General features: G+C 45.6%; 1 protein-coding gene across 1 annotated transcript; it reads left to right on the plus strand.

Moving 5' to 3' along the window:
- Positions 1-27,760: 27,760 nt before the first annotated feature.
- On the plus strand, positions 27,761-56,288 carry LOC136657382 (transcription factor E2F7-like). The gene is made up of 12 exons (XM_066634213.1): positions 27,761-27,853; positions 33,393-33,671; positions 36,966-37,134; positions 40,588-40,875; positions 42,066-42,224; positions 42,749-42,886; positions 43,700-43,894; positions 45,352-45,418; positions 49,074-49,560; positions 51,684-51,945; positions 53,816-54,240; positions 56,112-56,288. Exons 1-12 carry the CDS (start codon positions 27,761-27,763, stop codon positions 56,286-56,288), a joined length of 2,739 nt encoding a protein of 912 aa, XP_066490310.1.
- Positions 56,289-72,089: the final 15,801 nt, after the last annotated feature.

Below are 72,089 nucleotides of genomic sequence, written 5' to 3' on the forward strand. Positions count from 1 at the left end.
GCATAGGATTGGGCCACAGATTCATAAAAAGATTAGCAGGGGAAAAAAAAAAAGAATTTAAATAATGTACACATTAACATAATTTTGGTGATTTATTATTGTCTTTTCAACAGCAGATCCTTTCCTACTCTCTGGCTTTTTGCTTCTTACCATCTAGGCACTGTACTATGCAGTTAATTTAATTCTCACCCCCATCACACACGTGCATTCTGTATGCTTCCTCTTCTACATTAATCTTTCTCTTTTGCTAAGCCTAGCAGCACTGTACTGTCTTCTCTATCAGACATTTTTATTAGTCTGCCGTGTATGTAATTTGAAAAGACATCAGAAGAGAATTGATGCAGATTTGGTATACAGGATACATCTACTGAAGGGCATATAGGAACTGGAGCACATTTCAACGTGTACAATTGATAAGTGGCACATATTTTTCCATTTTGCTTGTGAAAGGTTTGTTTTTTTTCACTTCATACTGTGACAACTGTTGTGACTTTTGCCCCTTTACACATGCCTTCCCAACTGAACGGCTAGGGAAGAAGGAGAATTGCACGGCTGTTTCCGGCACCAAACCCCACGCAATCATCAGCTCATAGGCACATCAGTCTTGAGTGCATTCAACTACACCAAAAAAGCAGAGCTTGTGAAGAAAGTCGCCGTGTGTCCTTGTAAGTTCTGTGCACATCATCACTATGAATATAGTGGGTGGTGACCTAAATGGGATCCCACTTACCCTTCATATGTTGAGACTATGTCACTGGCAAAGCATGTGGAAATGGTTTAAGAGATGGACAGCCCAATCCAACTTAATTCTCCATATGGCGATCCAGCAGTGGCAATGTGGCACCTGCCAAATCCTGTGGGGGAGTTTTGGTATCTAGATGTTTCCTAGAGATGAGGGAACCTTTGTTCCCTTGCCCTGGAATAAGCCAGCGCCAGCCCACCAAGTCTACTCGAACCCGTGCTATAGCCGGCAGAAGTCTGGATGGAGCCAGGTCAGAGAATTGAGGCCAGGAACGGGTTGGGACACAGGTGTGGACCACTACCACTCCCTTCTTGGCCCTGCTCCACCCTCCTCCCCACCCCCTTCCTGCTGATCTCCAACCTCCTGTGCCAACTTACCAATAATGGCAAGCTTCCCTGGTCCATTGGCACCTGAACACAGGCCACACTGAATGGCTTTTGTGACAACTGTAAAGGATCTTATGCCACTGGAACAAGAGTTCCAGCAGCACAAGTCCTGATTAGGATTGGAGTGTGAGGCTGCAGTACATGGTGACCTGGAAGTAGCTCCCATTGAACTCAATGATACTTTCTTCTGAGTAGACGTGCAAAATATCAGACAGAGGCCCAAATCCTAACCAACTTTCTAGTGCTAGCATAGCTGTCCCAATGAGCCGTGTGCTACATCCTGCAGTTGGGTGGCACTCACAAAGGCCTCCTCAAAGTAAGGGAATGTTTGGTCCCTTACCTAGGAGCTGCATTGCTCTTAGGTCAGTGCTGAAAAGTGGGTTAGGATTGTGCCCAAAGAGTTACAAATCAGGAAAAGCATCCAGGTTGAATTTTGTCTCTGGTATGAATCGCCATTAGGTAGCTTTAGGCAAGTTACTCCCTCTCAAATCTCCATTTGCAATATAGGAATAATAATACTGACCTACCTTCTAGGGTTGGTGTATGGGGAATTCTTCACATTCAAAAACCAGTTTAGCCACAAGATGGGCAACTTGATGGGCAAAATGATATTCAGCCTCATGGTTCCTGAGTAGAATGGGAAGATGTGATGTATTTCACGTGGTTGTTTTGGAAGCAAATGCAAAATGAATTTGAAAGACTTTGCATTTTAAAAATAATCAACCACAATTATTTCGGCTGAAAATTTCATTCTAAAAACTAGACAACAGGAAAATCAGATTGAAAGACAGAATGAGGCAAATGCTGGTAGTGCGAGTAGTAATTGCTACAGAGCAAATCATCTCTGTAAGTAAGATTGCATCTTGGATTCATTTTGGAGGCACAGCCTCTGAAAATTCACACTCATTTAAATTCTTGAAGCAGCCATCAACCATTCCAATTACACTGACCTCTCATGTTACATTGGTTAAACATCCGTTGGATTTTAATTAGCTTTTGGTAACTACTGAAGTCCAAGGCAGCTTCAGACCAATGACTGGAGGGAAGAGGTTCTCTAGCTTATTCCCAATTCCATGACCTGTTCAGTAAGTCATGAATATATATTTGTGGATGCACAACAAAGCAATGAATGAAATATAACACTCACCAGCTGAGATGACAAGAACGGCCCTCTCCTTTAGTCAAGCAATACGGTTTGGGGTGACATCTGCACTACTGTCAATTTATTACATTTGGTGGTTTTTATAGTTTCATCAAAGCTGTAAGGAGGATGAAAAAGAAAATGTCACATACAAAAGGAAAGGCCAGCCTCTCCCCGCGACCTACCGAAGATAAGATGTTAAATTTAATTGGCTACATCGAACCGTTTCCTTGCTGATTTTACAGCTGCATCTGAAAACAATGAAATGTGCTCCCACTGAATACATTTCATCAGGTCAGAAAGGGGTGCTTAGGAAAAATCTAGCAGGAATCTGTTTCATAGCACAGTTTTGACATCATACCTTAATGAGTGCTTACTGGGACAAGGGGCTTAATGTGCTAAAGAAGAGGTGCCAAGGCTCAAGCTCACCTAAAAGTAATGTCCTTTTGACCTGAAAAGTCTTCTCACTCTTTCAAGATGCACAGGGATCTAGTTGTTGCTCACTAGAAAATGGAGAGTAGCGCTGAACAAGTGTTCAAAGGTGCCATCTTTATTGTTATTTCTTCAAACATATCAGCGCTAATGCTAACCTATGACACTTTACTGCCTGAAGCATCTCACCAAATAGCATCCTCTCCCTACTTTTCTCTTTATCTTTTTTGCCAATAAAATAGCTCATAGAATTCCTTCCTTTTTTTTTCAAAGCATCCCTGTTCCTTATTATCTTACAATGCCATTGTACAAATTGATGGCAAGGCCACCTCTGGAGTACTGAGTATGGTTCTGGTCACCACGTCTCAGAAAGGACATAGTGGAAATGCAAAAGGTGCAGAAGAGAGCAACCAAAATGATTGCTGGGCTGGGGCACCTCCCTTAAGAGGAAAGGCTACAGCGTTTGGGGCTCTTCAGTCTAGAAAAGAGGCGCCTGAGGGGGGACATGATTGAGACATACAAAATTATGCAGGGGATGGATAGAGAGAAGTTATTTTTCCTCTCAAAAAACACTAGAACCAGGGGACATCTACTAAAATTGAGTGTTGGGAGAGTTAGGACGCACAAAAGAAAATATTTCTTTACTCAGCGTGTGGTTTGTCTGTGGAACTCCTTGCCACAGAATATGGTGGTGGCATCTGTCCTAAAGGCTTGATCTTATACACACTTACATGTGAGTAAGGGCGCAATCCAAACCCACTTTCCAGCACTGGCATAGCTGTGCCAGTGGGGCCTGTGCTGCATCCTGGAGGGCAGTCATAGAGGCCTCCTCAAGATATGGCAATGTTTGTGCCCTTATCCATAAGTTGCATTGCCCATATGTTGGTGCTGGAAAGTGGGTTAGGATTGTGCCCTAAGTCCCATAGAAATAAATGGAACTTAGTTCAAATAGACATGCAAAGGATTTTCCCTACTTTTCTCCAACTCCATCCAGATTCCAGTGCTTGGCTACTGAAGCAGGTGCAGGTCACTCCCAGCTTTGCCTGGATTTCTAACTATTGAAGTTTCTGAAGCAGTTCCTTGCTACAGCAGTTGCTTGTGGCATCAGTACAAGTAGATAAGAAGTGAAGTGCAGCACTTTGTGGGGCTTTTCTAAGTGTGGGGCCCAGGGTGTCCACACCAGTTGCTCTCCTGCTTGCTAGATATGACACAGACTCTTCAGTGAGCATGTGCAGTAAAGATGAGTAGGCTGAATGCTGGTTTTTTCCTAATGTGCATTCCCCAAAAAGTGTAGATATAAATAAGCATAAGAACATAAGAAGAGCCCCGCTGGGTCAGGCCAAAGACCCATCTAGTCCAGCTTCCTGTATCTCACAGTGGCTCACCAAATGCTTCAGGGAACACACAAGACTACAAGACACAACCTGTGTCCGGGTGCCCACCCCTGCATCTGGCAATCTGAGGTAGCCTACCTCTAAAACCAAGAGCTTGCACATACCTACCATGACTTGTAACCTGTTACAAACTTTTCCTCCAGAAATTTGTCCAATCGCCTCTTAAAAGCATCTAGGCAAGATGCCATTTCTACGTCCTGTGGCAAGGAGTTCCACAGACTAATTCCATGCTTGGAAAAGACAAATTTTATTTTGTCTGTCCTAACTCTCCCAACACTCAATTTGAGTGACTGTCCCCTGGTTCTGGTGTCATGTTAGAGGAAGAATAATATCTCTCTATCCACTCTATCTATCCCCTGCATAATTTTCTATGTCTCAATCATGTCCCCCCTCAGGCCCCTCTTTTCTAGACTGAAAAACCCCAAACACTGCTGCAGAAGCATTATCCTCTACAGCTGGTCCACAAGGGGATTTCTCCCTTTCATTAGCATGAAGATTATTTCAAATCCTCAGTTGCAGTCAGCAAACTCATCAATACTTCCCAAACAGCTATTTATGAGGCACCTGAGAGTGATTCTCATGGTTAGGAATGCATTATAAAATGAGATTAAGTGGGAGGGTAGTGAGTCTCAATAGGGCATCTATTAACAGGATAGTTAAGAGATATACCTTCCTGTTCCTGGTGACCCTGAGCCCCAAATGTTAAATACAGGGAGTAAATTACAGGTGTAGATCTTTCTATCCTTGCCCTGTGGTTATTAAAGCCTCCAGAGGAGTTTTAATGATAGAGAATGGTTTTGTTAAGAGAAGCAAGGAAATGGGAAATTTTAACTAAACCATTACCGGGCCAAAATTAAAGTGTATGGAAAAGTTCCCTTTGCAGCCAAAATATGCCTGACTTTGGCTGGAATCCTGTGTACGCATACCTGGGAATAAACCCCACTGACTATAATGTGACTTACTTCTGAGTAATGCATAGGACAGGGCTGTTTGTCTCTAATTTCCTTAGTTCTTTCCCTAATCCTTAAAGCAAGCCAGTGGAAACAGATTCTCCTCTGTCTCTGAAACTCTAGTCCTATCTCCGAAGCCAGATTCTAGAAGTAAACAAATAAAAGTCAACAGCTGGAGTCTAAAAGGGAAAATTTTGTTACATAGAAAAGAGAACTTTTTTTTCCCCATCCAGACATAAAGCCATTCAGGCAAACAGGAAGACGTTAATAGCTCTTCAGACAAAAATTCTCTCTTAAGGCCATTGTGGACTTGTTGTTTTTCATTGTACCATTATATTTGCAGTGGAATTTGATTAGAAGAAATAAAAATATGTTTCTTTTGTTTACAATCGTGTCCTGCATTTTATTTGCAGAGTTACACTGAGAAGTTGCCTCATATAGTTGCAGATGTATCTAGCCGTTCTGTGGGACTACCTGCGTAGGATTAATGGATTTCTCATTTTCTCCCCTTATTTTGCTCAATACAAGGTAGGTGGTGATAGAAGAAGGGCGGGACATGCAAGGCCAAGCTGCTGCTTTCCCATTCCTTTCAGTGACAACTGTGTGAACTCCCCACTCCCTGTGGTTAGGGTTCAGTCTGTCTGAGACATTCCCACAGACATTCCAGCATGTGGTTGGTCTGTGGAACTCCTTGCTACAGGATGTGGTGATGGCGTCTGGCCTGGACACCTTTAAAAGGGGATTGGACAAATTTCTGGAGAAAAAATCCATTACGGGTTACAAGCCATGATGTGCATGTGCAACCTCCTGATTTTAGAAATGAGCTATGTCAGAATGCCAGGTGCAAGGGAGGGCACCAGGATGCAGGTCTCTTGTTATCTGGTGTGCTCCCTGGGGCATTTGGTGGGCCGCTGTGAGATACAGGAAGCTGGACTAGGTGGGCCTATGGCCTGATCCAGTGGGGCTGTTCTTATGTTCTTATGCCATGGAGTTTGTGCCGTTTTCCAAAGACCAGTTGTCTCAATATTACTGAGGACACTACCGGACAATGTTACCTGGTGAACTCCAGCACTTATTCAGGAACCGGAACAATGTTTTAACTTGCATCCTTCTACAAGTTATTTGTGAGAAGTAGAGATTGTGTTATGCTACTTTTCCTAGGATTCCTAGGACCCAGCCCTATCCAATTTTGCAGTGCTGGTGCGACTGCACCAATGGGGCATACACTGCATCCTGTGGTAGGGAGGCACTCACAGAGACCTCCTCAAGGTATTGGAGCATTTGTTCCCTTACCTCAGGGCTGCATTGTGGTTGCGCCGGCGCTAGAAAGTTGGATAGGATTAGGCCCTTAGGCATTATCTATTCAGCAGTTTTAAGACCTTGTTGACTGCTATGTTTGCCAGTTTCTCACTTCAGTTCAAAGTATAAATGTGTTCTGAAGGAAAGAACTTGATACACAAAGAGCCCCAGGATGTAGCGTACACATTTTCAATTTCCCAGACATCTACTGTAGCTTTGAAGGGAACTACAGCATCACTGTTTCAGTGAAAACACTGAATGTCATCCAGTAAAAAAAGAATCAGCATAAAGGGGGTAAAGGAAAAAATGGTAGATATAAGGTATAGCTTGTTAGAATGTCAGCTTTGTGACAACCTCTATTTTCCCCAGGTTCTATATATCCATACATCTACGAGCAATATAAGCAAATATATAAGCTCGTATATAAGCAAATTTTATTAAAACTTGCCAAGTTCATGTAGCAAGTCAAATTTCTGGATCAAGTAAAAGTAGCATACTGCAGCATTTCTCAGATTGTGGGTCGGGATCCACTAGGTCGGTCACAAACCAATTTCAGGAAGGTTCTCTTTAATTTCATTGAGTATTTTATTTTTAACACATTCGACTTGATGCTACCTTAGTCTGTGACTGCATTTGGGGAAATGTTGCTGATCTGTACTTTCAACAGGCTACTGTGTAGATGCTTTAAAAAATTATAGTCAATGGAGCTTACTCCCAGGTAGGTGTGGATAGGATTACAGCCTTTGGAATGTTTGGGGAATTTTTTTTAAACAGATCGTCAATTGCTTGGGAGGGTTGGAGGGGGTTTTTTATTTTAAATAATTTTTTAAACTTATACTTATTGTAAATTTTAATTTACTTAATTGATTTGATTTTGTTGTATGGGGGTTATATGGTCCTGTTTGATGATGACACTTCCAGCCATGACATCACTTCCAGGTTAATGACATCACTTCCAGTGTGTCCCAACGGACTGTTATTCTAAAAAGTGGGTCCCAGTGCTAAAAGGTTTGAAAACCAACTGACATACTGCATACATATCGGTTGCAAAAATGTACAACCTGTTAGAATTCTAACTGGATACCTCCTATGAATAAGCATCTCGCTGAGCAATAGGGAGGAATTACCATAGTAAATGATACATCTAGCTCATTATCTTGTCTCCAACAATGGTTATACCAGATGCTGTGGAGCATGATGAAAAAACCCTGCAGTAGCAGATAATCTCTGAATATTTCATTCATTTGCTGTACAATGCAGTGTGCATTTGAATTTCCAAAGCACTGTCAAATTTTTCTATCTGATCTGCCTGCCTGACCATCTCCTGCCTGGCAGAGTGTTATCCCTTTGTTGATTGCCACAATCAGTGTAACACTTCAGGCAGCAAAAGACACTGGGATCACTAAGTTAGTAGATCTGAGCTAACTTTCCTCACAATGGACAAAGATTAAGGATTTTTTTCCCCCTATGAAGCTGCTTGCATAGGTTGAAAATCAACAGCGTTTATAAGGAGCGTCAGCACAGAAAGCAGATATTTGCAGGATATCAGGGGGTCCTTGCCTGAGATGAGCATCCCAATCCTACCTAATTCTCCACATGGCAACACAGTGGTACCGGCATGGCTTCTGCTGCATCCTGTGGGAGAATTTGGGCTGCTAGAGGTCTCCTTGGGTAAGGTGCCCCCAGCATAAGTCGCATCAGCCACTATAGTTCAACTCAGACCTGTGCCAGCTCAATTGCTGGCACAAGTCCACCGATTTGTGAAGATGGATCAGGCTGGGTCAGGATTCAGCAGACACCCTTCTCCCCACCCCGTCACCACCCTGTTTCGCCCACTTCTCCCCCTTTCAGCCCCGTCCCCACCTCCTACCAGTCCCCTGTGCTGGCTTACCACCTTTGACAAGCACACACATGCATTGGTATACAGAACTGGCTGTTTGCTGCGTGTCATGTTCGTGATGGCCACAAAGGAGGTTACACCAGTAGAATATGTGCTCTGCCAGCATAATCCTTAATTAGGATTGGGCTGTAAGAGCTTGTAAGAATGTTTATTTTTTTTTAGCAGCAAAGGCTAAATGATGATACATCGTAACTTGTTCTGGGGTAGGAAAGGAAATTAACAGCCCAATCCTAACTAAACTCCTGTGCAACAATGCAGCAGCACTGGCTGCACTGCATCCTGTGGGGGAATTTTGGCTCCTTGGGCTAGTGGGCATTTGTCCCCCTGCCCCTGATTAAGCCCCAGCGGCTACAATGGGTCAACTTGGATCTGCACCAGTGAACTGTGTTGAGCTGTGCATGCAGATCAGGCCCAGGAAGAGATATAGGATATGGTGTGCACTGGTGCTGTTGATCCTGCCCCCTTCCTGGGCCTGATCCGTCCACCCCTGCCCCAGTTGCTGCCCTTCCCCCACCCTGTTCCATCCCTTTCTCAACCTACCTCTGCCCCTGCAAGGATCTGTGGATGCGTGCTGAGTATTTTCCAGGCCATTTACCCTTTAACAGTAGAGTAACTTCATACCATACAGCAATTTAGTGTAAAATAAGATGCTCTATATCCATTTCCCTAAAATCTATTCTACCTAAGTAGAGTAGTTGGCAACCTTCAGTCTCGAAAGACTCTGGTATCGTGCTCTGAATGGTGGTTCTGGGACAGCGTCTAGTGTGGCTGAAAAGGCCAATTCGGGAGTGACAATCCCTTCCACACTGGGAGCAAGTGCAGTCTGTCCCTGGTCTGTCTCCCTGGCTATGGGCCTTCCTTCTTTGCCTCTTTGCCTCAGACTGTTGGCCAAGTGTCTCTTCAAACTGGGAAAGGCCATGCTGCACAGCCTGCCTCCAAGCAGGTCACTCAGAGGCCAGGGTTTCCCACTTGTTGAGGTCCACTCCTAAGGCCTTCAGATCCCTCTTGCAGATGTCCTTGTATCACAGCTGTGATCTACCTGTAGGGCGCTTTCCCTGCACGAGTTCTCCATAGAGGAGATCCTTTGGGATCCGGCCATCATCCATTCTCACGACATGACCGAGCCAACGCAGGCGGCTCTGCTTCAGCAGTGCACACATGCTAGGGATTTCAGCTTGTTCCAGGACTGTGTTGTTTGGAACTTTGTCCTGCCAGGTGATGCCGAGGATGCGTCGGAGGCAGCACATATGGAAAGCGTTCAGTTTCCTCTCCTGTTGTGAGCGAAGCATCCATGACTCGCTGCAGTACAGAAGTGTACTCAGGACGCAAGCTCTGTAGACCTGGATCTTGGTATCTTAGACCTGGATCTTGGTACCTAAGTAGAGCAGCTCTATTATCAGGATAATTTGGGGGGAAAAGCAATTTATGGGTTTGACAGATTCAGAGAGAACATAATCAGAAAACCTGAGTCTGAGCAGATATCTAGGACATATGCCCCTGTGGACTGCTGACCATGTGCGGAGGCCTCTGAATTTGCATGCGCCATTCATTTAAGGCATGCCTGGAAAAGAGGGGACTGCTCCCCAGCCTGCAGAATTGATTACCTACCCTTTCAAGAAAGGAAAACACACACACACACACACACACACACACCCCTTGCTGCTATCTCTTTTAAGCAGCATGTCATTTCAGTCAACTGCAAGCCATTCCTGCTCCCTCTGCTAGCCCATATTCTGAGGATTTCACACAAATTATCAGAGGTCACAGAGCTTTGATAATTATTTTCACTTTTCACCTGCTTCACCAAAGCAGCTGTAAGAGATTAATTTCAAGCTATGAGTGAAATTCCCCAAGGTGCTGCAAGCATCGGATTGCACACCCTGCAGCTCAACCACTCAGTCTAGGAAAAACACCACTGCAGTCTAATTATGCAGTTTATGCCTGCAATGCCAATGGCAGCATTAGTACCCTAGAGGCCAACTCCTAGATCACAATTCTAAACATGAACTCTTAATTTTTTTTAAACCTAGCTTCAGAAATACTAAAAGAAAAAGACCCCAAATCTTGCGACACCAGTCTCAGTTCACAGCAACACTTCACAGCTGGCCACAAACAAACATGTCAAGGTGTTGTTAAGGACTCACAGCTACTTAAAATGAATCTGCGTAGCAGTCCTTATGACAACCATCGCTTTATAACAGGCCTAGCGCAGGGTCAATCATTAAAAGGTTCATTTGCCGGCAAACCTATGAAGCGCAACAACAATGAAAGAGAAGCGATTTCCTGTGATGATGTTTCAATCAGGCTGACTGCCATTCCTCTCTCCTTGTTAATGGGGCAGCCTTTGTAGCACTGTGGTATTTGTCACCTACACAAAGACCAGGAATTCTTTGCAACAGGCAGTCTGTTCCTCACTATTTAGGTATCTGGATTTCTATTCTGCTGTACCCTAAAGCCTTGGGGGTGGATAATAAATACATTACAAACTAAAGACAGCTCACCTCCTATTGAAACACTGGCAGTTCTTATTGATTATAATGGTGCTCCGTTGCATTGTTAGGGTCTGATTGTACAGCCTAGCAGAGAGGAAGGGAAAGTGAATTAGGTGGGGTCAAGTATGAGACCCTTTGTTACAAGTGTCAGTGCTGCACTGGTATACAAAACACAGAGGATTCATTGCGTCTGGTGATGGCTATAGAAAGTGCTGAGATAGACCATATTCACTTCTATGCATTTGTGCTTCTTACTCTAGTGTTTCTTTAACTGTGGTTTGGGACCCACTTGGGGGGGTCATGACCCAATTTCTGGTGGGTCCTACAGAGCCTCAAATGAAAACATGAGTGATGGAAACTACTTCAAGATGGAACTACTTCAAGGTAACTAGTTGCCTATCTGGTTCAAAATCAGATACCTGTTAACTGCCCTGCAAACAGCTGAGCTCCTTCAGTTTACAAGCTCATGTAAATCTAGGGAGATAAATGTCTGAGCATCTTTTTCTCATGATTTTTTCCCCACATCTGCCAATGACCGGTCATAGTGGCAGGCGAAAGGTGAATCAAATAACTAACAGCCCAATACTGAGCTGCCCAGTGCACGGGGCTGCCGCAGCGCCAGAAATGACTTTCGTGGCATCTGAAGCACACCGGACAGCTGCCAGCAGCTCCTTGGGGGAAGGGAACATTTGTCCCCTTCCCCCAGGTAAGGAAAGTAGCCCTGCGGTGGGGCTTCTCGATTCTGCAGCAGCTTTAATCTCTTGTTGGGCCATGTGGCCCGACATGGTGCTCCAGATCCGGCGGAGCTGAGCATCTTTTCTTTTCTTCTGCTAGTGCTGCTGGAAGACAAAGTGGGTCTGCCACTGCTTCCGTTCTCTTCCTGGAGGACTTGCAGTTACTAAGTCATAATTAAACAGCCATGACCCAAAGATGGAGCCCGGCACCTCTCTTCTTGCTTTGTACGTAGTTAAGGGTAATTCTCCTAATATGCACTGAGGTGACACACTGCTGTGTAAACTGCAAACCTTTTGAACAGGTTGGAGATGTGCAATCACTAGAGGCAGATGAGGCAGTGCCTCACCTGACCCAGTACCACATGTAACCCTACTCCTGTTGTGTCCAGAGCTGTTTTGAGGGCTGGATTGGCCATGCACAACTTCTCTGGCCCTCAGAACAACTCTAGAAGGCCTTAGAAAGGTACGTACAATTTTACAACTTGAAGTACCTTTCTAAAGCTTTTCAGAGTCCTCATAAGGTGTTCTGAGGGCCAGAGAGGTTGCTTTTGGCCTTTCCGGCTCTCAGAACACCTCCAGACACAACTGAGGTGACCCAAAAGTGACATTACTTCCAGAAGTGTCATGGGGCTCTGTGGCAGCTGGGCGTAACCGGCACAAACCACACGTCCCTGGAACAGGGGTGGCCAACCTTTCAATTTTTGAGCTACTAGACCTTTATCAATTGTGTAGAGGAGGGAATTTCAGTAGGTGCAGCTTGTCATCTATGAGAATTTCCCTGCTCTACACAATTGTTAAAGGTCCAGGAGCCCTAAACTTGAAAGACTGGCCACCCCTGTTTTAGAACATATTCCTCCACCTGTTTAATGACCTGACCATTTTAACCAATCGGTCAAATGAAAGTTGACCTCAGTGTGTTCTGTATGTTATATGACAAGAAATGATTTCCACTTAAAAAAATAAAAATAAACCTATGGACATTCATAAGGAAAACACAGTAGACATAAGTCAGTGGTATTCCAATTAATATGGCTATTTACAGGTTCGTTTCAATGCACACATTCATTGAGCATGTTCTCATTTGTACAGGAAGCTCTGAGAGGAATTTATCCAGCAACGACAGCAATAGATGTATTAGTATTTAAAGTAATTCAGGAAGCAAAATCCAACCAGAGACCTAAAATGACATTTTCTGGCCTTAGGACACACACTGGAGAATATTGGTTACCTTGAGCTAAACCCTCCCTCGTTTCAGGAATATGTACTCTTTCAGAAGCAACCCTGCTCTAAAATCCATTTGTTGGACCCAAATTCCCCAGGCAAGATGGGGGAGCCCCTCCCCCCCAAATCATCTTTGATCACATACACGTTTGTTGTTTTAAAAAGCTTCAGAAACGCACTCTAAATGAGTTTTGCTCATTTAAATGCACAACTGACTTACAGCATCCACTAAGGGTGGAATCCAATATTGTTTATATAAAGAGTGGCAGATGTTGGCCAATTGTACTTATTAACATTCAAGCTAGAGGCATGAATGGGAAAAGAGTTTTCAGAGAATGCTAAGGGAAAAAAATACACAGTTTGGAACAGCACTTGTGTATTCATCTTCAAGAAATGACTCTTCCTCTTTAGTCTTTCAGAACATCCAGCAATCTATCACAGGGTTGGGCAAACTTTCAACTTTCAGGATCCAGGACCTTTAACAATTGTATAGAAGAGGGAATTTCAGCAGGCGCAGCTTGTCATCTCACAGATGACAAGCTGCACCTGCTGAAATACTCTCTCCTACACGGAGAGAGGGAGCATCACTGCTGTGTGCAAGCGTCCCCTTGCCTTCAGAGCCATTCCAGGAAGAGCCATTTGCTCTTCCGCTTGCACGTTGCTATGAGGCTCCCTTAGTGCTTTGCACCCCCCTCTAGCTACGCCACTGCAATCTATTAGTACACAGTACTATCTTCCCAGCATGCATAGCCCAACTCATGTGCCTTACAGACTGCATCAGAAATGCAGACACAGAGAGAGACTCTAAACACAGATTGGCTAACAAAAAGGTTTTAAAGGAAATAAAAGATGATAGTCTGGTATTCATTGCAAAAACGGCTTCCAGCCACTGGTAATCGCAATGAAAAAGACAAGCTGCATATTTTCACTTATGATCAGCTTTTTTTCTCTATATGGTTATTTCTATGTAGAACAAATGTCTGGAAAGGGCCCTAAGCTAATGTTTTTCAGTGACATTAGTTGTAATATAAGATGCTTGGATAGTGTAGATTTTAGTCCTATAGGTTTTTAAATAAATTCTAATTACTTGCAGTCAAGAGTTATCTTTTGTTTACATGGTCAAAACTCTTTACCCCATCTGAATCCCATCAGTGGCTAGAGGGGATGCAAAGCATTAAGGGCCCAATCCTATCTAACTTTCCAGCCCTGATACAGCCATGCTAACAGGGTATGTGCTGTATCCTGTGATAGGGGGGCAGTCACAAAAGCCTCCTCAAGGTAAGGGAACATTGTGCATTGTGGCTGCATCAGCACTGGAAAGTTGGATAGGATTGGGCCCTAATTTTGCAGGGAGCCTCAGTGTGGCTTGCAAGTGGCCCTTCTCTCTCCCCTTCTGAGCCATTCCAGGTGGGGAGAGCAAAATGGAGGTGAAATGGGAGGGGCCACTTGCACACCACACTAAGGCTCCCTGCAAAACTTAGTGCTTTGCACCCCCTCTAGCCACACTACTGATTCCACTAATCTTCTCGAGAGACATGGTAAAAAAACAAGCAAACAAAAAACCCCTCAAAAAAACTTTGGCTAGAATTCTGCAGAGCTTAAACACAGGCAATTGTAACTGTATTGTAACTTTTGCTAAGAAGTCCTTTCAACATGGGTGCTTAACAAGAGTCTGTCCACTGGATATACAGTCCTGTGACCTGCAAAGGAATTTTTATGCATCTTTACAAAGGTTACACATATACCTTTTCAATGGGCAAAGAGTGATACTCCTCTTGTATTTAGCAGGGAGAGAATAAGAATCCAATTCTAACACCCCCCCCGCCCGCTGATGCAGCTATGCCACTGTACATGCTGCATCCTGTGGGGGGGGGGAGTCCCAGAGGTCTCCTCAGGGTAAGGGAACATTTGTTCCCTAACCTGGGGGTAAGCCTCCACTGCCCAAATGCATCTGCTCAGATCAGCACCAGTTATTTTGCTAGTGCAAGTCCTAGTGAACTTGGGAAGGTGGATTGAGGCCATTTGAAGGAGATTGATAGCGGTGGTGTCACTACCACCAAATGCCACCCCTTCCGCCCACCTCCCCTGAATTACCGGTGCTGACAGGTAATTCAGCAGGTGGTAGACAGGTGGTGCGCGGTTGTTAGTGGTAGCGACCCCCTGGCTGCACTGAATGGTGAAACATGAATTCTGGGGACATAGCCATAGGATTGGATCATAGTAGTCCCTATTCACCCCAGCACAGTCTCTTCTGTAGCGGCTGTTTGCTGGTGTTTCTATTGCAACTTTAGATTCTATTCTATTTAGATTGTGTGTCCTTTAGGGGCAGGGAGCCATTTCTTGGATTATTTTTTTCCTGTAAGTTGCTCTGTGAACTTTTTGTTGGAAAGCACTATATAAATATCCTTAATTATATATACAGGACTTCCCTCATTGTCCACAAGGGTTCTGTTCCAGGACTTCCCACTGAAAAGGAAACCTGTGGATTCTGAAATCATCAGGTTCAGGGCCCTGTAATCTTCTGGAGGCAAGGGGAGCTGTGCTACCCTTGCCTCCAGAGAGTGTTCTGAGGACCAGGGAGGCCACTTGTGGGAGGTCTTAGAAGGTCACTTCCAATTTTTCATAAAAACCAGAAGTGTCATTTTAAGGACTTAGAAGACCTTTGGAGGACTGGGAAAGCCCCTAGAGCGCCCTCTGGAGGCGAAGGGAGCACAGCTGCACTCGCCTCCAGAGGGTTCAGGTGGGTCCAAAATCTGCAGGTCCCAAATCCATGGATCCACAGGCCCACCTGTATAAACATATTCTTAATATATTTCAGTCTCAGGGTTAGTTTATGTTTAAAACATGAAATACGCAGAGCAGCCACATTTAATGTGTTGGTGTTCCTATACTTACTTCCAGGGGGTATAACACGAAACAATTTATATTCAGAGGCAGTTTTAATCCAGAGCAAAAAATAGCCAGTGCACAATTCCTATTCAAAAAAGATATTGGGCTATTTTCTAGCAGTCCAATGAAGAGAAGGAGCAGAATTTAATCAGCAGATTCATCGTGTTCATGATCACTGGCTTACGCTGACAAGTATGTGGACCTCTGCTCCCTGGCTTTCCCCACCAGAGAGATGTGTGCTCCTGCTGAATCACTCAGCTGCATGCTATTGGATAGAAATGATAGTCATACAGTAAATGCTCTGCTCCACAAACTGCTGGGGCAGTCTTGTTTTTGTAGCATGACTATGTCAAGGCAGTGTCAAATCACAGTTGTTTTAATGACTGATCAATGAAATCTATCACTTAACCACTGTGCTATTGGGCCTAGGGCAAATATCCTGTTTATCTGTTGTGTTAGACCAGGGGTGCCCAAACCCCGGCCCTGGGGCCGCTTGCAGCCCTCAAGGCCTCTCAATGCGGCCCTAGGGGAGCCCCCAGTCTCCAATGAGCCTCTGGCCCTCTGGAGATTTGTTGGAGCCCGTGCTGGCCCAATGCAACTGCTCTCAGCGTGAGGGCGACTGTTTGACCACTCATGTGAGCTGTGGGATGAGGGTTCCCTCCACTGCTTGCGGTTTCACGTCTGTGATGCAGTAGCGGCAGCAAAGGAAAGGCCAGCCTTGCTTTGTGCAAGGCCTTTTATAGGCCTTGAGCTATTTCACGACCTTCATTCATTCATTCATATAAGTTCATCTCTAATATATTCATTTATGTGAACTTACGTAAATTTATTCAAATTTTTGAATATAAATTAATTCTTTTTTTCCCAGGCCCCCGACACAGTGTCAGAGAGCTGATGTGGCCCTCCTTCCAAAAACTTTGAACACCCCTGTGTTAGACAGTGGTGTAGCTAGAGGGGGCGCAAAGCACTAGGTTTTTCAGGGAGCCTCACTGCAGCGTGCAAGCAGCCCCTCCCACCCCCTTCGGAGCCATTCTGGGTGGGGGAGCAAAACAGAGACAAGTGCAGGGAGAGCCAGGGAGGTGAATGCCTCTGTTTTGCTCCCCCCACCTAGAATGGTTCTGAAGGGGAGGGGCAGCCTGCATGCTGCAGTGAGGCTCTCTGCAAAACTTAGTGCTTTACACCCCCTCTAACTACACCACTGGTGTTAGCACTAGAAGGAATAAGCCCCACCTCCGACTGACTTTTGGTCTTTTGTGCAAGTGGGGCTAAAAGACTCCTCAACTAGAGGTAGGGCAGAGGTGCTGCAGATTGGGATGGGAAAGAATGCAGGGGTCACCTAGTGGCCCAGCTGGGCAGCCCAATGCGGGTGGGGGAGAATAACCTTAACACCACAACCTCAGTAGGTTGCCAACAGGAAGAGAAAATGGCATCCCCAAATCCAGGGTTCAGCTAGAGGGCCCTTCCTTTCCCCGCCTCCTCTCCTGTACGCTCAGGAGACCAAGATCTGGAAAGCCAACAGACCAGCCTAAGCGTTGGGAAAGGGGAATTCTAATAAGCAGAACAATCCGTAGAAGAACACTTTTCCTATAGTTAAATTATTCCACCCAGCTGGTTTGTGGCTATTAGTAAGAGCCAGAATGGTGTAGTGGTTCGGGAGTTGTGGAGTGGAGCGATCTGCTATGCCTCTGCAAAAGCAGAAGCGGAGCGCGATCGCCCCACTCTCCCTTTCCCTGACCTGGGGAGCCCTGTAGGCGCTCGCGCAGGGCTCCCCGCACACAGGGATGGCTGATGCAGGCACTGGTGAGTGCACCCAAGCCCCTGCAGCCCCCCCGAGCGGTGCAATCCTGCAGATCGCGCTGCTGCCTTCCCCCTGTCTCCTGGCTGCCCCACCCCTTAAGGGGGCAGAGGCCAGGACCCACAGGCTGCGGTGTCGCGACGCCCCAGTTTGAATACCACTGCACTACACCATCCTGGCTCTCTATGGCTGCCCCCCTCACATTCAGGGACAAAGCTCAGAAGTCTGGATGCTGCTCCTTTGATGTTCAGGATGTGGGAGAAGGGAGGGAAGAAGTTACATAAAGGACATACTTCCTACTGTTACTACAAAGGACAAGGTGAAGGTGTCCGGCATCTGGACACTACAGTCCAGAGTCCTGCAGGTGGCGATGTGCCTGTATTTCAACACTAAGCACGAACACCTGTCCTTGGTAGAGACAGCCCAGAGAAGCCATTAGGACAAGGGTAGGCAACCCATGTCCTGCAGGCCAAATCTGGACTGCCCGCATCCAGCCTCCAGCAGAGTGCAGTTGGCACTTTTCCCCAGGAAGCTGCAGTGACAGACGCACCAGGATTCCATGAGCCTGCGCTGGTTGTCCAGTGCTGAGCAAATTGGATGGGAGGCACAGGCTGCTTGTGCCTGTGATCGAGTGCAATGCGAACACCAAGCTGGACAATGAGTTGGTGGTGGCGGTGTGTGTGTGCTGTGAGGATAAATCTTATGGCCTTTGTGGTGTGGTGCTGCTGTGGCACTCAGGTCAAAAAGACTGGTACTTTGCAAGCTGGGCTGCCACGTGCTCTTCAGCCTGCTCACCATCTCTGTTCCCTCAGACATGCAGCTGAGCTCAGCACACAGCCTGGCAACCCAGAAGTTTGGCAACGTCATCTCCAAATGCCCAGAAGTGGTGTCGCGACACGTCGGCCCACCATCCACTCACAGACATGGCCTTTGGCCCCTATGCCAAGAAGGTTGCCAAACCCTGCGTTAGGGCAAAGAGTGATAGCTTCTGCCCCTATTAGAATTGGGCTCTCCCAGCGTGATAATTGGGTTCTCTCATATCTTGAAAATATGAACAATATTTGCACATTTTCTCATTGGTTATTTGCAGCTAATGAGTTTCTATGTGAGAATAAAGTGCTTACTTCTGGCCATCAACTGCTTAATGATGTCACTTCCTGCTTACAGACAGCAGACAGAATGCTAAGTTCTGCCCCCTGTATGAAATGAGTTTGACATGCCTGACTTAGACAGTAATCCCTGCCTAATGAAACACTTCATTGCAGTCTCCTCACTCATCCGCATGGGATAGCCAGAGAGCTGTCAGCTATGAACAGGTGATGACTCTTGTCAATGCTTGCCTAGACATGCCCAGATTCAGACTCATCCACTCCTTTTAAGGGCTTCCTCAGGCACCATCTCACATTGCTGTGATTGGCAGGAAACTCCAGGTCACCTTGAAACTTCTTGTAAGGTGAGTGGTCCTGACCAATGGACTGGCAGAGATCAAAGCCAGCAGGTAGGCTGACTAAGATCTATTGCTAAGATGAGCAATCTTCAAAAAGCTAGGGAAGACTGACCATGTGACCTTCTGTGATGATGGAAGGTCCAAAATGACTCAGCTGAGCCCATTTCATGTTAAATCTCTCTTGCTCCTTATAGGGAACAAGGGAGAAGGGAAACAAAAGGGAGGTAGACCAACAGGCACAAGTTAGAGCATGACCTGAAAATCTCAGGGCATCCTTCATTGGCTGCAGTGAAATGGGAAAAATCTGGGAAATCATGATAAATTCACACACATACTCCACAAGAGCAAGAAATCCTGACTTTAAAAAACATTTTACCACAGCTTTTAATTCATCCTTTATGTGAAAAAAAATCTTTGCGGTTTTTTCCATTCAAATAGAAATATGCATTCTTTCTGATATGCGGTAATGTTTCAACAGTATATCTGACTGTCAGTCATCCATGATCAGTGCATGTTCTTGCTCTTCTTCCTGATTCACTGGTCTGATTTATGTCATCATGTGCAGGCAGAGTGTCACAATTCTGTAGTACAGTGATTCCCAAACTATGAGACATTTTTTTCAAAAGGAGATCTACTGTAGAAAGAAATTTTTTTATTTTTTTATTTCTTTACAAATAAAAATAGCCAGGGGAAAAAAAAAGATGCTCAAACATTTATCTCCATATTGGAGCTCTCTGCAAGACAATTAGCATTTACTTAGTGTTTCTCAAACTATGGGTTGGAACCCACTAGGTCGGTCGCGAGCCAATTTCAGGTGGGTTTCAGTTCATTTCAATGTTTTATTTTTAAAATATTACTTGATGCTACCATGGGAGGTGACTGCATTTGGGGAAATGTTACAGATCTGTACTTTTAACAGATTGTCACTCCCAAATTGGCCTTTTCAGCCACACTAGACGCTGTTCCAGAACCACCTTTCAGAGCGCGATACCATAGTCTTTCGAGACTGAAGGTTGCCAACATGATGTATATGTAAATAGGACTTGCTCTTGGGTACATGTGGGTAGGATTGCTAAAAAATTTCCCTGCTTGATGATGTCACTTCTGGTCATGACATCACTTCCATTGGGTCCTGACAGATTCTCATTCTAAAAAGTGGATCCCCGAGCTAAAAGCTTGAGAACCACTGTTCTGTCTGATTTTTGAATAGCCTCAGTGCTTGAGGCAATTAGTTATCTGAGCTTTCCATTGGTGGCTCTGCTTACCTGCTACAGGACCCACCAAAAATCAGGTTGCGACCCACCAGTGGGTCCCAATCTACAGTTTGGGAACCACTGCTATAGTATTTAAATTGCTTGTGAGGAGGCAGTTCAAACAATTATGCTGTTTGGAATGGTACAGGAGGGGAAGCAGGGCTTGCATAACACACCTGTATGTGTTGGACACACCCAGACAGACACACCATGACATTCACTTCCAAGTTGCCCCGCCCTCCCACAGCAGAATATGCAAGGGCTTTAGTTTAACAAAACAAAAGGAACAGCTGTGTGAAAAATCTAATCTATACTATTCCCTACCATGTTCCTTAACTTTTTTCTCCTTAGTGAGCCGCATTGTTCAATTCAGCTCAATTTAAAACAAGTGTTTGATCACTTTGGAATTGTTATTCCAAAAAATCAATATTTTATCAATTTGTTAAGGCCTAGTGGCCTGAAATGGAGTTAAGTTAAAGCGCCGGTTCAAAAAGGCAGACGTAACTTGAGACGGCAATGCTGGGAACCTGTTGAACACAATAACTGAATGCTGAATCAGCAGAACTGCATTGAAGGCGGCAAACTGGAAAGCTAAGTGAAAAAAAACAAACTGAAAGCAAACATTCTTCGCACCACAGTTCACCTGTGTTCACCACAGTTCGCAGCTTTTTTCTGGACATTTTTCCAAAGGATTTCACATAAGAAGCTTTGGTTCAGCAATTTCACTGGGCTTTCACTGCACAGAAGATTCTTTGCAGCAGTAGAATATTTTTAGTTTTACTTTATTTGGTTTGAGCTGTGAAAATATCAATCAATACCAAGCAGCTACGTGGACACAGATACTGCCGTTATTTGTAGAGCTGACACCCAATTATAGAAAACGTCGCCGGTATTCTATGCACATGTTCCCGGGAGTGAGCCCCATAGAATACTGTGGTACTTACTTCTGCGTAAATATTCATAGGATTGCACTGTAATTGTGTGAGTTTTAAATGATGTAGGGCGTAATCCTAACCTGTAGATAGGCCGTCCCAAGGCCCAAGTCAAACGTAAAGCACGTTTGCGCCTCCTCTAGGGGAAGCCAGGCTGGCACTCCGAGAAGGGCCGCAGGGCCGACACAAGCGGAAAAGGTAGGCGTGGGGGGCGGGGAGGAGGAGGGAGGGAGGCATTCCTGGGTGGGGGGGAGGGAGGCCGATGGGCGGCCCCGGGGCGGGAGGGGAGTGGGAGGTGGGGCTGGGATCTGGCAGTTATGAAGAGTCTCCCCTTGCCTCTGGCTAAGCCGCTGCTGGCCACAATCCTGCGCTGGTTAAAACGCAAGCCTCCTGGCTTCCCTTTTCCAGTGCCCTAAAGATGCAATCCTATCCACAGTTTCCTGGGAGTAAGTCCCATTGACTATAATGGAATTTACTTCTGAGTAGACATGCTTAGGATTGGACTCTAAAGGCACAATCCTATCCAATTTTCCAGAACTGATGCAGCTGTGCCAACAGGGCATGTGCTGCATCTCACAGTGGGGGATCGGCCACAGAGGCCTCCTCGAGGTAAAGCAGTGGTTCTCAAATGTTTAGCACCAGGACCCACTTTTTAGAACAAGGATCTGTCGGGACACACCAGAAGTGATGTCATGTACAGAAGTGACATAATCAAGCAGGAAGAGTTCTTACAATCCTAGGCTGCAATCCTACCCTCAGTAGGGTCACAAAGCCTCCGTTGTGGGGTCACGGCAACTTACAGGTAATAGCGTTCCTGGCCACAGTGCCTCCCGGGGCACATCCCCAGGGGTGCCACCCCTCACCTGGAGGTGCCTGCCTCCCCCCCCCAGGTGTTCTTGAGGACTGGGGAGGCTGCATGCAGCCCCCCTGGCCTTTCAAAAGCCTCGAAAGGTCTTTGGCTGAAAATGTGACATGACAATTTTCAACCCCCAGAAGGCCTTACAAGGGGTGGCCTTCAGGGGGTGACCTTCAGATTGACACACTGATATCGGAGTGACACGGGAGGGCTGCTGGGGGATGCGGAAGGTGGCTCAGCGCAGCCTCCCAGCTTGGTGTCCAGGGCATTTGCCCCCCTTGCCCCCCCAGGTATGCCACTGCTTACAGGAATGAAAAACACTGAAGACCACTAGAGACTAGAGTATTACCAGGTAAAAGGGAAGACATCTGAGGTACTCCTTCAGGTACCAGGAGATTATGTTCCAGCCCTGCTCAGGTTCTTAGCAATTGTGCTACAATAGCTTTCACTAGTGCCAGGCTTCATGGTACCTTTTTTTGCTCTCTCTAATAATAAAATTTGGTTACAGTGAACTGTGCTGGAAGGGCATAACATGACAGTGGGTGGCAACTGGAGTGGGGGTAAGTGAACAGGCTCCTGGGACAGGGGGGTGCTGGGTCAATAGCAGCAATGTGTCAGGAACACGTTCTTCAACACGAAGCCCCAACATAAGAGTCTCTTGGAGACACCCAAGATCAAAGCACTGGTACCAGCTCGACCTGATTCTCACCAGACGCTCCAGCCTTCCCAGCATCAAGATCACACGGAGTTATCAGGGCGCTGCCTGCGACACTGACCACTCCCTGGTGTGCAGCAGAGTGAAACTGCGAACAAAGCGACTGTATCACATGAAAAAGGAAGAGCTCGTATTGATACCAACAAGACCCGGGATCAGAGAAAAGTGGAGGAATTTGCACAAGCACTTGAGGAATCTCTTCCAGGCCCGGCCGACGCAAACGCATCCAACAGATGGGAACATTTCAAGAATGCCGTTTACAACAACGCCTTGTCCATATTCGGCAAGAAGACCAACAAGACGGCAGACTGGTTTGAAGCCCACTCTGAGGAGTTGACACCAGTCATTGAGGAAAAGAGGAGAGCTCAAGCAGCATACAAGGCCTGTCCCAGTGAGCGCAACCTGCAGGTCCTCCGAGCTGCTCGCAGCAAAGTCCAGCAGACTGCCAGGAGATGTGCTAACGACTACTGGCTCCAACTCTGTTCCCAGATACAAATAGCAGCTGACATGGGCAACATAAAGGGGATGGATGTATGATGGTATCAAGCAGGCCCTAAGTCCAACACAGAAGAAAATTGCCCCTTTGAAGTCTGCTGCAAGCGAGGTCATTCAGGATTGGGCGCAGCAGATGGAACGCTGGGTGCAGCACTACTCTGAGCTATATTCCAGAGAAAATGTAGTCACTGAAGAAGCGCTGAACAACATTGAGTGCCTGCCTGTGTTGGAGGAGCTTGACAGTGAACCAACCCTAGAAGAACTTCACGTGGCCCTGGACTCCCTTGCCTTTGGCAAGGCACCTGGAAAAGACAGCATCCCTGCTGAAGTCCTAAAGTGCTGCAAAGAGAGCAAAGAGATCATCATCACCGAGCTGCATGAAATCCTCTGCTGGAGAGAAGGCGGAGTACCTCAAGGCATGAGGGATGCAAACATCATCACGCTGTACAAGAACAAAGGTGAGAGGGGTGACTGCAACAACTACCGCGGCATCTCTCTTCTTAGCGTTGTAGGAAAGCTGTTTGCCCAAGTTGCACTAAAGAGGCTCCAGGTACTTGCAGAGTGTCTATCCAGAATCGCAGTGCAGATTCTGAGCCAACAGGTCCACCACTGATATGGTATTCTCCCTTAGACAACTGCAGGAGAAATGCAGGGAACAATGACAGCCACTCTTTATAGCCTTCATAGATCTCACAAAGGCTTTTGACCTGGTCAGCAGGGACGACCTCTTCAAGATTCTCCCCAAGATCGGATGTCCACCCAGGCTCCTCAGCATCATCAGATCTTTCCACAAGGACATGAAGGGCACTGTTGTCTTCGATGGCTCCACATCAGACCCCTTTGACATCCAAAGTGGAGTGAAACAGGGCTGTGTTCTTGCGCCAACCTTGTTTGGGATTTTCTTCGCTGTCCTGCTGAAGCAGGCCTTTGGAACTGCAACAGAAGGCATCTATCTCCGGACCAGATCAGATGGAAAGCTCTTCAACCTCTCCAGAATGAGAGCAAAGTCCAAAGTCCAGCTGAAATGTCTGCGTGACTTCCTCTTTGCCGACAATGCAGCTGTCACTACCCACTCTGCCAAAGATCTCCAACAGCTCATGATCCGTTTTAGCAAGGCCTGCCAAGATTTTGGACTGACGATCAGCCTTAAGAAAACACAGGTCATGGTTAAGGACGTGGACTCACCTCCTTGCATTACAATCTCTGAGCATGAACTGGAGGTTGTCCATGACTTTGTGTACCTTGGATCAACGATCTCCGACACTATTTCTCTTGATACCGAGCTAAACAAACGAATTGGTAAAGCAGCTACCACGTTTTCCAGACTCACAAAGAGAGTCTGGTCCAACAAGAAGCTGACGGAACATACCAAGATCCAGGTCTACAGAGCTTGTGTCCTGAGTACACTTCTGTACTGCAGCGAGTCATGGACTCTTCGCTCACAACAGGAGAGGAAACTGAACGCTTTCCACATGCGCTGCCTCCGATGCATCCTCAGCATCACCTGGCAGGACAAAGTTCCAAACAACACAGTCCTGGAACGAGCTGGAATCCCTAGCATGCATGCACTGCTGAAGCAGAGACACCTGTGTTGGCTCGGTCATGTCGTGAGAATGGATGATGGCCAGATCCCAAAGGATCTCCTCTATGGAGAACTCGTGCAGGGAAAGCATCCTACAGGTAGACCACAGCTGCGATACAAGGACATCTGCAAGAGGGATCTAAAGGCCTTAGGAATGGACCTCAACAGGAAGGAAACCTTGCCCTCTGAGCATCCCGCTTGGAGGCAGGCTGTGCAGCATGGCCTCTTCCAGTTTGAAGAGACTCTTGGCCAACAGTCTGAGGCTAATAGGCAAAGAAGGAAGGCCCATAGCCAGGGAGACAGACCAGGGACAGACTGCACTTGCTCCCAGTGTGGAAGGGATTGTCACTCCCGAATCGGCCTTTTCAGCCACACTAGACACTGTCCCAGAACCACCATTTAGAGCGCGATACCAGAGTCTTTCAAGACTGAAGGTTGCCAACAATGCAATAATAATATTTGGTTACAGTGAACTGTGCTGGGAGGGCATAACATGGACAGACAGTGGGTGGCAACTGGAGTGGGGGTAAGTGAATAGGGTCCTGGGATGGGAGGGGTGGTTCAATAGTGGGGTCCCCAGTCTCATTCTCTATTTTTATATTGGGTTGTGGCATGAAAAAGGTTGAATGCCACTGTTCTAAATGATGAATTAATGAAACCCTGTCATCTGCTTTGGTGTAGTGTTTTATGTGTGACCTTTGTGCCTATGGCTACTGTTTTTATAAATATGACTTTGCAAATTGCCAGGGGGAAGTAGTTTTGGGTGCAAAATTAGTGGATGTGAAAGCATGATTAGAAAAAATTAAAATACTGTCCTTTAGGCTGCAATCCTGATTTGATCTAGAAAGTGGCCACTTTTGGTGCACTTCCTGGGTTTAAAATCACCACTGGCTTGGATTCAGTAGGGTGCAAAGCTAGAGGGGGTGCAAAGCACTAAGTTTTGTGGGCTCCTGAACACATCATCGTGTAAGCAGCCCTCCCTCCCCCTTCAGAACCTCTCTGGACAGTGGAAGCAAAATTGAGGTGTATGCCTGGCTCTGGAGAGGAGGGTGCAACACTGCACGTTGAGGCGCCTGAGAAACTTAGGGCGCAATCCTAACCAACTTTCCATCACTGACATAGCTGTGCCTGTGGGGCATGTGCTGCATCTTGCAGTTGGGGGGGGGCAATCATGGAGTGCTCCTCAAGGTAAGGCAATGTTTGTTCCCTTACCTCGGAGCTGCATTGTCCTTATGTCAGAGCTGGAGAATGGGTTAGGATTGCACCCTTAGTGCTTTGCACCCCTTCTAGCTATGCCACTGCTTGGCTTATGCTCTAAAGAACATAAGAAAAGTCTGGCCGGATCACGCCAAAAGCCCATCCAGTACAGCCTCCTGCATCTCAGAGTAGCCCGCCAGATGCCTCGGGGAGCACACAAGACCACAACAGACCTGCATCCTGGTGCCCTCCCTTGCATCTGACCTAAGGTAGCCTACTTCTAAAACCAGGAAACTGCACATACCATAGTCTTTCGAGACTGAAGGTTGCCAACAGTAGCAGTAGCACATACCCATCACAGCTCGTAACCCGTGATGGCCTTTTCCTCCAGAAATCTGTCCAACCCCCTTTAACAGCCACCCAGGCCAGATGCAGTCACCACGTCCTGTGGCAAGGAGTTCCACAGATTAATTTTCCAGTGATTGGTGGTAACATCAGCTCTTTTTTTTGGGGGGGGGTGTCTTTCCCAGTCCTACCTGCACTGAACCTGGTGGTTTTCCCCGTGCCAAGCGTGGGCTTGGTCCCCCTCCCTGCGCGTCCCCCTCCCTCCCACACCAGTTCTCACACCCAGTTGGGTGGGAAGAGCTGTAGTGGGCATCAGCGGTGGGGAGGGATGCGGGGATGGTGCTGCAGCCCCAAGGCAGACTGTGGGGGGGAGGGGGTTGGCCCCCCACCCTCCTCCTCCTCCCTGGAGATCAGGTTTCCCGGCTCCATCTGTGCCTCCCGCTGGAGCCGTGCCCGCCGCAGCCTCACAAAGCAGCGGGGCGGCCCCTGCGCGCCCAGGTGCCCGCAAGGTGGGCGGGAGGGCGGCGGGGAGCGAGCGCACCAGCAGGAGCGGCGCGGGACGGAGAGCCGAGCGCGCCGAGTGTAGCGCCAAAGTCTGCGGGCAGAGCGCGCAGCTGATTGGCGGGAGGGCCGGGCGACGCCCCCCGGGGGCAGCCCCTGATTGGCCGGATTGTACAAATATGTTGCAGGCGCCAGAAGAGAAACTTTTAGCGCCAGTGCGGGCATCTGCTGGGCAGTCGGGCGGCCGAGGCGGGGCAGGGCGCGCCTGGAGGCTGGTGCGGAGCCGATGCGCCCAGGCTCCGGAGCGGAGCGCGCCCTCGGACACCGGACGGCGTGAGTGCCCCACACTTCAGCCACGGCTCCGACCTCTAGGCGGGTCTCCTCGGGAGTAAGTGCCATTGCGTTCAGCGGGCCTTACTCCCGGGAAAAGTGCGCGTCGCAGCCTTTGGGGCGGGAAGGAGGGAGGCTGCTTCCTGGTGGTGCGTAAGTCCTGGGGCTACTCGGGGGTTGCCCCACTGCAGCAACCAGCGATCTTGCCCCGGAGGGTGCAAGGGGATAGGGGCAGCACGGCTGAGAGCCCCATCCCGTGCATGTCTACTCAGGAGTCGGTCCCGTTATGGCCAATGGGGCTTACTCCCAGGAAGTGTGGATAGGATTGCAGCCTCAACCATCCTGCCCTCCTTCCCCCCCCTTTCCTTGCTTGAGCTGGGAGGTGGGCACACTTTTGGAACCCCACTCATTGCCAGCAGGGATGAGCCCTCCTCTCCTCCCAGGTTCCCTCTTTGCGCCAAAACTAACCGATCCCTGCTGTGAACTCTCTGCACTCCCTTGACAGATTCTGCCAGTCTCTCTCCCTCCTTGGTTCCCAAAAACCTTGGCAGGATCTTTACACCAGGAAGGGGGGGCAGAGGTGTGATCCGGATTACTTTGGAAGTCCTGGGAGTTGAGGAGGTTCACATTATCATCAGGTGATCATCAATTTTATTGCTGTGTGATGTGTGTGATGTGTGATGTGATCTGAAATGCTGAAGGTCTTGTGCAACTTTTTGTTGAAACTTGCAGATGGAGGGGAATTGCTTGACACTCAAAGACCTGATCAGCCCCAGGCACCCCAGGATAGATTTTGCAGTTGAAGATGGGGAAAGTGCGCAAAAGGTAAGATGGAGCCCCAGTGCCTTCCCACCTGCTTACCCTGTCTGTCACCATTAATGAGACCATTTTTCCCCCCCAATCCCATTCGTGGTGGTTTTTGCTTTGATTGAAATGATGTTCTGTTTCATTTTCCCAGTTGATGCGTTCTCGATGAGTAAAGCCTAACTGTGGTATTGCAGGAGTTCAAAAATGTATATCAAATGTTACTACTGTTGCATTGGCTTATAGTTGTTCCATAAAATCCAAAAAAGGTCTTCAGATTAGCCCTTTATAAGAACATAAGAACAGCCCCGCTCATCTAGTCCAGCTTCCTGTATCTCACAGCGGCCCACCAAATGCCTCAGGGAGCACCCCAGATAACAGGAGACCTGCATCCTGGTACCTTCCCTTGCATCTGACATAGCCCATTTCTAAAATCAGGCGGTTGCACATACACATCATGGCTTGTAACCCGTAATGGATTTTTCCTCCAGAAACTTGTCCAATCCCCTTTTAAAGTCATCCAGGCCAGATGCCATCACCACATCCTGCGGCAAGGAGTTCCGCAGACCAACCACATGCTGAGTAATGAAATATTTTCTTTTGTCTGTCCTAACCCTCCCAACACTCAATTTTAAATTTCTTTCCAATTTGCTAAATTCTCAATTTGCGCCAAGAACGGAAAACTAATCAAGGAGCAATATTTGCTTACCTTACCGGGCTGCTCTAAAGCAGCAATTTTCAATGTTTTTCATCTCGCCACACAGTGCCAAGGAGCTAATACTGTCAAAGCAAACCAGTATTTTAACAATTGGCACGCCATGCTGCCAGTGGGGGGCTCACATCCCCCGATGGCTGTATTAATAAAGGACTGTGGCACACCTGCATACCATTTGTGACACACAAGTGTACCATGGCACACTGGTTGAAAATTACTGCTCTAGAGACTTCATCAAGTTCATACAGGTGAGGCACGTTGTGCACTCAGAAAACACTATAAAATGTTAGGCTTCATTAAAAACAAAGCCTTGTAGCATCTTGAAGATTAGCCAGTTTCTGCAAAAATTTAGGTGGACCACAGCCTCCTCATCAGATTATTATTATTTATATACCCCATTAATGTGTGTGGCACTTTATACAGAGAGAAAAAGAGAGGTCCCTGAAACCCAGGGGTTACAATCTACTTGGGAAGTGAGATAAGATCCTCTGTAAACACACACATACATGAGTGTTTTTCCTTTGTGTTTGCTTGCTTACTGAGGATTTCACTCCATTGGATGAAGTGGATTGTAGTCATGAAAGCGTCTGCTGAAATAAGAGCATAAGTCCTGCTGGATCAGGCCAAAGGCCCATCTAGTCCAGCTTCCTGTATCTCACAGGGGCCCACCAAATGCCCCAGGGAGCACACAAGACAACAGACACAACCTACGTCCCAGTGCCCTCCCCTGCACCTGGCAATCGGAGGCAGCCTACCTCTAAAACCAAGAGCTTGCACATATCTACTATGACTTGTAACCCGTAATGAACTTTTCCTCCAGAAATTTGTCCAATCCCCTCTTAAAGGCATCTAGGCAAGATGCCATCACTACTTCCTGTGGCAAAGAGTTCCACAAACTAATTACATGCTGGGTAAAGAAATATTTTCTTCTGTCTGTTCTAACTCTCCCAACACTCAATTTTCGTGGATCAATAAATGCTTATCTTTAACTTATTTCTGCCCAGCTGACAAGTGTACATATTTGATCCCCGTTGCATATATGCAACATTGGGCAGAAAAGGCTAAGGTGCTACAAGACTCTATTGCTTTTGCTGTAACTGACACAGGGTCCAATCCTATCCAATTTTCCAATGCCCGTGCAGCTGTGACAATGGAGTGTGCGCTTCATCCTGTGGTGGGAAGGCAGTCACAGAGGACTCTTCAAGGTTTGGGAACATTTGCTCCGGTACCTCAGGGCTGCATTGTGGCTGCACAGGTGCTGGAAAGTTGGTTAGGATTGGGCCCTAAATTTGCTACCCCTCTGGATATTATTAAATTGTGCAGCTTCAATCCAATTTGCAGCCCTCCATCACTACATTATAGCAAAAACAAAAATGTCAGAAGATCTAATCGTTAATCTCCTGTTTAACATTTGGGCTTTAGTACAATACGCACCTACATGGGAGAAAATTCCTTTTAGCACTCTGTGGTTGTGCTAAAAGGCTTCTCAGGAGACACGTGTAGGACTGTGATGTAGGTTTGGCCCTGGATCACAGCACTTCTTCCTGGAGTCTATGAGCAATGTCTTGTATTTCAAGCTTGAGTTAGACAACAGTACTGTGAACACTTAAGTGGGAATAAGTCCAATTGATCATAATGGAACTTGGCTCTAAGCAGACACGCTTAGGATTGGGTGCTCTGTCTCCTGACTGAGCAGATAAACAATGTAAAGCTGTTGTGTAGCGCTTTCCATCTGCCAAAAGAATATCTAGCCTTTGTAATGGAAAGATATGCCTGGAAATATACATGTAACATGTTGTAAACGTGTTAATTCAGTATAACGTGTTGTAAGCATCCAGAAAATTTAGTGTCAGCAAATATGTAAATAGTCTATTATTATAGAGGGTTGAGCCTCCATTTGCCTGAAGATAACATCCGAAGGTCGCCAGTTCGAGGCCACCGGCACCATGTGACCTTGAAGCAGCTGACAAGCTGAGTCGAGCTATTCCATCTGCTCTGAGCGTGGGAGGATGGAGGCCAGAATGTGCGACCCAGATCAAGAAAGAAACATCAGAATGTTGTGGTTTCTTGAAAGATAGAAACCTTCTTTCAAATTGTAAAAATCCCTACGGGGATTTAAAAATTGCCTGCCTATGTAAACCGCCTTGAATAAAGTCTGAGGATAAATCTGAGGACCAAGAAAGGCGGTATAGAAATACCTGTATTATTATTATTATTATTATTATTGATTTCCAGGATTGTATTTGATAAGAACAAATGGCTTGCCCTAAATCTGGCATATCCCGACCTCCCAAAATTAAAAAAAACAAACCAACATTACAGGTTTCAATCTTGTCTGATTGCACAAGTTCACTTAGAGCTTCTGTCATCACTTCTTTATCTACGGTCAATCTCTCAAATGAGCCAGTCAAACTGGCAGTACAAGTCTAAAAAACTGTTGACTGCAATGTACTTTCCTCAGTGGCGTCTTGGTGAGACTAATTCCAGTAAGGTTCCAACCTAGATAACCTGTTCCACGCTCACCAATATTACAAAATTTAGGTAAAGAAGTCTTATACTGAGGCAGCAATTCACACTGACAGATCCATGTGAACAACAAGTACTACTGTGAGATATGGGGCACAAAACCCAGGTGTTGCACACAGTGAGTTGTAGTCAACTTTTGGCCCTCTCAAATTGTGGCTCCCGTTGAGTTTTGTGGAATGAAGGATACAGGCGGCAGTGTGGAGCACAGTTGAGAGGGAATTCGGCGTCTCTGGAATTAATGGCAAACTGAATATACAAAAGCCCAGATTAGTGAGTCGGTTAAATCCCTGCCAAATAATTTAATAACTGGTTGAATAATACATGACTCAGCATGATCTGTCACACAGAGCAAGGATGAGCCAGTTGTTCGGCAGAGAGTATTACAGCAGATATTTTTTTTGTCCTCTTGTGTCCACATGGATCTCAGTCACCTTGAGTTACTCAGTAAAGATTTTCTGAATTTTATTTTAGCAAAGAGTTTCAGGATGAAGCTTTCACCTTGAAGAATTATGAAATGCCATGTTCTTGGAAGCTGTAAAAATCATTCTGGCTTCTTGGATTGGTTATTCTCTTTGATGTAACTTTACAGTTATATGAAGCAGAAAGGAGTTGCTGTTGTTCACCGGTAATGTAGTGACTAACAGCCCAAAGCTAACAAGGCCTTTAGCATTCTGGCAACTTTGCAGCTGTCACAAAATGCAACATGCCATCCCGTAACACCTCTGGCCATTTGTGCTGGCATGGCCAGCCCACTGAATGACAGAGTGGCTTTCGTGCCCTCAGCCCAGGACTTATGATGGCAGATAATGAGATAGGATTGGGTCATAAGAAGCTAAGCTGTGAATCAGGGCTTCCCTGGTTTGAATGTTGCCTCTGCGTGAACTCACTGGGTCCCTAGGCAAACCAGAGCCCAATCCTATCCAATTTTCCAGGGCCGGTGCAGCTATATCAGTGGGGCGTGCACTGCATCCTGCGGTGGGGGGACAGTCACATAGGCCTCCTCAAAGTATGGGAGCATGTGTTCCCTTACCATGGGGTTGCATTGCAGCTGCGCTGGAGCTGGAAAGTTGGATAGGATTGGGCCCCCACTCATTCTCCTCCTTTCCCTAGCTGCTGTAAGGGGATTGCATTTAAACATCTTGCAGAACTGTTATAAGTGTTTCAAGAGTCTTGTGCTTGCACACAAAAAGTGCTTTGCAAATGCAAAGCAATACTGAGTCAGCAAATTATTTTATCAATGTGCTGTTGTAGCCGTCTCTTCTGAAAGCATGGCGCAGCTGAAAAATTGATCTTGTCAGGTATTTCAATCATTCATTAACCCAGATCATCTCTCTCTCTCTGTATATAAAAATTAAAAATGGCCAGCTTCTTTATTAAGTCACACTCACATATAACCGACTGTGTGTAAAGCAGAACACACAGAAACACACTGCATGGAATCTCTCCAGTGGCATACCTAGAGGGGGTGCAAAGCACTAAGTTTTGCAGGGAGCCTCGGTGCTGCGTGCAAGCACCTTCCTTTCATAGCCTTTCTGGGCAGGGGGAGCAAAACTGAGGCAAATGCTTCCATTTTGCTCCCCCCACCCAGAATGTCTCTGAGTGGGAGGGGCCACTTGCATGCAGCACTGAGGCTCCCTGCAAAACTTAGTGCTTTGCACCCCCTCTAGTACGCCACTGGGGAGATTCCATGCAGTGTGTTTGTGTGTTCTGCTTGACACACAGTAGTGTAACATTTCACCTCTGGGTAATATCTGTTGGTGGAGGGTGGGGCATCTATGACTAATTTTATTATTCACACCAGTGAGTTCAGGCTGCGTAGATGGGGCAGCCGCACCTTAACTGCACAACAATCCTGGGAGATTGCTTAGGCTGAGAGAGATTGTGACTGGTCCACCGTCATCCATTAAGCTTCATGGATCAGTAGGGATTTGAACTCTGATCTCCTCAGCCTAAGTCCAATCCTAGTGGCTTATCTAGTATTGGGGACAATGGGTGGCGTTTGTCCCAAGTCTGACTCTTCATTTCCCCCCCCCAACCCAGAAGAGTAAAGCGAAGGCATGTATTAGGACGTGAGCAGGATCTAAATCTGCCTCCTTGCCCTTGCAAACCAAGTGAGGGTCAGAATTTATTCCCTCTCATCTGTGCCTCAATTTCCAGTCTGTTTCCTCCAACTGATAAACCTCAGTGGGAACCACTGAGAAATGACCAGGCCACCGTTGCTTGTTGCGACAAGACTTCAGGAACTGGCTTTTCAACATGTAATGTTTAAAAGAACAAGCGCATTGATTGGCTGTTTCTCTTGTCTTGTCTTTCTAACAGGAAAACATATTTGATCGATCTAGAATGACCCCGAAGACTCCCATGAAAAACGAGCCCATTGATTTGTCAAAGCAAAAAACATGCACCCCCGAGAGAAGTCCAATTACACCTGTGAAGCTGAGCGATAGGCCCCTGGCAGATCCGTGGACTCCCACGGCTAACCTGAAGATGCTCATTAGTGCAGCGAGCCCTGACATGCGGGATCGAGAGAAGAAGAAAGAACTCTTCAGACCCATTGAAAATAATGAATTTAGTGATGCTTATCCTGACTCCTTGCAGGTAAGAAATTTGCAGGTCACCCCAAATTTGTTTAGAACTAATAATAATTTGATACCTGCTTAAAGTAAAATGCTCTGTTTTAATCTTATGAACTAACTGCTTATTTGCTCTTTTTGACCCAATTGGGAACCCATGCTTCTTCACCATCTTCTTCAAAATTCACTCTGCTTGTTTAGGTGAGTTGAGGAGTTTCTAGTTCTAGACTATGGCCTCAACAAAGGACCAACAGCCCAATCTTGAGCTTTCCAGTGTGCAGTGCTGCAGCAGCGCCAAATATGACTGCTGCTGCATCCTGAGTGCAACCCAAGCACTGCCAGCAGCTCCCCTGAGAAGAACTCTTTTGTCCCCTTCCCCCAGGTAAGGTGAGTAGCCCCGCAATGGGGCTATTCAATTCTACGGCGACCCAAGAGTCCCTGTAGAATCAAGAGCCTCCATGTAGGTCCAGTGGCCCAACATAGAAGCTCAGGCTCTGGTGGAGCAAAGCTCCATGGGTCTTGCCTCCCTCCCGCCCCGCTCCCTGGCACACCTCCTTCCCTCCCCATGCCCCCACCTACCTCTCCACTGCCCGGTAGTCCGCATGACCAAGGAGCATCAGCAGTCCACCCACACAAGCCCAGCGCCAGCTGGCGCTGAGCTAGCACTAGCGCTGAGGGCCACAGATGTGCCTTATGGCATGTTTGCGACAGTGTGCACTGGTGGTAAGCTGGTGTGCACTGTTTAGGACTAGCCCCTCAAGACTCTTCTGTTTTTAAGTTATAGTCCTCAGCAACAGACATGCACCGATAACTAGACTTTCATCCTCTTGACTTTCATTGCTTTGCTCTTTCAGTCATTTTCAGTTCTAACCTCATTTCAAATTTTGTCCACAAGCTTTCCTCTTTTGTCCAATTTATCCAACCTTTCACTATGTTCGTCAATGTCCTTTTGTTTGTTCTTTTTTCTGTTTATTTAGGTTTTGCGTGCATTCACATACGTTATGTAGATACGGTTTTTACCAGCCAAAATAAATTTGCAATAAGGCTCTGCTTTGACTTTCATCCATTTTTTACTTTGCTCCACGCTCTGGTCCCCAACCAAGGTATTGCTGTATCACATTTTGGGCTCATCAGTACAACAGGTTGCTTCTTTCTGTCAGTGCATCCCTGGTCATTCATACAAAACATCCAGGGATCTCTAGGTCCCTGCCTGGTTTAGCAGGGCTTCTGGCCCTAGCCAGTTCCCTTGATGAAGGACGAGACTAGTCTTGACATTGAAGTCTTGCAAGACACCAGACTTCATGTTGCTTTTTTTCATTTCTTCAAATTACTTGCAGTTTATTCTGGGTTAGCATCTTCCTACTTTCTCATCTGGTACCTCAAATCTTTGTGGACAACTCCCCCAAATTGGAAGAATGTAATTGCAATGGATGTTGTCCCATCTCCTCTTTAAGTATAGTTAAAATATGCCTCTGATGGAGGCATTCAGAGTACTAGATATGTTCACTGGCCTTATTACTTTTGCTCTCCTTTTGATGTAAGCATTAAGCCCTGTTTATAACTTCCTAAAAACATGGATGAGCAATAGCACTTCTACAATATCTTTCAATCGGCAAGGACATTGATTCTGATGCATCTCCTGGTTCATTACACATAGAGTACATACTGTAAACTATGGAATGATGAAAACTTATTGGGCATTATCCCTCCCGGCTTCCCTTCAGAAAGAACAGCTTTCCATAATTGATTTTTAGAGGTTTTTGTTGATAACAACATAAAAACACAAAACACCACATTTTAGTGTTTTAAGGTATTTTCCAGACACTAAAATAGATTACTTTTCCAGTTAGAAATAATACTGTGGCTGCATCTTCTGACACTATATCGCTACCTAGTAAACTTTTTAAAGCATTTAAAATTTAAAAAAAAGAGAGAATTTGGAATACATGATGCTTTCTGCCTTTTTCATGTTTTTATTAATTGCGAAATCTGCATAAATTAAAACTATTTTCAAAACAATAGCAATAACCCCTAATTATTGCTTAAAGGTAGCTTCAACTTTTTGGGAATTCTGAATGTGCTACTCCCTTTCAGATTTGGGGGCTATTGTCCCTTTTAAGAGACTTCTGTTACAATGTATCTGCCTTGAGGTAAATGGAAGTAAAACCATTCCAATCTCTTTTAAGATTTCCTTAGAACAGTGTTTCTCAAAGTGTGCTCCTAGGAGCCCTGGGTCTCCCTGATAACACCTTTAGGCACTCCACAAGCACACCATAAGAGGCAGCATTCTGCTTGCTGAGTCACCACTACGCACATGCGCCAGCAATCCAAGACTTCACGCATGTACCAGTATGGCTCCCTGAGACTCTGTTTAGGAGTGTAAAGGGCTCCAGAGACCAAAAACGGTAAAGTAATAACTAAGCATACCACAGTATGGGGCTTTGAAAATTCCCTTTTGTGGAATCAGTGTATTTTGGGGACCCTGTAATCCTCCAGAGGATTGCATGCAGCCTCTCCAGCCCTCAGAATGTCTTCTAAGGCCTCTGGGAGACCTTAGAAGATCATTTCCAGTTTTTCGTTAAAGCTAGAAGTGATATCTAAAGGCCTTAGAAGGCCTCTGGAGGCAACAAGAGCACAGCTCTCCTTGCCTCTGGGGGATTACAGAGCCCCCCAAACCCAGCTCCCTTCGCCTCCAGAGGGTCCATGTGTGTCCGACCAGTGAATACTGAAATCTGCAGGTGCCAAACGTGTGAATAATGCAGACCCACCTGTGTGTATATATATATCTGCTAACAAAATAATAGATCCCAAAGAGTCTTGGTGCCTCTTCAGAGACAGTTGGAGAGCCTTCCAACCCAAATTAACATCCAGTGTGCTTATTAACCTGAGCACCAAAGCAACCCAATCTCCAACCTGCAACATTGCCACGTTCAGGTCTGTCATGTGTTCCGTATATCGGCCCCCTTCTCACAGTGGCTACTGATGTCCAGGGCCAGGCTGCTACCAGCTTCAATGAGAAGTGGGAAAAGGAAGAGAAAAGGATTGTAGAGCCTGACTGTGTTTCAACCCCTTTAAGGAACAGTGCACTAGACACAAGAATGTGACCCTGAAGGTAGATTCTTAAATGTGAATAGACCTGAGGAAAGCATATGGGATGATTTGTCAGTTCACATGATCTAGCGGCTCAACCCACCTTAACTGTCTAGATTAGCATGATAGCTGCAGTATGTACTTCTTTTGCTGGAGAGTTGTGTGCCATGTATTTCACAAGAGGCAATGAATGGAGTGCTATAAGAATATGTATCTATTTCCTTAATAGTGCGATGCGGGAGATGATGGTACAGGAGATGAATTTGAAAAGCAGAGACCCAGCAGAAAGCAGAAAAGCCTGGGGCTGTTATGCCAAAAATTTTTAGCTCGCTACCCCAGTTACCCTCTATCAGCCGAAAAAACAACCATTTCTTTGGATGAAGTGGCTTCTAGCCTTGGTATGTATGCGAGGAAACGATATTCTCTGCAAGAACAGATGTTCCTGATGAACGATGTTGTGGCTTTTGTAAGGCATGACCCAGCAGGCACTGCTCCTGTGTTCTCATAACTCATTTAAAAGGAGTTATGCGGCTGTGCCAGCGCCTTTCAGTGGGGATTGCCTAGGAGATGGTGCTGCTTGGTAGTTCTGTAACTTTTGTGTGTGTGTGTGATATCACTGCACAAGAATTGTTACAAAAGTAGTCGTGAATGAAAACATTGGAAGAAAACTAAAAGCCATCTGTAACTCAGAGGTTCGTATCTAATAGTCCAACCTGAACAATATTTCCAGTGCCAATGCAGCCGTGCCAGTGGGGTGTGTGCTGCAACCTGAGATCTGGGCACAGTCGTGGAGGTCGTTCTCAGTGTAAGGGAATGCTTGTTCTCTTACTGCAGGACTGCATTGTGGCTGTATCGGTGCTGGAAAGTTGGTGAGGATTGGGATGTCGGGGAGCCTGTCTAATAGCACCTGAGAGTGGCTTCTATGGGTGGCCAATTCAATTCCAAAGGACCCTTGTGTGATCAGAATGCTCTGTCCGTTCCCAGAGGGAGTTTCTGTTCCCAAAGAAAGCACCCTATAGCTCCATGCTATGGGGTGGGGGCACAATCAGACAGTTTGGGAAGGCAAGTAAAAAAGATTTTTACTTACCTCCCTGTAAGCAACCTGGCCTCCAAGTGAACTCCTTGGACCTTACTGCTTCCGGTTTGGCTCTCCCCCCCCCCCCCGACAGAAGCATAGGGTGGAGGAGATTCATTTGACCTGGTGGCCACAGCCCACAGAACCATGGAGCAACTCTCAGTCAGCAACTTCCACTGACATGTTGCAAGATACATCAGTGGATAGGATTGGGCTGCCCAACAGTTAATCCCTTTTTAGGTGACCAAACCACACTCAGTGGCCCTATGCATACACTGAGATTGTCCTCACTATCTTGTGAAAGTACATAGGCTGCAGTGGAATTGGACATTGATGTTCCCACACAACTCATTCATTTGATGAGCTTCAGTCATTTGAAGAGGTTTAGTGACTTCAACCAAGGATATATTTTGCACGTAAAGTGCAATGTTCCTAGCTGGAAGTGAACTAATTGTCTTTAATTTGATTTTTGTTTTCCTTTTCCGGCTTTCTTATAATCCATTAGTTAAATTCTCTCCCAAAGAGTTCAGTTCAGCACTCCCTTCTAGTAGATTCAAGGAAGTCCAGTTGGTTTCTGCAGCACTAAATCAAACTCTTTTATTTAACTGGATTGTTAGTGGTATTTTAAGGACTCCTTACTTGGAATCAAGTGTCACTCTAGCCATTAGCTCTTCACCGCAAGTTGAACCACAACTTATTATTCATTTTGCTGCTTGTGGAGATTTTCTTAAAATAGACTTTTGACATAGTGGTGTTAGGGTAGATTTGTGTAGCCCTTTGGTAGAGGGTATCTAATGACAAATGTAATAAGAAGTGACAGCATCAAGAACGTGAGTAGAGCGATATGTCATTTCCATTATAGACTCGCAACCCCAGATCTACTGCCAAACCAATAAACCTACAGATTTCTTACATGTCAGCACCATTTTTATAGTTCCCTAAATTATTAATAAATTAAAAAAAAAAAAAAAATAATAATAATAATAATAATAATAATAATAATACCTTAGAGCAGGGGTGTCCAAAGGTTTTGGCAGGAAGGCCACATCATCTCTCTGACAGTGTCGGGGGCGGGGGAAAAAAGAATTAATTTACATTTAGAAATTTGAATAAATTTACATAAATTTACATAAAAGAATATATTAAAGATGAACTTCTATGAATGAATGAATGGTCTTGCAATAGCTCAAGGCCTATAAAAGACCTTGCACAAAGCAAGGCTGGCCTTTCCTTTGCTGCCACTACTGCATCACAGACGTGAAACAACAAGTAGTGGAGGGAGCCCTCATCCCACACCTCATGCGAGAGGTCAAACAGTTGCCCTCACGCTGAGAGCAGTTGCATCGGGCCAGTGTGGGCTCCAACAAATCTCTGGAGGGCCAGAGGCTCATTGGAGACTGGGGGCTCCCTGAGGGCCGCACTGAGAGGCCTCAAGGGCCACAAGTGGCCCCAGGGCTGGAGTTTGGGCACCCGTGCCTTAGAGTGATAAACTAAATCAATAAATACACTAATGGCACCACATCCTATCCCCTGTTCCAGGCCTGAAAGCTCTACACTGAGCTACTCGATCGTGTGCCAGCAACTGAGCTTTTCCAGATCTGAGTAGCCTCATTGAGCAGGCTGGGGCTCAAAACGGGGTAAAGGAACAAATGTTCCCTTATCTCAAAGACCTCTGGCTGCCTCTCTGCCCATGTGGGATACTGCGGCGGGCTGTTTCAGAATCCCTGTATTGCTACACAGGCAATCCTGTTGGGATAGGGCTGTAAACGAATTCTGCTGTCCACTAGTGGTGGCACAAGAACAGTATCTTGTCCCTGATGTAAATCTTCCCATGGAGTATGTATATTAGGTGGGTGAACCTAGACCACAGGTTCTAGGTAGCATGTCTCCAAGTGAAATTCTAACCTTATTCAAGCTTCTGGATCATGTTATGGTCATGGGACATATTTTAGGATGGATATAAGCTGGGCAGGAGGCTAAAGATCGAAATCAAGTATGCAGAAGAATGGCATCTGATACAAGAAGGACTCGGTGGCCTCCCTCTGTAACACACAAACTGAGGAAAGGGATGTAATCTGGGATCATTGTTTTTAAGCCATTAGCACCAAATTAGCCATTGACTTCCCAGGCTAGGAGCAGTGTCAATTGCTGCTGTAGAGTGAATGCACTCCCTAGAACTGTCTGATTCCATACAACTGCGGTTCCCAAACTTACCATAGTCACAATGCCCTTCTTTTGTGGTGGCCTCTTCTTCCCACCTCCTACAGGCACCACTATCTTAGATCATGCAAATCTCATGCAATCCAAATGGTGGCACCTAGGAAGAAGCCACCAAGGACATCCCACAGCACCCCCGGGCACCACAGCACACAGTTTGGGAACCACTGTCTCACAGCGACATTTCATCAGGGAGTCAGCGGGCAGTTCCTGATCCACAGGGCTCAAGCCTAATGCCATTGTCCTAAATGTTCTGATAGGGCAACAAAACATGGGGAGTGGTTCTTAATTGTGATATGGAAAGTGACCCTGGAGGAACCATTTTCTCCTGCACAATATGTTGTTTTTCCTGCGTACAAAATGCATCTGCTAATATGACTAGGTCAAAATAGTTGTCCTTAGACACCTTTTAAGCCCACGTTTTATGCGAATGTAAAACAGCAGAAGTTGGAACCACTGATTATAACTCTATTAATTGTTTTGGAAGAAGAATCTCTGTGTCTTTTCTTGTAATGCACAAATGTTGTTTGCAATCTTTTGCTTGTATACCTACATCCAGGAGTGGAACGCAGGCGAATTTACGACATCGTGAATGTCCTGGAGTCCCTTCATCTGGTTAGCCGAGTGGCTAAGAATCAATACTGTTGGCATGGCCAGCAAAAACTGAGTCAGACTCTGAAGGACCTCCAGGAAATAGGAGAGCTCCAGAAGTATGAGGAACTGATGGCTTATTTCCAGAACAAAGAGCTAGACCTTGAGTGCCGATTCGGAGATCAGAAAAAGGAGAACTTTCTAGATTTCCAAGACAGACAGGTGCTTGAATTCTCGGAGACAGACTGTCAATCTGGTAAGTTAATTAAGGGCACAGTCCTTACCAGGTTTACTCAGAAGTAAGTCCTAACTTGTTCAATGGGGCTCACTCTCAGGAAAGTGTGGTTAGAATTGCAGCCTAAGACAAACTAGATGGACATTTTTGCCAGTGGCATCACTAGGGTTTGTGTCATCCCCATGATGGACCTCCTCCCATGCAGTGGGGGGGCAGTAACCCAGGTGGTGGGTGTGGCAATACCTCTTGATAGAGCACAAATATTTCAGCATGGTTTTTTTCATTGCATTCTGCTGTAAATTAAGCATCAAATGGTATATAACACGATGGTATTAAACCGCAATTTTAGCTATTTTGGTCACTAATGGTATTACCCTTCCAGGGTGTCACTTTACTAACACCTTATTGGTTCCACACTGCATCATAATAACATCTCATTGACTGTTCAAACAGTCGGTCTCATTGGTCCATTTAGAATTAAGGAAATATACTTTCTGGTTGCGTAAGACAGTTGCGTTTTTGTTTTCTGGCTTTTCGGCCTTAACTTTTGATAGGATGGAGATATTTCACTCTGGTTTTTTCCATTGCATTCTGCTGTAAATTACGCATCGAATGCTATATAACATGATGGTATTATTCCCAGAAACAGCAATTTTAGCTATTTTGGTCACTAGTGTGCATCACCCACCCCACCCCTCCATGTGCATGTCACTGGTGCGGCCCACACGCATCTTTTTCTCTACATGGAAGAAATAACACCCTAACTCCTGTGGTGGGTCTTTCCTGTCACCTTGGCACAATCCACCTGAAAACAGACTTTCTCCCGCTTCTTCTTGCAAGTCATCACTTTTGGAAATGCTGCCCACATAGCCTAATATTGCTATCACTTGCTCCAGTAAAATAATAATAATATGAGTTTTAAATTCTTCTCCGACTGTCTCACTTTCCCGTGGGATTTTTCAAGATATATAATTTTGCTGTCCGTTCTTGTTTCCCACAGAGAGTTAAAGTGCAGTTGTCCATCTCTCATAGGCAATTATTTTCTACTCATTAAAACACTCGTACATACATGTACGTACACACCCAACTACTTTTCAACAAGGAAACTGGTTTTTTTCCCTCCCCCTTCCCCCACATGAGAAGCTTTCAAAATGCTTTCTTGGCTGTGACAGATGTAACATGCTGAGACTTGGGTTGTGTTTGTAATACAGCATCAGCAAACAGCAGAAAGGACAAATCGTTGCGGATTATGAGCCAAAAATTTGTCATGCTGTTCCTCGTGTCCAAGACCAAGATAGTCACTCTCGACATAGCGGCGAAAATATTGATAGAAGAAAGCCAGGATACAGCAGATCACAGCAAATTTAAAAGTAAGGTTTATTTCTGTGGGGTGAATGATCATTTGGTCACTGGGGGGAAAGTGGCCATATTGACAGGACTAGAAAGCGCATTTGGGTTTTCAGGGAATTCTAGAATGCAGTTTCAGATGGAATGAGAGAAAATATGTGGGTGATGATCATGAGTCTTATACATGTGCACTGAAAACAGACTACCAAAGAATAAATGAGAAAGCTTATCACTGGTGATAGTCACACGGTACTAAAACTACTTATTTCACTTGCACTCATAGATACGGGTATATTTCCAATAGGTTGGTTTTATATAGGGTCAAGAGTCTCTGGACTCGAGGACTACAATCGCACTTTAACCCTTTCATGTACACTACACTAATTTTATTGGGGAAGCCATCCAGTTGCCCAAGTTCAAACCCCACCACTGCCCCTTCAAAAGTCATAAATGGCATTTATTGGAGTTTTCTAGCAACGGTTCTTTAGCCTAGTTGGTTACATGTATTTATCCATTCATTCCGATTTGACTCTTGTTTTCTCTTCAGCAAAGGTACGAAGACTATATGACATTGCCAATGTTCTGACAAGCCTGGGGCTTATTAAAAAAGTGCACGTGACAGAGGAAAGAGGTCGCAAACCAGCCTTCAAGTGGATTGGTCCTATGGAATTCAGTGGAGATAGTGGTAATTTTCTTTCTATTTCATCTCATTAGCTCTTCCTGTGAATTTCCTGGTAGCTTACTTGGCCTTTCTCAGTAACCTTAGAATGTCTTCTGCATTTTATGTAAAAGAGGCTGGATAACGTCTAGATACAGGCCAATGGGAAACCTGAAAGTCATCCAGACCTCATACAGTAGCCTTCAGTGGGCATCAGCAAGTTATAGATATCAATGACATTAAAGCTATTCACAAGTTACATTATGCACATGTAATGTTTCTATAGGTCTTGCCTCGTCATCCATTGATTTGACTCACCATTGGTACTGGGGTCCAGCATTAAATGCCTTGTAGCAAGGAAAAGAAAAGCAACAATATCTTATTTCCTACTTTGCGCTGCTAAATAATAATAATTTCAATTCATTAGATTTGATTATTCACCCCATCTAGTGGCTGAATGCAGAATAGAGTCTATATTAATGCATTCTGGGGCAACAATGGAAGAGCAAGAAATCTGGAAGTGCGTCTTTAAAGCTATTTTTTTTTTAATCCACTGGGGGTTCCAGAATGGAACCCCAGTGGATAATGAGGCATGACCTGGATATGAATTTCTGTATGTTGCATTCATTTAAAAAGTCTGCACAGGATCTGAACCCCTAGAAAACCAAGGGTACTGATGTGCGTCAAATACGTGTGAATATCTGCAGGTGCATACTGTTCAGTTGTATGCGTGCTGTACACAATTTGTATGTGTGTTGAACCTAACCTGGGATGAGAGCTGTGCAGATGGCAGTGGGCTGATCTTTGGATCATTCATTAACGAGAACGCATTTGTTTTAGATGATGCAAAGGTGGACATTTCGACCTGTGCCGCTTTAACGGAAGCTAAAGGGACCGTCCGCGTTCCGCATCAGGCTGGCGCATCCAGAAAAGAGCGGCTGTCGCGGCATGCTTCTTTTCACACAACTCAGCCCTCCCAAGAAGTCAAGAGGAAGGTCAGCTCGGAACCCAGTAGCCCACGCAGAGGGAGGCAAGGTAACCGGGGAGTAAGAAGGGAGTCATCTTCTTCTCTAGCAGCCCACCGGCTCTGTTAGTAGCAGCTTGACAGCCATGGGTTTGTGCGTTGTCTGATAAATCATCATCTTGCCACCAGCTCCAACTCCTGTACTGCTCCTTTTGTTAGAATTCGGCACAGGCAGATGAAAGCTCTTTAAATGGGAATATATTATTTTATGATTGCTGGTAAGTTGGAGCTGACTGGAACAATCCTGTTTATAGTCCTTTCACACTTTAAGCGCTGTAAAGTTTTATAAAGTGATTTGAAGGTCTTACTAGAATGCTGTGACAATGGGTCCAACACGTGGTGTTCAGTGCACAGCTTATAGGGAACATTGTGACTTACATGCCTCTAGCTGCAGCATTTTTGCGCTGTTACTTGTGCATGACTGCCGGTGGGAACGGAGGAATTGAGCTATGAAATGCCGATCGTTCTGAATTTGACTGCAGATTGAGCCACTACCATGACAAGCTGGGGAGGGAGCCTCACCCGTCGCCACAGTCATACAGCACTTCAGATATGCTGTGTGACACTGGGGACTCGCACTCCTTCTCCAACTCCAAACTCATAAGGAGAACAGAGGCTTAGGGCACAATCCTAACCAGGTCTACTCAGAGTCAAGTCCTATTTTGTTCAGTGGGGCTTACTCTTAGGAAAGTGTGGTTAGGATTGCAGCCTTGGTCATGTTGTTACGGCTCTTCAGCCGCATTCCGAAAACCCGAATTCCGAAATGTGAATGTTCACTTCCCCTTTTCCAGCTCAGAAGGAAGGTTTGAAGTTCATACTGTGCTTTGGAAAAGTAGAGTGACACAGGCAAGTCTGACCCCTTCTCTTAAAATCAGAGGGGGAGAGGGAATCTTCCTATTGCACTGCCCTTGTAGGATGCTCAGTGCAGCTCTAGATCTCACTGATGGGGGGAGACATGTCAGCTACTGAGGCAAGCCATCATGGGAGGTCTCTTGCATGTTCATACAGAATGTTCTGTATATCTGTGTTAAAAATATAGGATGCCAAAGCCCTCTATGCTAAGGGGACCAAGGAGATATAAAGTGGTAGAAGAAAGACGAGACAGTGAGCCCCCCCACACAGCGCATGCTGACTGGACTGCCAAGAGATACAGCCTGAGCAGGCATAGATGTGGCAAGCCAAAGAAGTTTCTTAAGACCAAGAGCTGCTTAAGAGTGGAGATGAGAGAACTCCTTAAAAGGCAAAAGGATGAACATGGGAGAGACTCTGGAACATCACTAATAGTCAGACCCACACTTGGTTTCTGCAAAGTGGTTGTCAAAGGAACCTCAAGCTGCTTGTCCCCTTCTGTTCCCTGAGTTCACAGCCCTCACTGGCTCTCCCTTTGGGGGTTCTTTTAGAAAAGAGCAAACCTGCTCATAAAATTAATTCAGTATTTTATGGTTTTTTTCCCCCCTTCATTCTTCAGATGACTACAGCTCCAAAATGATAAATCTAGCATCTGTTTGTTGCCAGAAAATGGAAGATGACAAAAGGTATATGACAATTTAAACCTGATACTCTGCAAAAAACAAAACCACATCCAAACTGGGTTCAGTTAAAGCATGGCTACTGCATGGCTTCATTATGTTGGGAGAGGGGAACCACGGGGAAGCATGCCCCCTGGATGCTTCATGGACACTTCAGTGGGGTGCCGCAGCTATGTTGGGTCAGTTATACCTTAGGTGTGACTAAATTTTGTCTGTGATCAAATGTACAAATGGTTGCACAAGCCACAGAGAATTGAATAAGCTCATACTGTGTTTTTTTTGTTTTGCTGTGTGTGTGTGTGTCAGTTGCATTAAGAGTCATGGAGGGAATTGCCTATGAATTGTGAGTTATATTGAGGAAATACAGAACCAGAAATTAACAGAAGTTGAACTTAAATGAGACTGAGTCCACTTTGTGTTTCCCCTTCCTGGGCTTGATCTACCATCTTCCCTTCTCCCCCCCCCCCCCCCCATCACCATCCCATTCCGCAGCAGGAGATAGAGTGCCCACTAAATCAGGTAGACCTGCAGGAGAGATAGAATAGGGGGGCATGATGGAGGTAGGACAAGGTGGCACCTGGCGTGGGCAACTTGCACCAAGTGCTGTCGCCTCTGACAGGAGCCAGTAAGCCCCCTTTCTTTCCTTGGACTTGTGCCAGTTAAAAAGCTGGTCCAACGAGACCCATTGGCAGTTGAGGGCAGTGGCGTCACTAGGATTCGCATCACCCGGTGCAGGAGGCCTGCGCGTCACCCCATGCAGTGGGCGGGGCAACGCCCCAGGTGGTGGGCATGGTGATGTACCATTGACCCAGCCCCCTGGTTTTTTGGCTGTACCTTTTGAAAGAACACAGATATTTCAATATGGTTTGTTTCATTGATTGATATGACTACATGATGGTATTATTCCTCCAAATTCCGATTTTAGTGATTTTGAAAACTTGTGGAGTCACACACACACACACACACACCCGTGTCAACTTGCTAACACCTTATTGCAGCAGTTCTCATACTTTTAGCACTGGCACCCACTTTTTAGAATGACAGTCTGTCCAGGACCCATTGGAAGTGATGTCATGGCCAGAAGTGACATCATCAAGTAAATTAAAATAATTATAGTTAAATTAAAATAAAAGAAATAAATAAGGGGGAGCCAGTCCTGTTCCACCAAGTGAGTTTTCTCTGTAGTCTGCCTGCAGTAACACCCCCCCCAAAAGAATCAGTGAGAGCTTCAGCCCGCCCCAGTGCCCAGTTTAAAGTCCCTCTATTTCAAGCACATTTCAAAGTCCTTCTATTTCAAGCACATCAATACAAAGACCCACCTGGCTTTACAAGTCTGAGAGCCCAATCCTATGCCTTTCTACTCAGAAGTCCCATTAGAGTCAATGGGGCTTACTCCCAGGAAAGTGGGGGTAGGAGTCCAGCCTCAGAGCCCAATTCTATGCATGTCTACTCAGAAGTAAGCCCCATTAGAGTCAGTTGGGCTTACTCCCAGGAAAGTGTGGGTTGGATTGGGCTGTGAGGGAAACTTTGCAAGTACAAAATAGAAAACTTTCCCCTTACCAGTTCAAGCCTCTTTGTTGGTCCTTTCTAGTGGGGTGGGGGTGAGGCTGCCTTCTGGGGCTTTTGTTGCGCTCCAGTCCCATTGGACCAGGACCATTCTGGTGTCCTTGCATTCTTTGCCTGGCCTGACCACCAGCCAAGGCATGTTTGCCTACTCATGAGTAAATGCTACATGAGGCTGCTTCACTTCCCATAGGGCTCCATACACTTGCAGCTGGGGGGAGGGACCTCAGGTGTTTTTGGGGCTGCACTCATTGGATCAGGACCATTCTGATGTTGGAGTCCTCTCAGCCTGCCCTTTCTGATGGACTAAGGCAAGTGTGCCTACACACAAGTAAGCGCAGACACGTGGTTTCGCTTGCTTCCCATAGGGCTGAATAGGGACCTCCTTCTCCGGTGTTTTTTGGGGGCTGCATTTACTGGATCGGGACCATTCTGGTCTAGTTGAAGTCCTCTCAGCCTGCCCTTTCCGACAGACTATGGCAAGTATGCCTACTCGCAAGTAAATGTGCGATACGGCTCAATTTCACTTTCCATAGGGCTCCATGCATTTTTTCCTTCCGGTTTTTTGGCCATAACTTTTGAACGAAAGGAGCTATCTCAATGGGGTTTTTTGCACTGTGTTCTGCTGGCCATTCCACATCCAGCGGTGTATAGCATGACGCAGTAGCTCGTAAAGGCGCGATTTTAGCACGTCACCCGGTGCGGCCCGCACCCCCCTAGCGACGCCACTGGCAGAGGGTTGAAGCCTCCCAGTCTGCCTCCCCCACAAGATGCAGCCTTTTTGGCACAAACACACTGGCTGGGGGGAATTTGAGCTGTAAGATTGAGCAGATATTTGAGCCACCACCTTAAACTTAAATGTGGCAGAGACAAAATGCCATCTTGAAGAAACAACAAATTGATAAGATGATATGGATTTTTCTGCTCACTCCATGAAGCAAATGAGAGTTCGTAAATCACAGGTGCTCACTCTGAGGGTTGTCATGCGTATAAAAGATTCAGGGACACTGAAGGCTTTGACGCTTGTCACCTTGAATACTGTTAACGTGCTTCGTTAGAATGTCACAGCTGCTCACTTTTTAAGTGGAGTACATAACTTAAATTCTCTTATTTTATTTGAGTTGGCGAATTCTACTCATCTATGTAACTTATACCAGAATGTGCTAATTAGCCAATGTTCCGAAGCGAGGAACCAAACCAACAGCAAAGGTCTCTGTGGTGTCATGATTTAGGGCAAAATCCTTTCCAACTTTCCAGTTCTGATGTAGCTGTGCCAGTGAGATGTGTGCTGCATCCTGTGGTGGGAGGGTAGTTACGGAGGCCTCCACAAGGCATGGAAACATTCATACTGCTGTATTGCAATTGCACCAGTGCTAGAAATTTGGATAGGATTGGGCCCTTAGTGCTTTCTTTCTCAAGAGTCTTGACTTCAAGGGTCTCAAGGAAAGAGGTTTGCTTAGGCGGTACGGAGGGGGGGCTTGTAATTGACATGATCAAACATTCATAACCCACTGTGCGGATCTGATGGATTTTCTTATGTGCACACTGTCACAGTGAATCTGTCTGAAAACTGCTGAATTCTGAGGCCTTGTTCAGGCCTCATTATCTATTATTTGAATTCCCTGCTTATTTCACTTTATTAGTTTCCCAGTCATCTCAGCTGAAGCAAATAGCCGTACCGTATACCAAACCTTTGTTTTATCTAGATCAGTGGTTTTCAACCAGTGTGCTATGGCGCATTGGTGTGTCGCGAAAGGTTCACAGGTGTGCCACAGGAGGTTGAAAATCACTGAAAAAAACTTGCAGGTTCTGCAGCTCTCTTTCTAGGGCAACTGCTCGTAGTAAAGAATTGTCAGTCCCCCTTCCTGAAGAGGAACAGACAACTTGATACTACAGTTGCCCTAGAAACAGAGCCACAGAACCTGGAAGAGTCCTTGGTGATGTCACAAGAGGGGAAGACCATAGAGATCAGTGTGCCATGAAAAGAAAAATGTTGAAAACTGCTGATCTAGATAGTTTACTGCCTTCAAAACCATTGGAACAAATTAGTAGGATGAGAACAGACGTGGTGCCATAACCCTGGTTTCTTTCTCGACAGTAACGGTTTTGTCAACGAAGCAGCCAGGAACACAGGTGTAATCTCCCCCTTCTCGGTTCATCCTGTTCCTGGAGACTCAGATTGTCTTAACACCTTCCCTTCCTTCACCGCAAATGCCAACTCGGATACGTCACCCTTGACTCGACCAAGTGACCGAGTTCTACCACCGTCTTGCAAAACGGAAACTGGAAAAACCACTCTGCTTCCCCACCAGCCTTTTGTCTATTTGCCGTCTCCGTCGCTGTATATGCTGTGCGGGAGTCTTCATGAAAGTGTGTCAAGGGAAAGTCCTCAAAGTACAGAAGAAAAGAGGAACGGGGGCCTTGATGGCCAGTCCTCGCCTCGCGTACCAGAAGTTGCTGAATCTCCCATTAACTGTCGGAAGCGGAGTTTCCAGCAGTGTGCGACTCCAGCAGATGAAGAGTTAAATGTGAAGCGGCAAAGCATGGAGCAGGGTGAAGGTCCCATTTCACTGGTGCTGTCTAAGGTAAGAGAAGTTCATTTGACCAATATCCAGTGTTTGTGCTTACGACTGCAGCGGGAGACATGAAAGGTTTGTGCTACAAATAACTCTTGGATGAAATTACAATGACCTTCTCAATTAGAGAAATGCCACTCTCTCTCTCTCTCTCTCTCACTGTGCACTCAGCAGTATACAAATGTGCCTATTGAAGACGGACAGCTGATCCAAAGGGCTATTTTGCACAGTTTAGGAACGACTCGTTCCTCTTAGTCTCCTGTATGCTTTAACAAAGGTCGGTGTAACACATGTAAAACGTTCAGAAATGCATTATACACAATCATAGTCCCAGGTCATGTATTCACTGTATAAATACACCTTTCCACATGCTACAGTCGTCACCGTGGAGACACATAGTAAACAAGCAGGGATGTATCTTGGTTACAGCCCAATCTTATCCGTTCCACGCACACACCTCCATTGGTGTAGTAGTGCCAAAATAGCGACTGCTGTGGTGTAGTAGAGAGGCAGTTGCAGAGGCCTCCTCTAGGTAAGGGAACAATTGTTCCCTTACTCAGAAGTAAGTCTCCATGGTTCAGAGGTGTCTACTCAGACCTGCAAGAGCTAAATAGCTGTTGCAAGTCCATGTTGACCCGCGCTGGAACAATGGGTCCAGGAAGGGGGTTAGGATATTGGCAGTGCTGGTGCCAAAGATCCCATCCCTTTCCTAAAACCTAATTGTCCTGCCTTCCCCACCCCTGTTCCACCCTCCTACCTCTCCCACTGACTTATCTCCATCAGTAGAAGTGTTTGGGCACAATCCTAACCAGGTCTATTCAGAAGTTAAGTCCTATTTTATTCAATGGGGCTTACTCTCAGGAAAGTATGGTTAGGATTGCAGCCTTTGTTTCCAGTGAATAAAACAGGACTGCAGCCCACGTCTTACTGAACACAATGGGCTTACTTCTGAGTAAAGAAAAGTACACCATTTTCAAACATCTTTGACCATCAGCAATCAGCAGGAGACGTTTCAACGTGGGTTGGAAAGTTCAGGCCTTCCTGCTGGTGCTCCCAGCAGTGCGCTGTGTAGCTCACTGACGGAGTGTCTTTTGCAGCTGGTGCTGACTGCTTTATGGTCAGACCAACCTGATGTTGGCTGGTATGTTTGATTGGGGTCTTAGTGTGGTTGGACCCTGTATTGAGACGGGAAAGTGGTGGGTGGTGGTTTTTCTTTTGCAGCTTCTTAGAGGAGGAAAGAACCAAAAAGTTGGCTAGCGCCCACATCTGCGCAAAGACAGGACCACCTAGCTATTGGCTTTCCCACAGATCGGCATTCACAACACTTAGCTCAAAGACATTTCAGAAAGTCAAATCTCACTCTGCTGAAGAAGGATCTCTGGCCAGTTGGGTTTGGTTGAAGATACATTAGGCCCTCCTTATCCGTGGGTTTAACCCTCTATGCACCCAAGAAGGCCCTATTTATTCAACTTGGAATGGGCATCTTAGAAGCGTCTGGGAGATGTCTGAGGCACAGGGAGGTTGTGCATGGCCTCCCTGCACCTCAGAAGCTCTCCGAAAGGCACTTCCAGTTTTTTAGCAAACCTGAAGTGCCTCTCGGAAACATCTGGGAGACATTCTGAGGCATGGGGAAGTTGCACGTGGCCTCCCTGTGCCTCAAAAGGTATCCCAGATGTTTCCGAGAGGCACTTCCAATTTCCTGGCAGGCCCCCCTCCCCAAGGATTTGTTTATCTGCAGAAATTGTTGTCCATGGGGCTCCTGGAATGGATCTCCCCACAGATACCAAGGGCCCACTGTATACTCTAGCGTGTTCCAAGAGAATTATTTGAGTGCATCACCACACCACCCAGCTCCCTGTCTCTGACTGTGGCAGTGCTTGCTATTCCTTGTTCATGAACAGATTGCTAATTGGTGCCGCTTTGTCACTTTCTGTCCATGAACTAATTCCAGACAGTTCTGTGATAGAAAGCAATGTTCCTGTGCAGGCTGTCCAAGGAAGTGGGGAGTAAAGCTTTAGCAAGAAAGCAGTTTCATTAAAAAGATAACATATAAGCTGTTCGGAACTCCTCTTTTGGCCATCTCACTTAGGAAAGGTGGATTATTTTTTCTTTTCTGCTTTGTTTTTCGTTAGAAGACTATTAAGCCAATGAATGCAGAATCTTCCCCTGAGAGTAAATGCAATTCCATCGATCATCTAAGAGGTTCTCGGCTCAAGTTGGAGACTCCTGCTGGTGTGGAAGCCGCCACAGCGAAGCCTTTAGACATTCAGGAGCAAGAAAAGCCACGCAGGAGCAAAGATCTGAAAGAAAATGCAAAGGAAAATGAACGGCCTTCTCAAGAAAATGGCAAACAGTCTTTCCTTCCACAGTATCTCTACGTACAGCCTGCTGCTGGTAAGGACCACTCTGAGATCTAGACACTGACTTTGTGTGCAGATGGTATATTTTTTCAAATGAAGTGCCTGAAGAATAGCAAGGAATTCCTACACAGACTTCTGGTATTCCTAAGAAGTCAATAAAGTCACTTGGGTTTCTAAAAGAATTGAACCAAGAGCCAAACTAGACAAGATGTCTGAGATCCCTGATCACCTCTCCAGGTGTTTGTTTCTCTAAAACAGGGTGCCCAAACCCTGGCCCTGGGGCCACTTGCAGCCCTCGAGGCCTCTCAATGCGGCCCCCAGGGAGCCCCCAGTCTCCAATGAGCCTCTGGCCCTCCAGAGTTTTGTTGGAGCCCACACTGGCCCGATGCAACTGCTCTCAGCGTGAGGGCGACTGTTTGACCTCTCACGTGAGCTGTGGGATGAGGGGTTCCTCCACTGCTTGCTGTTTCACACCTGTGATGCAGTAGTGGCAGCAAAGGAAAGGCCAGCCTTGCTTTGTGCAAGGCCTTTTATAGGCCTTGAGCTATTGCAAGACCTTCATTCATTCATAAAAGTTCACCTTTAATATATTCATTTATGTAAACTGATGTAAATTTATTCAAATTAAAAATGTAAATTAATTTTTTTCCCCAGCCCCCAACACAGTGTCAGAGATGATGTGGCCCTCCTGCCAAAAACTTTGGACACCCCTGCTCTAAAATATGAGACTGGTTGGACCAAGGCTGTTAAACCTACAGCACACCATTTTCCATTTGTATGTGTTCCTCTTCTCCTGTTGCTGAAGCTGCTACCTGGTGTGGAACACATACAGGAAGTACAGAGTGACAAATGTCAGCTTTGGGAGGGATTTGGATCAGGAAAATGGGGCAATAGGGCTAAACCCAGTTCCCCAGCACCACAGTGTTTATACAACATCCCCACACAAACATGCACACTACTCTTAAGAAAAAGCCTCTCCTCTTTTGCATTTTGTATAGTTTGGCTTTGGGACTGAGATCATGTCAACGGTACACTAGGGACCTCTGCTGTGTCAGGCTGTGACCTGGCTGCAATCACCCAGCCATGTTACAGGTGGTGCATGTGTCACTGCAGCAAAGAGAAGGCTGGAAGCAGTTGTGATAGTGCAAGGAGTACGTTGTTTGAAGCTCACTGCCAGAGCCCCCCACCGAACACCCACAGCACCTTACGTGCTGTTCTTAAAACGTTCAGGCTTTTTCTGGAACAAAGAGTGCTTGAAATCTGTTTTGTTTTAAAACGCTGAGTACACATTCTTTGAATTGTGCAGCAGATACGAGATTGCTGAACTTGACCCACTAATAGCTAACCCCCAGCTCCCACTCTGGCAATAGCCTGGTATTCAGTAAGCACACAAGCAACAGAGAATAAGCTCCCGTTAATGTCGGTGGTCTCTTTGGCTTGTTTTTACAAAAACATTAGAATTTTTGAATTCCAGCATAGAAGACATCAAACAGCAAAGCAGGAAACAATGTAAATATGCAACCAAATCCATGAACACAAGTGAGTTCAGATATGCTTCTCAATAACACGGAGCACACATGTTGTCAACTCAAAAGGGCTTTTAAAAAGCAATGAAATGCTGTGATCCAATTGGGTTTGGCAGATTTTCCATTGGGGGATTTTAGTAAATTATAAAGGGGAGACCAAATATCCTGGAAGTTAAAGGTTTCTTTTTTTTTTTCCCCCCCCTACATTTGTGATGTTGGATGTTGGTTAGCCACATTCAGTTTGTAGGGAAGCCAGGTTGCATATTGTTGCTTCTCATTGGAATCACATTCCTATGTCTCCCTGTCTTGAAAGAAGGGCATCCAGGGCCTTCTTATCTAATTGCAGGACCTGTCTCTGTTTTTCTCTCTTTCATTTAGGGTTAAATGGTTTTAATTTCCTGTTTCCTGCCAATCAAGCGCCTGGTCCTGTCAGCCTCCCTTCAAGCCGCTTGCCTTCAGTTAATGTTCCCTGTATGATGGTTCCATCAACAGCCTTGGCACCTTTCCCTCTGATCTATTCCCCAGCAGTCACAAGCCAGCTTTCTTCTGCTCCTGCCAGCTCCTTCCCAAACGTCACCTGCATGAACCTCACTATGCCCGGCCTGGCATCTACAACACCCATTTTTATTGGGACCCCAGCAATGGTTACTCCAAATTCATCACAGCTGTCGTCACTGGAACCGCCACAGCAGATTCCTTCGGCTGTTCACCTGAGCCCAGTGCTAGGATCTGCTTGCAGTTCCATGAAAACAGACTCACCAGTTTGCATGGGCCACCCAGTCACCCTTCTGAAATTGCAGCAGGTGAGAAGGAGAAGGTTAGCCTAATGCAAGGGTGGAAGACTCGGAGATGGTCCAAAGAATCTGTTCAACTCAATTTGCAAAAATTCAATGCACTTTTGGCAGTTAACGAGTCAAACAGCACAATCATATGCATATTTATTTCACATTTTAATGCCACCCTTCTTCCAAGGAGCTCAGGGTGGTGGACATAGTTCCTCCCCTCCTTTTGTCCTCACAACAACCCTGTGAGGACTGAAAGATAGTGACTGGTCCAAGGTTACTCAGGGAGCTTCATGGCTGAGCCAGGATTTGAACCCAGATCTTCCAGATCTAAGTCAGACACCCAAACTACTAGACCAGTGATTTTTCAACCTTTTTTTGTAACCCCAATAAATAAATAACTAAAGTATGAGACTACTGATCCCAGCCCCTCCCTGAACTTGATCCTCCCAGACCTTGCCCCCTTAGCTGCTCACACTCTGTCCCCACCCGTCCCATTAATTGGGTAAACCCCTGCTCATTGGGTAAGAGGCACTTTTTCAAGTGGGTGCTCCTCTTTTTCTAGCAGGGGGAGAGTAACTGGCCCACCTCACCCCAGCAGTGTCTGTTCTGGTGGCTGTCTGCTGGTGTTGCATCTTTTTAGATTGTGAGCCTTTTGGGACAGGGAGCCATTTAGTTATTTGATTTTTTTCTCTGTAAACCGCTTTGTGAACTTTTAGTTGAAAAGCGGTATATAAATACTGTTAATAATAATAATAATAATAATAATAATAATAATAATAATTAGCCCTACCTCATGAGGTAGCAGCCTGAGAAGGGCAGGAGTTACAAGGAGAGGCTGTGGAGAATTATAACAAGAACTTGGTTTTGATAAGGCAGTACCATGATTGGATTGGATCCAAGCCTCCACTTGCACGGGCTTTAAATGCTTGCCACAACCCCCCAAAATGAGGTTTTGTAGCCCCGTTGAGGAACCCCACCTACAGGTTGAAGAACACTGCACTAGACCATCCTGGTGTATTTAGATTCGCACCATTACTGAGAAACAAGTCCCATGTTGTTCAGTGGAGCTTAGTCTCCTAGGATTGCAGCCTAAGACTGTGAAATGTTTTATTATCATGAACAGAGATTCCTGTTTATGGAAATCTTCCAACCAGATGCTTATTTATAAATGAGAGTAGAATCCAGCATCTATTCAGGCACATTTCATCCCACTGAATTCCCTCCTCCTTCCCCAGAGCCCAGGATGTGCTGTAATGTAGCCTATTTGCATAGACTTTTGTGTTGGCTTTAAGCCACTTCTGCCCAACGTTGCAAAGTATAAAGAATCAAATACTAATGGCTCCCTGTCCCAAAAAGGCTTCCGATATAAAAAAAACACACCAGTGGACAGCCACTAGAAAAGATACTGCTGGGGTGAGGAGGGCCAGTTACTCACCTCCCTGCTAAATAAAAGAGGAGCACCCACTTGAAAAAGTGCTTCTTACCCAGTTAGCAGCGGTTAGTATGAAAGCATGTGCAATATAGCCAGTTCCAGGCTCTTAACTAGTCCTTGGTGCTGGCAATTGCCTCCATTCAAGAGGATTGATACTGCCAGCACTTGACCAGACAAAAAATCTCTTTAAGAGAAGAGAGGACTGATTCTGCCCCCTTCCAAAAAGATGATCATTATTGTCCCTCCTGACCATCTTGTTATTCAGGTGGGCAGGCACGGATTGATCAGGAGCTCAAAGTGAAATTCTAGTTCCGTCCGTGTCAATGGTCAACATCCCATTCCTTTCTACGAAGCTGAGGGTTTCTTGCAATTTGAAAGTTCTTTAGCTACAGGAAGAACTGGGTTTGAGATCTTAAAAAAACAAAAACTGAACTGCTTTTTTGTCTTTCACCATTAGCCTTCTTCAGCCCCCCTGACTCCCAAGAGCATTCGTCCCACACACCAAGAAGCATTTTTCAAAACACCCGGCAGCCTCGAAGACCCTGCTGCGTGTCGAAAGAATGAAGGGAACCAAAGCAGAACGACCAGTTCTGTTCAGCGAAGATTAGAAATCTCCAGCAGCAGCTCGGACTGATTCAGCACACAGCAGGGATATGGGCAGCTTCAAGCAGAGCCTCCGTGTTGGCCCACTATACACTGATCCTCTATTTTGGTTAATTTTCTCCCTTGTGAATCAACCCAGTTAAGTAAATTTTATTATTGATTAGAAATTAAATTGCGTGCATGTCGATTGAAGAGAGGAAACATCAAATCTTGCTTTGGGATTTTAAGAAAAGAAATTTTGTTTGTGATATTTGACGAGGTGCACCAGTCTCTGTTCCAAAATCCAAAAGGGGAGAGCTTGCTAGCACTTATATAGGGGGCACAGTACAGGTTGGTCCTTGGGACACAAGGGTTCTGTTCCATTAATCCCCACGATGCCAAAAACCACAGATAATGAAATCTGCAGTCTGACCTGTTTTCTGAGGCGAAGGGAAGCCACACGTGGCCTTCCCACAACTCAGAAGACCTCCTGGATGCAACCAGAGGTCCTCTGTGAGTCCTCAAGCTGTGGGTTCGGAACCCGCAGTGGGTCAAACCCGCAGGTTCCGAATCTGTGTATAGAGAACCACTATATTTACACATACTCTGTTAACACATAAAGTGTGTTAAGATTATCATATACCCTGCATCAGTATATGAGCTTTGTAGGCAGCGGAGATCTTTACATGAAGCTGTGTAGCATCTGTGTCTTTACCAGGCATATTAAGAGTACAGTTTAGTAGAAATTTGCTCGCAATGTCAGAACAGGCTTTTGCAGAGTACTTGAATGTGGTTGACTGTTGTACAATTGTCCCTGCACTTGTTAAGCAAAAGTCTAATAATTTACAGTACAAATGAATGTATTCATGTGAAAAACTTAAGACCAAAATAACTGTGAAGTTTTAAATTTTTCAGTAGGGTTTGTATTAATGGACTTCGCAACTTTTCTATTTTATGTTCTGCACAGAAACAAGGATATACGTTGATTGTCAGTTGGCGCAACAGTTTGTACCCCAAACTGTTGAAACTGGCAGGTTATTTTAAGAATTATGACACTCTAAAATATACATGTTATCAGTTCATTCCTCCTTTTAAACATGTGAGCTACAGTCCCATTCAGTTTGTTCCTGAACCAGGACTCTCGAGATGGAACCCGTAGGCTCTACAAAGGTGACCCTTGCAGGAAATGTTAACGATCAGCTTGCCATGTCCACATTGGACTTGCATAAGTTATGTTACGCTATCATATTTTCATTGAAATAACACAGTGCAGAGTGTTTATGGTATGAACACCATAAACCGTGGCTGTAGTCACATGCAATACGCATGGGGAAGGAATGGAGGACTTGTAGACTCGCACATGGAAGCCAAAATTATGAAGTGATTAGTTAAAAGGTTTAAATTAAATCTTGAGTAATGAGTAAGCTGCTCTTTGTTGAAAGTAGGACATAGGAATAGAAAATGCATTTTAATTGCATTGCCCCCAAATTTTGTATACTGGCACTTGAGGACAATTTTCTATAGATTGATTGGGGAGTACAAATGTTGAGTTTACATTACCAGTTTAATAACATAAAATGGCATGTGCTGATTTTTACAAGAATCTTCTATCATCATGTTACTTCTAAGTTTCTTATCAAGTAAATGGATAGTATCATCAGTTCTTTCTTTCTTTTTTAAATCCTGGGGTCTTTTGATCTTTTTAATGACTTTGTACTCATTTTTCTGCGTTTCTTGCTTGAGGTCAGATATGTTCTGATGTCATTGGACTGTGTCTGGGGGGGGGAGTATGGTTTTAGTGTGTTTAAGATTATTTTATGTTTTGAATTATGTTACTAAAAAGAAATTAACTATGATTTAGCGGAGTTGCAAAATAAATTGGGATTGTCTATATGTTAGATGTAGACCAGTAACAGCCTTACAAGGAGGAAGAGAAGATGTGTTCTTTCAACCTCAGCACTAAAACCATTCACTAGAAGATTTAAAATATGAAGAGAAGCCGATTACTGTTACGCTGTAAAAAGTTTGTACACTACAGAATTTGCATGCTTAAGTGACTTCTACCTGTTTTTAATACACCTGCATTTAAGTTTTCCCAAGGGAAATGAAATCTTCTGTTAGCACCACAACTATTGCCAAGCATAACTGTAGCAGGTGGCTGGGTAATTGATGTGCCTACCCCTTCTCAGCTAGTTTAAGTTGGAACCAATTTTGGCTCAAAGCAGACTGCTGTAATTAACTGAAAGGTCATCAGTGGTGCTGACTAGGAATCAGGCTCCCCTACTTCCTGATTGTGATTGTCAAGAGCCGATCCTTAAAGAGAAAGTCCCACTGTTTTATTACTCTGTTTCTAACAGCCCAATCTTAACCAGTACCAGCACAGCAGGGCCAAGCATATGACCAAGCAACCAGTAACATATACTAATTAGGAGTAGGCTGGAGGTCTACTTGAGGTAAGGGGACATTAGCCTCTGCCTACCCAATGGGGCTACTCAAATCTGAACCAGCGAAATTGCTGGTGCAAGTCTGAGTAGCCTCATCTCAAGGGAAAAGGCTTGGGAGGTGGAAAAGGATATGCCATAAGCCTTCTTCCCCCTCCCAGGCCTGATCAACCCCTCTGCCCTGTTCTGCCCCATTCCAGCCACCCCTGCACCACAGGGGTGCCTACCTACCTGCTCCATCAGCCACAGATCCGAAACTGGTGCTGGCTGGCTGGTGCAGGCCTTCTGGCTGGCTGGTGCAGCCTACTCACCAGGTGCTGTGAATGTGCTTTATTGCACATTTGCAACATCCTGGGCTGGCACAGCACCTGTTGATCTGGGTTAAGGTAAGTGTAGGATTGAGCTGTGAAGCATGACTGACTAATGACACTTTCTAAACCGCTTACCTTGTTACGCTGATCACGTGGAATTGGAGGCAGAAAAGGAAAGAGGTCTTATTCCTTTTGTGGGCACAAATTCATTTGACGAGCAAATTTGTTTGAACATGCAACTTCAGAAAACTATGTCGGATTTAAACAAAAGGATTGTTAAATATACATATTTAACATTGTTAAACATCTATGAACTCCTGCCCACCCAGGTTGAAGAGAAGAAGCTTCAGATCAATTCTTCCCCATTGTAGTTGTGCACTTGAACTCCAAGCTGGAAGTTTAGGAGAAGCTTCTGGATTGTGTAAACTTGTTCTACCATCACATATTCAAGAGACCAGTCAGCATGGCCTGTTCTGGTATTAGTTTGGGGAGAGGGGCAGTAGTAGTTGCATGAACTGGTGGAATCGGATACGAGTTAGATTTTAATCACGATGGGCTAGATTCTAATAGTCTACACACTAGGATAAACTGAGGTGGAAACGGGGCTAATGAGAGCAGAATCGAGCCTGGTGCCTAACTGATGATGAAACAGGTGGAACTTCTGGGCCTTACATTTTTATAGTGAATCATTGGCAAGATTCTCATTGTTGCAAATGGAAGCCAGAGGGTGACGCTGTAAGTTTCAGTGGCCAGTGAAACCAAGTGCTTACAAGGCTGCTGCCCAGATTGACTGGTTGTCTCTAATTCCAAAAAACTCTGTTGTATTTTTTTTTAAATTGCGAAACTGCTTCCGGTAAGACAGGCGTATCTGTCTCTCGCACTGAAGCCAAGGGCGCACGCTTGGAACTGTGCAGGATTGCCGGGCTAGCAAAACTTCCATGTTCTGGTACAAACGTGTTTGTGGGGAGAAGAGCGTGTGCATGATTTATATACTTGAATGTTACCTACCACGTTTACATTTTTCCATTCTTTTTGTAAAAGGTGCTATTTCTGTATTTAAAAAGCTGTTTTGTTTTTGTTTTTTTGTTATGTAAAGCTGCTTCCTGTTTATAACATTGCACTGCTAGTGGGTGTTAACTTCACCACGGCTTGTGAATCTTCTTCACTGTTTAGAAATTACTTTCCTTCTGTCTAATTCTTCGCTACACTCTTCATATAGTATTAAGAGTACACACTATTGTTGGGGATATTTTTTATACTTCCGCTTAATCTTTGTAAATAATAAAAGTATAGCAAAAAATGAAAAGGGTTGTTTTTGTGTTTCTAAAACGTTAGTCGCTTTTGTAGTTACTAGTATAATAACCGCATACCGGTGTTTAAAGAAATGTGGGCTTTTAAAAGATAGACACTGGTATTCACAGTACACCCCACCTTATCTAGCCTCTCAAAGGGTAGCAACATATGAGAGCTCCATAGTTGGATTGCATGAAAAGTGGCGTAGCTATAGGGGGAGTGGTAAGGTAAGTACTACAGGTGCTGCAACACAACATGTAAGCCATTTCTCTCACCATGACAACACACTGCCCAGAACAGCTCTGATGGTGAGTGGTAGGGGCTACTTACACAGTGTGTTGCAGAACCTGCAGTACTTACTGCATCACCCCCCCCTGTAGCTATTCCACTGCATGACTGTGGCTGGGGGAAAAAGGACAGATGGGTTCCACAGTGCTTCAAAAATTATTTTATTATCTGATGCTTTGCTTAATAATGCATCCAACCTGCTTTGAGCAAATAAGCTCTTTGCAGAGGCCAGATTTTTAAAAAAGAAAACTAACTACAAACATTTGTAAAGTGTGTTTACATTTTGCAAACTACTGCAAAATAGTTCTACTGTATCCTGCCGTCAGTGGGAAATAATAGCAGGTTGTGTATAGCTTGGTCTGGAGGAACAACAAAATAAGGGACAAACGTCTTTCCTAACATGTAAGTGCTTATTTTGAACAAGATTAAATATTGGTTTTGTTTGAACCACAATATTCTATAAACTTGATTCTGCATGACCAAGTTCCCCTTATGCTTATGCCCTCCAGCCTCAGTTGATATTAAAAATATAAGAAGAGCCCAGCTGCATCAGGCCAAAGACCTGCCCAGCATCCTGTTTCCTACAAGGGCCCACTGGTTCCCAATAGGAAGCCCCCAAGCGGAAGAGAAAAACTTACTTGTCTCTTGCTGTTGCTCCCTGCAACTGGTAGTCATACTCCCACTGCTCCCAGAGGTAGCATGTAGTCATGACTAGTACCTAAGGATAGACCTGTCCTCCACACAATTGCTAAACTGCCTTTTTAAGTTATTCAAGTTAGTAGCCATTATGGCATCTTGTGGCAACACGTTCCATAGGCCAATTATATGCCTTGTAAAGAAGTACTTCCTTTGAACATAAGAACAGCCCCACTGGATCAGGCCATAGGCCCACCTAGTCCAGCTTCCTGTATCTCACAGCGGCCCACAAAATGCCCCAGGGAGCACACCAGATAACAGGAGACCTGCATCCTGGTGCCCTCCCTTGCATTGGCCTTCTGACATAGCCCATTTCTAAAATCAGGAGGTTGCGCATACACATCATGGCTTGTAACCCGTAACGGATTTTTCCTCCAGAAACTTGTCCAATCCCCTTTTAAAGGCATCTTTGTCTTAAATCTCCCACCATTCAGTTGCATTAGATGACTCCTGGTTCCACAAGTATTGTGAAAGAGAGAGAAACACCTCCCTCCACACAGCATAATTTTATCAGTCTTGATCAGGTCTCCCCTAAATCACCTTTTTTTCAAGCATATTGGAAATTACTTGTGAACAAAATGAAAAAGTTGGAAAAAAAATAGGTTCCAGTAGCACTTTGTGTTATCATAAAGAACTTTTATAGGTAAGTAATTTGTCAAAGGACTTCAGTAAAAATATGACACCTTAATATGATTTCCTTAATATGATTTCTGATAACGTAAATAAGAAATAGTGCCAGCTAGCTACAAAATCTGCTTACTGCTGTGGAGTACATTCACACAGAAAAACAGGGTTAATAGTAGCAGCAGGAGCGGTGTCGCAGGCCATCTTGGTTGGACACTGGCTGAGTGCCCGTATGTTTCATATGATCCACTTAGCCAGGCCTATTGGCAATAGAAACACCCAATGTACCCTCTCATAGTGGGCAGGAGGGTACCACGAGGGGAGGGGCCTGTAGTGTAGTTAAAGGGGGTGCAAAGCTAGAGGGAGTGCAACAATAGCTCTGAAAGGGCAGGGCCCCTTGCATGGCGCATTCAGGTGCTTGCAAAACTTAGTGCTTTGCACACCCTCTAGCTACACTACTGGGGGGGGGCAGTGCAAGGCTTGGCCCCCCCAAGGCCCCCAGCAAATTGGCACCGGCATGGACCTGCAGCATAGAAAATGTGTAATAATGCTAAACAATCCTTCTGCAAGGAGTATATATGGCTTGTGAAGAAATGCATCTGAGGTTCTTTTTGGACCAAAATTTCTTAAACTTGCCAACATAAATGTTTATAAATACAGGCTGAGCTAAGGACGGTTACTAGTTAACAGGTCACTGCAGTGTGAAACCGCAACATCTCTGCCACATGCGTAAGAGAAAGGAGAGATACAAATACCTTAAAGAAATGTGCACCAGTAACATGCTTTTGGGACCAAGCACACATTTTTCTGCTCCAGCCACCAAACAGGAGAGCAGTGAATCTTTTGACACCTAATCAGACCAAGAATGATGTGAGCTTTTCAAGAGACCCCAGTTCCCCTTCCATTGCACCACTCCCCCTTCAAAGGATTTGCTTTGGCTTACCACACGATGGCAGTAGCGCTTGTGTGACAACAAAGCCTGAGGTTTTCAATGTGCAGAAGCAAGTTCCCTCTGGTTTCTGATTTGGGATTTCTGGGTGGGCTTCTAATTCCTTGCCACATCTGTTTTGTTGCCAGGCAGCTGTAAGTTTCAGGGTCAGCTGCAAACTAAATCCTTTGTTTCATTGGGTGACAAAGGATTTAAGCATTTCCAGAGGGGGTAGTCTGCATTTGTCTGTAGCATCAAAAACAACATCTGCAGTACCTCAAAGACTGGCAACTTTATTTCAGCCTCGGCTTTTGTGGACTTGAGTTCATCAGATGCATGAAGTGTGCTCATCTGTCAGGTAAACATTTGCGGGGGGGGGGGGGGATAAACAGTAGCATCAAATAGCCAGGCAATGCCTGGAGCCTTTTCTGTAACAAATCTTTGAATTATGACATAGAACTTTGCCATAAATTGAGGCCCCCTGGATTTCCTTGGTACCCGGGGGATCTGTTCCCAGAAACCTGCAGATAAACAAATCCATGGGTCCAGTTTCTAGGACCACTGGATATGTTCTATGGACTGGAAATGTTCTGGATACATTATAGGACAGGATATGTTCTATAGTCACCATCTGGAGGTGTTCTGAAGCCTGCAGAGGCCTCAAAAAGGTCTCTGGAGGTGCAGAAGTGCTGTTCTAGCATCTCTGGAGGGCTTTCTGAGACCCGCAGAGGTCATGTGCAGCCACCGCAGGCCTCGGAAAGGCTCCTGGACGAAAGCTAAGGGCCAGGAGCTTAGGTATGGCCTTCACAACGGGTTTGGAACCTGCAGTTAGTTAAAACCGCAGGCCCCAAATCTGTGTACTTGGAGGTGGGACCTTATATACATAGTAAGAAGCAACATTTCATGCATATGATGAACTGAACAGTAGGCTACAAAAGCTGATATTACAATAAATGTGTTTTGCCTGCTTCATCGATGAAGCTCTTGAGGGAATGCAATCGGGCTCACTGATATCAGTGTGGCTGCAGTACTCCATTTGCATTCATAAGGAAAAATACACAGTACCCACCCATAACCACACAGTCTGAATGACTGGTGCACTGGCCTATTGCCAGTAGCTCCCATTGTACTGCTGTTCATCTAGCACCTGAAATGGTTTTGAGATTATCCATTTGAGGCAGTAAGAGAACCCAAAATGTGGGCTTCTTCATATAGGGGATTCAAGATTTTTTTTTTCCTTAGCCACTACTGCTTGGTAGAAGAAATGGCTCCCACAAAGAACTCTGAAGCCAATAGGTTTCTGAGGGGGGAGGGACCCACTTAATAGTCTAGTCTGCTCCTCTAGCAACACCAAATTTCTCCTCATAATGCACTTTCCAGGACAACTGTAGTGCAGTCGGTCCAGGGCAAAGTACATTTGTGCTTGTCATTGCTTGGAACCATTTCTGCTCATTTCAGTCAAACGAGCTGAAGGTAGCAAAATGCTTCCGCATCTCTCTTTTTCCCCCCACTCACCCTTTTATTGGCCCATTGATTCCTTGTAATGACATTCTTTGGTGGTGGAGATGGAGATGGAGCCACAAACTCTGTCAGCAATAATCCATAAATCAATTTGCAAACTGATGAATCATGAACCTCTCGGTTTCCAGCTTCTATAGGCACTACAAGGTCGTAAAAATATATGACAAAGCAAGACAGACATCCACAGGATTCAAAACAACGTACAGAACAATAATGGCTGTAATTAAGATTTTTGCCTAAGCTATTCAGAATGCTGGAAAAAAAAAACATTAGCTGCTCTACAGCTGTTTGCCCTGATCCTCTAAGGCAGGGGTGCCCAAACCCTGGCCCTGGGGCCACTTGTGGCCCTCGAGGCCTCTCACTGTGGCCATCAGGGAGCCCCCAGTCTCCAATGAGCCTCTGGCCCTCTGGAGATTTGTTGGAGCCCACACTGGCCCGACAGCATGAGGGTGACTGTTTGACCTCTCACGTGAGCTGTGGGATGAGTGCTCCCTCCACTGCTTCTTGTTTCATGTCTGTGATGCAGTGACAGCAGCAAAGGAAAGGCCAGCCTTGCTTTGTGCAAGGCCTTTTACAGGCCTTGAGCTATTGTAAGACCTTCATTCATTCATATAAGTCCATCTTTAATATAATCATTTATGTAATGTAAATTTATTCCAATTTTATATGTAAATTAATTCCTTTTTCTCCCTGGCCCCGACACAGTGTCAGAGAGATGATGTGGCCCTCCTGCCAAAAACTTTGGACACCCCTGCTCTAAGGGGCACTTTGCACAAGGAAATAGGTTTCCATGTACAGACTTCTGCAAGCCAAAAGCAATTTTTTTAAGGTATAGGAGAAACTTATAAAAGATAAGGAAGTATAACAGCTAAACATATACTCTGGCAGGCATCCGCTTTTGCAAAGTGAGCTAGGTAAATTCGTATTAAGATATTTCAGGTTCTCGCATCTAGGTCAACTCATTAAATATTTAGGAACATTCATTATTTTTCTGTATAAAGAACATTTAGATTCTACGACCACTCTGCAGTCACAGGTTGTCTGCCTTCCGCTGCTCTTGTAGAATTGACACCCTCTTCCCTTCAAGGCGTCCCCCTACTCATCTGTTGAGGGAGAAAGAGAGGGCAGGCACAACATAACGCTCCCAGATTCAGAGGCATGACTAGGGTTTGTGTCACCTGGTGCAGGAGCTCATGGTATCACCCCCGTGATGAACCTCCTCCCATACCAGACCATACAAAATAAATTACAATATCATACTCACAACCTAAATGCAGCAGCATCACTAGGATCAGTATAACTCCCATCAACTTTATTTTAATATATAACACTATTTATTTACCATATTTTTATCCAGCATTTCTCCCCCTAAGGGAACCGAAGGTGGCTATAGTACAAGCCACCCAACAAATCAGTAACCAACAAAAAAAAACAACGGTGGCCAACTTGATGACACTCACACAACTGAATAAGAGTTATAGTATTAGCTCCGATACATGGAAATGAGAACTGATGCATACTAACACCTCATTGGTTCCCTGCTGTGTCATCATAATGCCTCATTGGCTCTCAGAACAATCAGGCTCATTGGTCAGTTTTGAGTTTTAAAAAATCCACTTTTTGTTACATATGGCAGTTGTGTTTTCCTTTTCTGGTTATTTGGCCATAACTTTTGATAGAATACTGATAATTAAACGCGGTTTGTTTCATTGCATTCTGCATTAAATTACACATTGAATGATATATAACGTGTGCCAATTCAAAAAAATGCCAACATTTCACAATATTGACCAGTAGTGGTGTCATACACACACCCCAGTGCAATCTGCACTCCCTGCACCCCACTAGCAATGCCACTGCCCAGATTTCTGAAATAAACCCAGCATTTGACCAATAGATGAACATATCTGGGGACGACCTATCTTGGCAAATGGTTATTCTGGCTGCCTGATCTCACACAAGACTTTCAGTAGTAAATATGTCCAACTTTTAGGGTCTATTGTTTACTTGCATCTCCTCCTTTTACATCAGCACAAAGAACAAGGGAACATGACTTGGAAGGAGAGCTGTAGTGATTAATACCTTGGGAACACGAGTTCTTCAAATAAAATCCATTGCATATATTTCTGTGCTGAAATATTTCTACCAGCCTGCCCTCTCCTGACTATTCCACGCCCCCCTCCCCGGGCAACACTTATTTCATCCTGTGCCTCCAATATCATCTCCAAGATGTTCACAGTTTCTCCCTCTACCTTGTGTATGAAACAGGCTATTCATAGTCCTATAAATAGAAGGTTGTGTCTTCTCAAGATAACACAGTCTTCACTTGCGCAGCAACCTCCAGGGGCAGAGAGATCTTCGTCTGCCTGGGAATGTAGACAAAACGCACGTCCCCAAGTTGTTCTTAGATTATGTATATGGTGTATATAGTGTTGTATGTGAATATCCGGAGTATGAAACAATTCTTATTTTGCGTACCCAGCGGATTCCATTCAGGCATTTTTCCAGAGTATGACTAGGTGAATTGATGTGAATGTCACCATCTTGCCATCTTGCCAAGCCCTTGCAGCTTAAACACTGTCTCTGCAGCAGTAAACTATTCCAGCAAGCATCAGTGTTTCTGATTGCAAACATACTAGCACCAAGAACAGGCTTATATTTTATAAGGCTATCAGTCTCCAAAGAACTGTAATAAATAGGCTCAGCATGGAGCAACAGAGTGTCTTTTGAATGGGGAGCAGCCTGAAGATAACACGTTCAAGTTTCCAAAAGTAGAAGAATTCATCATACTTTCCCCAGAGCCTTTTGGTGTGGGTTACAGGGAGAATATAGAAAGGCTTTGGAACGTATTCAAGGTATAAGGTGGCCAACTTTCTGTCTTTTGCTTGAAGCTGCAATTATTTATCAGCTCCACTGATGTCATTTTAGTTGTTTAACAACTTGATGCACTCTAATCAAGTTGTTACAGTTATAAGCCTTGACGTTAATTTATGTGCACCGAGATATAATTGCATGGACCAATCTGGGCTTGCAAACATTTGGGCATGGAGTTATGGATGCAGTAAACGATCATTGTTGGCAACCTTCAGTCTCGGAAGACTCTGGTATCGCACTCTGAATGGTGGTTCTGGAACAGCGTCTAGTGTGGCTGAAAAGGCCGATTCGGGAGTGACAATCCCTTCCACACTGGGAGCAAGTGTAGTGTGTCCCTGGTCTGTCTCCCTGGCTATGGGCCTTCCTTCTTTGCCTCTTTGCCTCCGTCTGTTGGCCAAGTGTCTCTTCAAACTGGGAAAGGCCATGCTGCACAGCCTGCCTCCAAGCGGACTGCTCAGAGGCCAGGGTTTCCCACCTGTTGAGGTCCACTCCTAAGGCCTTCAGATTCCTCTTGCAGATGACCTTGTATCGCAGCTGTGGTCTACCTGTAGGGCGCTTTCCTTGCACGAGTTCTCCATAGAGGAGATCCTTTGGAATCTGGCCATCATCCATTCTCACGACATGACCGAGCCAACGCAGGCGTCTCTGTCTCAGCAGTGCATACATGCTAGGGATTCCAGCTCATTCCAGGACTGTGTTGTTTGGAACTTTGTCCTGCCAGGTGATGCCCCAGTTAATAATGTGGAAAGAAGAGCTGAGTGACTTCATCCCCAGGCTCCCCCCTGGTTCCAGGGTCTTGCCTGAAGGTGTGTGTAAAGCACCCACCTTGTTGAAGCAAAGCAGGTCTAGCTTTGTTCAGTACTTGTATGTATTTTGAGTTCTGGTACTGAAGAAAGGTGGGAAGTAAACATCATACAGCAGTGGCTTCCAAACTTTTCACCACCATGACCCACCTCGTCCTCCACAGTGGGTCACGACACAATGCTCCTGGTAGTGCTGGAATGGTTTCAGGAAGCCCTGGAGACCTGTTCTAGTTCGCACTAGGCCAGTGACCCACTTTATTTGTCTCCACAGACCTCAGAATGGCCCGCAGAAGTGACTGGAAGTAGCATCCCCAACCTGGAAATCACTTCCAGTTGCTTCTGTGGTGGCCACAAACAGGGTGCACTGCGGCCTCTTGCGGCAGCACTCCCAAAATGGCTGCCCATGGAGTTCTCAGCATGCTATTGGAGGCCATTTTGCAACAGCGGAAGTCGCAAAGAGCTACAGCTGGTAGCCCAAACTTGTAGAGTTGGGCTATCCATGTGTGGGTACCTCTGCACCCCCCCAAGGCCCTGTGTGCAGCCCCCAATGAACTGGAATCATACTGCAGTTAACCCATTTCTGCCCAACCCATAGGTGTGCACATTTGACCCCTGTTGCTTATATGCAACGTTGGGCAAAAACTGGGTAGATGGGACTCGTCAGCCTGGGAAGGCAGCTCATCTGAGAGGAGGAAAACTCTGATCCCAAACCTCCACTGCCTTGTGGCTACATCCAGTTATGGAAAAGGCATCAGGAGTCAACCTCGAGGCAAAATCCGGAGCCGGAGTCCCTGAGGCAGTTCGTGGCTGAACACAGTCACGTTCTGGCAACTCCTGCGACGCCGCTGGAACCAACCGTATTGGCTTCAGCCTTTCCATTGGACCATTTCAGCGACATGGAGAGGGGGGATTTGCTGCATGGGTAACAGCCTATCCTCCATACCTACTTTACCCAGGCTTCGCGCACTGGAGAGGACACTCTGTTCCAGAACCACCATTCAGAGCGTGACACCATAGTCTTCCGAGACTGAAGGATGCCAACAAGAGAGGGCAAAAATGATTTAAATTGGACATGAGCAAGAATCTTGCCATGGAATGCTTATCCTATTCTGTTCCATCAGTCCTGCACAGGAGACGTTTTCATTAGATCATATTCTAATGTCTGGTTCACAACACTGTCTCTGGTTTGTAGCCTCTCCAATGAAGTGATGAAGTGTGGGAGCCTTTGAAAGCCCATTTCATCCTGTCTCTGAATTTGGGTTCTTGGACAGAAGATATTCAGAAAGGAACGCTGATCTCAGAGTTCCTTTTTTAAAGATAGCCGGTGTTTGTACATATTGTATAGATTATGGCCCACCCACAATACTTCTGAAAGTGAAGCCTGGGCATAATTGAAAACAGCAGGTCCTGAGCAGTTCCGTGGTGTCCAGTGCAATTTCTTAAACAAACGGCCAAAAATTCCCTAGAGCTGTGTTTCTCAAACTGTGGGTCGGGACCCACTAGGTGGGTCGAGAGCCAATTTCAGGTGGGTCCACATTCATTTCAAGGTGTATTTTATTTTTAATATAGTAGACTTGACGCTCCCACGGTATATGACTGTATTTGGGGAAATGATACAGTGGCAGCAGATGCAGCCACAGTATTATTTCTAATTGGAAAAGTAATTATTTTAATTCCTGCTGTTGAGATGATGAGTACTGTAGTGAAAGCAGTGAGGATCTCTGGCCATCATGTGAGATTTGCCTTGCTTGCAAATACAGAATGCAAGCAAAACCCAAAGGGATGCAAGCAGGAGCACCCCCCCCCCCACACACACACACACAAGGGAGCAGATCCAATACGCCATATCAGATCCCATAGAGATAGAAAGAGAGACCATTGCATCCCACAACATTACTGGATTCCCTCCTTTGGATTCCAGGCCCCCTTTTTTACCCTGGACCCAGGTGTGATGTATACCCTGCACCCCCGACTCATGGGCCGAGCTCTGATCCACCTTTCTTATAACCCCACTTCTCCACAGAGACTACCAGCTGGATCCAGCAATGTTCAAATGGGGAGAAGTGGGGAGAAACAGGCTGTGGCAGTAGCGTTGGTCTGGCTGAGTCTGGTGTATTTCCCAAGAACAGTACTTTGAAGCAAAAATTAAAATCAATATTGGAATAGAGAACGTTCTAGAACAGGGGTGCCCAGACCCCGGCCCAGGGGGCCACTTGTGGCCCTAAGGGACTCACAATCTGGCCCGTGGGGAGCCCCCAGTCTCCAGTGAGCATCTGGCCCTCTGGAAACTTGCTGGAACCCATTCTGGCCTGACATAACTGCTCTCAGTGTGAAGATGACTGTTTGATCTCTTGCATGAGCTGTGGGACAAGGGTTCCCTCCGCTGCTTGCTGTTTCACATCTGTGATGCAGCAGTGGCCTTGAAGGAAAGGCTAGCCTTGCTTTGTGCAAGGACTTTTACAGGCCTTGAGCTATTGCAAGACCTTCATTCATTCATACAAGTTCCATCTCTAATATATTCATTTATGCAAATTTATTCAAACTTGAAATGGAAACTAATTCGGCCCCCGACACAGTGTCAGAGAGATGATGTGGCCCTTCTGCCAAAAAGTTTGGACACCCCTGTTCTAGAATAGTAACTCAGCTGATCTCATATATCTCAAATGATCAAGAATCTCTTTTGTAGCTAAACACAAAGACCAGGGTTGACCCTCAGCCTCTCAGTGCCTGAGGCTGCACACCACCTCAATGCCGTATCGTTCTTTGCCTCATCTAGTGTTTGCCACCCCTGCCATTTTTCCTCCTCTTGTTCCCTGAATTTGAAAAGCAAGCAGGGAACACACTGGAAGAGTAACTGCAGAGAAGAGAGGAGAGTGCTGGGCTAGGACTCCTCAGTCAGTAACATGTATGGGCAAGTTCTGACCAAGTTCCAGTTTGCTCAGTATTAAAAGTGCCCTCAGGCCAACCTCAGCATTTAAGACTTTAAAGGTCAAGGCATCTTGCATTTTACTGAGAAGGTTATTGGCACCCAGGTTAGCCTGTGTACTCTATCTAGTTGGGTACATGACGCATTATCTCTATGGTAACTTCTTTATTGCATTCTCCAAAACTCACATAGCACATACTACATATTTGGGAGAAAAAAAACACCTTGAATTCACCAGTCTCTCCCAGTCATTATATGTTTTCAAATGTCTCCTATAACTCCACTATATCTGGCTCCTCTGGAGGCCAACAGATTTCTTTAGAGACAGCCCAAAACAATAACGTCCCACCAATCACAGATTGCCCACCCTTAAGTTGTCTTCATCATTCCATTAGTCTCCGGGTCATAACATACTCTCAGTCTCTTGGAAACTGCTGTTGCAGTGCTTGCTTTCAGCCTCACTCAGTGGCATCTCTAGGGGGTACAGAGGGGTGCGGACTGCATTGGGTGACACACCTGTACTGCTATATATTTAAATAAATGAATAAAGTGAATGGGGTTTTCACCCCATTCTGGCATAATGATGTCACTGCATTTAGGTTGTGCATATATTATTGTAGCTTATTCTGTATGGTATGGTATGGGAGGAGGTCCACCATGGGGGTGACGCACACCCTAGCCTCTTGCCTCACTTGCATGTCAATGTTTTTGCACCACATTGTTACAAATATAGGGTAATTATGATTGAGACATAAAAAAGTATGCAGGGGATGGACAGAGTGGATAGAGAGATGCTCTTTACACTCTCACATAACACCAGAACCAGGGGAAATCCACTAAAATTGAATGTTGGGAGAGTTAGGACAAAAGAAAATACTTCTTTACTCAGCGTGTGGTTGGTCTGTGGAACTCCTTGCCACAGGATGTGGTGATGGCGTCTGGCCTGGATGCCTTTAAAAGGGGATTGGACAAGTTTCTGGAGAAAAATCCATTACGGGGTACAAGCCATGATGTGCATGTGCAACCTCCTGATTTTAGAAATGGGCTATGTCAGATGCAAGGGAGGGCACCAGGATGAGGTCTCTTGTTATCTGGTGTGCTCCCTGGGGCATTTGGTGGGCCGCTGTGAGATACAGGAAGCTGGACTA

The sequence above is a fragment of the Tiliqua scincoides genome, chromosome 7, assembly GCF_035046505.1.
Source record: "Tiliqua scincoides isolate rTilSci1 chromosome 7, rTilSci1.hap2, whole genome shotgun sequence".
Classification (NCBI taxonomy): Eukaryota; Metazoa; Chordata; class Lepidosauria; order Squamata; family Scincidae; genus Tiliqua; species Tiliqua scincoides.

What these genes read in the sequence shown, in the direction of transcription:
- LOC136657382 (XM_066634213.1), top strand. Translation starts at nt 27,761, where the DNA reads ATGGAGGGGAATTGCTTGACACTCAAAGACCTGATCAGCCCCAGGCAC. An exon ending in AGATCACAGCAAATTTAAAA is followed by an intron (nt 42,225 to 42,748) that starts GTAAGGTTTATT and finishes TTTTCTCTTCAG; the next exon opens with CAAAGGTACGAAGACTATAT. An exon ending in CTACGTACAGCCTGCTGCTG is followed by an intron (nt 51,946 to 53,815) that starts GTAAGGACCACT and finishes TCTTTCATTTAG; the next exon opens with GGTTAAATGGTTTTAATTTC.